This window comes from Pezoporus wallicus, unplaced genomic scaffold (genome assembly GCF_028554395.1).
Source record: "Pezoporus wallicus isolate ANWC-B61680 ecotype Strahan unplaced genomic scaffold, APGP_CSIRO_Pwel_v1 contig_8874, whole genome shotgun sequence".
Classification (NCBI taxonomy): domain Eukaryota; kingdom Metazoa; phylum Chordata; class Aves; order Psittaciformes; family Psittacidae; genus Pezoporus; species Pezoporus wallicus.
This window is the reverse complement of record NW_026640723.1, coordinates 1-60,976: the sequence shown is the minus strand read 5'-3', so window position 1 is coordinate 60,976 and position 60,976 is coordinate 1. Positions and strand designations below refer to the sequence as shown.

At 38.3% G+C, this 60,976-nt stretch overlaps 1 protein-coding gene across 2 annotated transcripts; it reads right to left on the bottom strand.

The window, feature by feature from the left end:
• Positions 1–1,288: 1,288 nt before the first annotated feature.
• Positions 1,289–59,711, bottom strand: WDR33 (WD repeat domain 33). Of its 2 annotated transcripts, XM_057420223.1 has the most exons (20): positions 59,610–59,711; positions 43,604–43,828; positions 41,913–41,981; positions 40,836–40,940; positions 40,072–40,167; positions 39,426–39,577; positions 37,571–37,668; positions 12,746–12,872; positions 12,021–12,175; positions 11,823–11,901; positions 11,319–11,429; positions 10,425–10,519; positions 10,190–10,198; positions 9,425–9,511; positions 9,037–9,176; positions 8,516–8,668; positions 7,113–8,141; positions 2,630–2,732; positions 1,904–2,366; positions 1,289–1,803 (listed from the first exon to the last, which is right to left on the bottom strand). In XM_057420223.1, the coding sequence occupies exons 2-20, from the start codon at positions 43,805–43,807 to the stop codon at positions 1,773–1,775; spliced, it is 3,306 nt and encodes a 1,101-aa protein (XP_057276206.1). In that variant the 5' UTR covers positions 43,808–43,828; positions 59,610–59,711; the 3' UTR covers positions 1,289–1,772. The 2 variants fall into 2 exon arrangements, with proteins under 2 accessions (XP_057276206.1, XP_057276205.1); XM_057420222.1 differs by lacking the exons at positions 1,289–1,803; positions 1,904–2,366; positions 2,630–2,732; ... (8 more) ...; positions 12,021–12,175; positions 12,746–12,872 and adding an exon at positions 27,205–27,436.
• Positions 59,712–60,976: the final 1,265 nt, after the last annotated feature.

Below are 60,976 nucleotides of genomic sequence, written 5' to 3'. Positions count from 1 at the left end.
ATTTTAATACTGATATGGTATGATTCTGCTTAGCGTGTAAATCACCAAGATTTGCAACACAAAGTCTTATGGCTAGCAGGAATAGGGCCTTTCCTTTTTGTTTCCAGGCAACGTTATGGACATGGTTTAGTTTTGAAATCTATCACACCTATGCCTGACATAGCCACAGCTCCTAATATTGTGTTATGTATATTCTATTTCATATCAGTCACGTGTAAACCCCTGCCTTGCATAGGGCTCAGTTTCTGTTTAGACTGCTCTTGGATCTTCTTCCTTGAGGCCTAGGACCTTAACGTACAGAACTACAGACTGTGCAGATTAGCAGGCAGGAAGAGGCACGTCTCTACAGTAGAAGCATCATGTTAATGTGCATAGGTACAGTAAGAACAGGACAGGGATGAAAAGGACGGGAAATTAGAGAGAAACACACATACACACGCTTCCTTCATGCTTCATCAAACCAGTTACAGTCTAAATTCCAAACCAAGTCAGCTAAATGAGGAGTTGGGGTTCTTGAGTTCAAATCAGCATCTGCAGTAAATGGCACTTAATTTGCCTTCATTCAAAGGAATTCATTAAGTTTGCAAGCACAATAAGCCTTTTAGAGCCCTGTGCTGATTCCTTTTAAACCAGACTGTACAAACACTTGCACTCTGACAAACAGACTCCTCTTAGTTCATAAGTTAGACTTACAGGTCACAAGGTCCTTAGAATCTTCCTGAAACCTTTCTAAAACTCAGTATCATCATAAAATACCTTCCAGTCCCACAGCATTTCCAAGGTAAGATTTGAAAATCTCTACTGAGCTTCTAAAAGCGTTGTCTGCTGCATCTTAGAGTTCTGTACTGCAGGGCATTCAGCTTGGATTCTCTCTACTTTTACTTTTTAAAAATGGCTTTGTTACCTTTTCTTAGTTATTGTTCATTTCTTTTCATACTCTTCACACAAAAGGAAGGTACAGCTTTACAGAGCTAGGAAGAAAATAGCTAAAAGAAGAGCTGTGTAGATGCAAAGTAAAAGGAATGTAAGAAAACGATTAAAAAGGCAACTAAAACACACAAAGTTCACATTATGTGGAGACCACAAGATATTTGTACATGTTCTTATACATACAGAGTTGGTGGGCAGTGAGAGGCTTAGACCTTGGAGGCCAAATTTAACCCAGTTAAACTAGTATGAATGTGGAGCCATTTCAATGACAGTTAATCTTGCTGAGTTAGCATAATTCCTCCATATTTACATTTGTAACTAGACACAAATTCATCCCTTAATTTATTTGGAAACTGAGCAATGATGTGGACATTGCTGTAAGTTGGGTATCTCCGAGTTCTTTGCTTGGCATTAAGAAATAAAGTCAGAAAGAGAAATAAAATCTCTACAAGCAAACCCATGAGAAAATAGTCTCAACAGTCCAGCAGATGCTGTAGCTCTGTCCCTTATATTTGATAGCAGGATCACTGTTCTACTCCTTACAAGTATCTTACATCTCATTCTACAGTCCCTACAGTCATGCTGTAGTTTGTGACTGGAGACAAAGTCTCAAAATCCACTTCTAGTGTTCAAAAGTTTGCCACTTTAACCTCCAAGTTTCCTCTCAATTTTCATCAAAACGGTCTCAAATCTTCATCCTGTGTCACTGGATCTTCTCTAAAAATTTCCTGCCTTCTCTTTACTTACTGTTTAAAGACACGGAAGCTGCTGTGTACAATGACCATTTTTCTTCTATTACTGAATGATTTTTATGGACTCTATACTCAGGTATATTAGAGTTTTCATTTCCTTATTGGTTTCCAGTTTATAAATCTGAAACAGATAGACTCCTTAATGAAGAGGAAACCAGGAAGAAAGAATTCCCTCCATTTACCCTTTAACCCCCCACAAAAATGAATAGATTAATTCTTACCTCTCATCTCGTCTTCCTCGGAAGCGTGCATCCTCAGGATCCCGTGGATATCTATCATCTGAAGGTCTGCGTCCTTCCCAAGCACCAGGAGGCCCACGGTTAGAACCCCCTCCTTCAAATTCCCTGTGATCAGGAGGAAAGGGAGGCCCAGGTCCACCTCGTCTCCATTTCTCATCTTGCAACGGTGGGCCTCCTCTCCCCTCAAATTCCCGTAATCGATGGCCAAATCTCTTATCTGGATGGAAGTCGTCACGGAAGTCATCTGGTCGATCAAAGTCATCATGGAAATCTGGGTGAGGTCCTCGTCTATCTGGCATGCCCCTGCTGTCTCTACCATCACCCCACTCCTGGCCACCTCGAAACAACCCTCTCTCAGGCCCATGGTCAGGACCACCACTGTTCTGGTCGTGCCTTCTATCTGAGAGAGGGCCCATGTGATGGTTTGGTGGACCACGGGAGTCACCTTGAGGGAAAAAATCATAGCAGACTTCTGTAATGGTTTCTAAAAAGGCTTTAGGATGCCCTAGTTCGTGCAGTTCTACAAAGTACACACTATACATTTCATGTTACATCACTCTCTTCTGGCACAACGTTTCCTTCCAGCCCAAGTCTACAGAAGCTTTCCTCTCTGTCATGGCCCTGTCCTCTGCTGTAGCTTTTTCTGTCTCAAGGCACTGCACTGGAACAGCCTCTTCAGTAGAATTACTCACAGAAGAATAAACATACCTTTATTAAGACCTGGTCCTTGGTTGTGAGGGCCAAGGCGACCTTGTCCTCCCTGCTGCCCCAGTCCTGGTATCAGTGGTGGAGGACCTGGGTTCTGTCCATCCTATGAGCATATAATAAGAAAAGCCATGTGAATTGCCATGGGTGAGTATTTTTGTTTTTAAGCATTTTCTAAGGGGCAAAACAATTTTCTTTACATAAAGACTGCATCCACACAGGTATTACGAGAGAAACAGCTGCTTTTCCAAGGGTTTCAGCCTAATCTGTCAGACATTCACATCAGTAATGCTTTCCAGTCACTGTCTGAGGAACACATCATTTTATAGCAAACTTGGCTTTTTAGAGATTAGAATTTTACCCATAACAACCAAAGATATTAAAAGCTCATTCTAGCTAGAGTTAACATATTCTAACAGAGCATCTGTTAGAGCAGATGAGGAAACTGTCTATTTGATTGAAAAATATCAGGTACTGATTTAAATGCAGTTAAAGAACTGCACAGACCAAGATTTCCTTTGGAAATGAAGAAAATAAAACAATGCCAAATAAAAAAATAAAGACTTTTACAAATAATCCTTGTAAACTTTTCACAAGGAAATACATGAGTTTCATTTTAAACATGCTGGATCAAAACATCATCTAGGATCAAAAGCAAGTCCTAACACCTGGCTAAGCATCAAGACACGTTAATGGGTTAGTAAGCAATGACAGGGCTCAAAGCAGGCAGTAACATGATCCCAAAGGAAAAATTAAGTATGTGTAAGTATTTTGTTATTTTCTCTCTTCTTTTGTGAATTTCAAAGGATAAAATAATAATCTTTAAATTCACTGTCACAAACCCATGAAAGATTTCTACAGGTACCACTTTTACACTGGGCCCACTATGACAACATTGGCCAGGAAACAGTACAGTTGAACTGTCCGATTCTGCCTTTAAATAGCAAAGGCCAGACAAAAAGTCATCATCTGGGGTTTGTACTCAACTGGAACTATGTAATTTACACTGTAGCAATGAGATCCAACAACAAAAATGTACCACTGTGAACAGGACAGACTTGAGACCTGCAAGATGGCTGCACAAAACCTTTTTTATGTTGGCATCACCAAAAAATAAAATCCCCCCAAACCCATACCAGAAAACCCTGAACACAGACTATTTTTTCCCCACACATGTCTAATTTGAAAAGATTTATGCTTGGCTTTCATATCGGCTTCTAAAAATCTCTCCAGACTGTAGGTAGTTTGTAAATACTTAAACTTCTCTACTCCATTCACTGTCATTGTACTTGTGATTACACTGCTTAAGCTCTCCATGAATCAAAGTTAAGTAATTTTCATGCTCTACATTTATTTTTTATAAACACTACCTTTTTCTTTCTCTTTACAAAGAAGCAGTAACTTACTTCATGTATTTTTCCCATCATATTTTGAAAGATGGGTGTTCAATTAAACCCATATTCAACTGCAGTCGAGTGCACAACAACAAAAAGCACACAAATATATACTACAAACATCATAGTTTTGTAGTGTACTTGCATTGAGTAATATCATAAGGGATTTGGAAAAAAAAATCATAATAAAAGGCCTGTTCCAACGCCTATTAAAAAATCTCCAACACAACAACACAACCACCAAACCCACTTTACTAATGACTGAATGTTGACTTGAGTCCAGAACAAATAAATCCCCTTACTAGGTAAGATCCAGCTCTACACAATGCTTCTGCTGTTCTTGACTAAAACCTTGCTGGAGTTCCAAGATTTCTCATATATTTAGCATACACTTACAATAATAAGCTTTAATGAACTTCTTAAATTTACACCACTGGTGTTTAACCAAAGCACCAGTTTTTGGCACTCACTGAATGAGTTTCCTCAGTGTTTAACAAAAACCTCTATTCCAAACAAAGCAACAAATTGTGCTTTGACAAGACAGGAAGCCAAAGCTGTAGTACTGCATTTCCACAAGCCTTTCAGGTTCTGCATAACTCATAAGCTGCTGCAGAATGCAACTGCTCCACATTACCAGCCTATCTGCCCTATATATGCAAATGGCACAGCTCGTTTATGATTGCACTGAAGGGGGAAAGAATCCTTTGTATTCACCCTTAAGAAAAAAATTGCATTTCTTCTGAAATCCTGCCCAAGCTCCTAAAGTTTGTGCCTATGTGGACAAGAGACAAGGCCTGGAGTATCTATACCTCACTTAACCAGTGAATGACAAGTCATTCTGCACATCTATCTAAAAGGAATGAGAAGATCAAAGCTAAATTAGTAATAGAAGTGCTCCAAAGCACTACTGCTATCTTGGGAATATTCTATTTATCTATCTGCATTTTAGTATCAACAGGCCTATTTCCAGAACAAGACTTTAACAATCACATCTCATTTCCTTCCCATAAACAGCTCTCTACCCTGTTTCACATTTGCAGAAGGTAGCAGATCTCATGTTCAGGAAGAGATGTATATCTTGCCCACACACTCTGCAGTAAACCTCTGCTTTCCCAAGTACAGCAGATGCAGGTCATAGTAGTATCTTACATGGAGATTAACCTTCACAAAGCCATATAGAGGTACAAGCCATTGATAAAGCAGATAGATATTCATAGGCTTCTGCTACTGAAAAGGAAGGCAAGTGATTTGTACAAGGTTACAGAAGATAAATTTGAAATTCCGAACAAAACCCAAGCTAAAGCCTATTATTTAAAAAAAACACAGACAGGGCCTTTTTAAATAGGAACTTTTCTTATATTCATATTACAAAGAAGCAAGCTGGAGCAAAAGCTGAGATGGTGAATTTTAAAATCTGCTCCGTTTTAAAAGACATCATACTAAAGCAGCACAAGGAAGGAAAAATAGTCAAACCCACCTTTGCCTTTTTTTAGTACCTGTAAAAGACCTCAAGATAGCAGCATTCATTGAAAATAAGCAGTCACCTATCAAAAGCTACTTACTGAATTCTGACCAGAGTGTTAACAGCAGGGTCAGGTAAGGCCAGCCCCCATATATATGCAAACACACCCAAACATTTATCCACACACAAGCTTGGTAATTATTCTCAGTGAAGAAAAGTTTGTCTCCCTGGGATAGCAATGGAAAACATTATTCTGATTTAAGTTAGACGGTTATGGAACCAACTCTCATTTGAAATCTCAGCAACAGCATCACATTAACAGACTTGTGAACATGAGCAGTAATTCCCTCCACAAGGAAAAAAAATAGTCACATAAAACCACAATTTGCAGGCTAGTCCACTTCAATCTGAAATGGTATCACTGAGTTAAAGCTCATTTCAGTATGTCATCACTCACTGTGATTGGTACCAGAGTACACACTAAGAACTACAGGTATACCTGCCTAAAGCTTTAACTACAAACTACTGAGTGCAAGTCTGAAAGAGTGAAGAAAACCCCACTTTCATAAAATTGAATGAACAGACTTTCATTTTCCAAACATCACCTTCAAAATTAACCTTGAAGCTGAAGAGAGTTAACAGAAATTTTAAGTACAGGATTAGTGCCATAGAAACAGGAACTTGAAAGAGCTAATAAATACAGAAAGCTCTGCATTATCTGTGGTAGATCAGAAGATGGAAAAGCCTGTTATGAAGGATGCTGAAAAAGGCAGAGCAGGTTGTACCTGGTACTGAACCATACTTAGTCAAAACCTGACTTGATTTCTGCAGAATTAATTGGTGAGTCTGAAAGCATCAATATCGAGTATTCCAGGTCAGCTACGCACAAGTATATCGCCCAGCTGAGCTGGTGAATCCTCCTGGAGCTGAATGCCAAGGCAGTGCAGCATGGGAACAGCAGACAAACCTGTTTGGTACCTGTCCTCCTCCTCGTGCTTCTTGGCAAATGGTGCAGTAATAAATTCTCGGTGTACACCACCAATCTCTTAACTTGTGCTCCACAAAGTACAAAGGTAGGTAAAGTATTTCCATATCAAGGCAGGAAGCTGGGTGGATGTGGGTACTGAAACTGTGTTCCTGTGCACACAGTCTGAACTGGTAAATTCAACCAGACCCAAGCAGATTATAGATGTGCCAGCATCTATGGTAAATTCCTCCCATGGTTTGGGTTATCTAACCCTGGGACAACTGTGAGATGATAGTAACTTGCTTTGATTAATACATAAAAGTTTCAGTTTTCTTAGATACCACTCTTATGAGTGCTTACCTGCTCCCCAGGAAACTCCCCATTAACAGTTCAGTGTCTTCAAATTAAAACAACTGGAGTTACATATTTTCATAGCAGACTGATTTCAATACCAGTGCTTTCAATAATCCCTTTTCTACAGTTACCTCTGCTGTTTCCAAGCTACATAACTCTTTTCAATAGCATTTAAGTTTTCCTGAGGCCTCACTTTTGGCAAGCATACCAAACCTTCAGCCTCTCAGCACTTACTTTGCATTTCTACTGCATGACATTATAATTCCTACATTCTTAACACTCTCATTATACAGACCTTGTGATACATACCTGATTAAATGGGGGACGAGGCCCATCACCCAACAGAGGTGTTTTCTGCTGCTGGAAAGGCAGAGGCCCCTGGGAAGGGTGCGGCCCCCTTGAAGGGTTTGGTTGTCCCTGAGGTCCTTGGATGTTTCCTTGAGGCCCTACTAAAGAGCCTTGTGGAGGTCCCTGCTGGCCTTGTGGCCCACGCAATTCTTGCGGTGGTCCTAACATTGTACCTTGAGGTGGGGGCCCCTGGAGACCTCTCATCTCCTGGGGACCATGTCCTAGTAAACCACTTTGCATATGAGGACCTCTCATTTCTTGCGGATGACCCATCATCATCCCTTGTGGAGTAGGTCCCTGGTTATCTCTGGGTCCTGGTGGACCCTGCATCCCTCTTGGATTAAGTCCCATCAAAGGCCCTTGAGATATAGGGCCTTGCATCCCTTGAGATCCTGGAGCTCCTTGCATGCCATGAGGAAGAGGTCCTTGCATTCCACGGGGACCAGGTGGCCCTTGCATTCCTTGACCACCGGGAGGACCTTGAGGACCCAAGTGACCTTGTGGGCCAGGTGGACCCTGTGGTCCTAAATGAGTCTGAGACCCAGGCAGACCCTGTGGTCCCAAGTGGCCTTGTGGGCCAGCACTGCCCTGTGGGCCTGGAGGTCCCATTGGCCCATGAGGACCTGGATGTCTCTGCATTCCTTGATGTCCATGTAAATCCTGAGGCCGTGGCATTCCTTGTGGAGGCCCCTGAGGTCCCTGTGGTCCCATGAACCCTTGTGGACCTCCAGCTCCTTGGTGTAATGGAGGACCCTGAGGTCCCATTTGCCCTTGGGGTCCCGGAGGTCTGAACTGTCCTTGTGGACCAGGAGGTCCCATCTGAGGCATATTCATTTGCATCTGCTGAGGAAGAGGCTGCTGAAATCCTTGAGGCATCTGTGACATTGGGCCTTGGCCTGGAAAAGGCTGGGGTCCGTGAAGAGAGCCTCCTGGAGGTGGTGGCTGCACTTGTTCAGCTTGCTTCTGTGCAAGTCTCTCAATCTTCAATTGCTGCCCAAAGAAGAGACACTCAGATAATAAGCCAAGCACAGAAGTATATGTAACAACTAAATATCAGAAGCAATGCTCTCGTTTCTCAGGAGTTTAAAAAGGTTTAGTGCTTTTCTCTCCATTAACAGCAGTACAACTGCAGAGATCCATACATTGGTATGAGTTAACTGAAATGTGGGAGCCTCACTGAAGGTGTCAAAGCATCATGCATTAAGTCCAATTAGATGCTTAGTTGGTTGGTTTGTGGGTTTTTGGGGGGGGGTGTTAAAAGGTGAAGACAAAAATAAGATGCTAATTTTAAGGTTGAGGTCCAAACATTTCACACAGACCACTTGCTCAAACAAATCTGCTAATATCTGTCTTTACATACATACCTCCAAGAGTTGCGGGTTTGTGTACTGAAGTGCTGCCATTTCCTGTTCAATCTCTGCCTGTGTCTTCTTTTTCTCCTCCAGCTTAATATCTTCCTTTCTATCATTCAATGGCTCAGGTGGGGGAGGCAGAGGAACTTTATTCTGCATCCATGCCTATAAAGAAGAGTAAACACAAGATGAATTCTGTGGAGCAACGTGTATGTGATATACTGCTGCATTAGGAAAGGATATGCTGGAATGCTGTGTAAGGTGGATATACAGAAGCTAAAAACAATACTGAATAAAACTTCCATATCTTGTAACATACTATTTTCCAGGTACAGTTACAAGATATAAGGATGTAACCAAATATTTTATGCTTAAATAGTAATGAAATTAACTACTGTGGTAAATTATTTTGCAATGGGTTTTGATACCAAAGAGCTGGTTCTGAAAATCCAAAGCAATTCAACAGTCACACACTTTCTGAAGTTGGAAAAGTAACAAGTTGTTCTTCTGGTCACTGTATATCAGGTGCTTACCTGCTGAAACTGTGCTGGTATTGGTTTTGCATAGGGCACTTTTTTCTGTGGCACCTTCTTTTGGTCCTTTTGCATTACCTCTTCCATTCCCCAGTCCAGTCCTGGGATTGTCATTTCAATATCATTGGAATCATCTTTCCCTTCAGCACCAGAGAGACAAACAGTCAGAGCAATGCAGGTTTACAGAGAAACACTGTTACTCTATAGCTTATTTCGCAAAAAAGACCACGAGGTTTTCGACTCTTCCTCCTTTACATGGGAAATAGGCACAATGCAGAACTTAGGGAAAAAAAAACAAACATCTGTGGCATCAAAATATAGAAAAGAATCAAAGAAGTCACAGTGTTTGGATTGCTCAGGAAAATGCTTCCCCATGGCTACTACTTACCCATCTGCTCTTGCTCCATGGCTATTTTCAATTGTTCAGGTATTCCCATCCCAGGAATAACTGCTAGGCTGTTGGGTTCCAGATCATCTAGAGAAAAACAACATTTATACTTGGAACAGTTTCCTTCACATTATCATTTTATCCCTTGAGATTCTCATGTGCTTTTACCATTGGTATCATGACATATTTCACAACTGGTGGGTCACTTTAATTCCATACCCAAATTACAGGATATTAAAAGAACTGCAAATTCAGATTCGAAAATACATTCCGAAAGGTCAGAAACTGTATTCTTTCAGGAAAGTTATACGTATGGTACCATATATAGTACTATGCATTTCCTCAGGAAAGGCAATAATAACCCATACCCATTCTTGTTAGAACAAATCTATATATTTTAAAACTTAAATTGTATTAAAGTGCTGCATTTCAATTAACATTCCCAAACACAAAAGAGCAGATCATCCCAAATCTGAAGAAGCAGATGCAACCCCAGAGATGAAAAGGTTGCTGAGGCATGCCATACAGCAAATTACCATTATCTTAACAATTGTAGGCCCTGAGCAGCCTAAAATTCCCAAGATAAAACCTTAAGAAAGTGCTAAGATTTTAGTCAAGTTCAATAATTTGAAAGATTTTCCTGCTGTCATTCAGGACTGTGGAAGTCTTGAAGTCACATGAAGGTTTCAAGAAGAAAAGGGTACTGGAGATACTGCCCGAGAGCGAGCCAAACCTTGTTCCTGTGATTCACAGAGCAGGTCTTACCTCCTGGAGCTGCAGAAACAAATGAAAACTCACTGTTGGAATGGTGATCACCGATAACATGGAGAGTAAAATCATGGTCGTCTCAATGAAAAAGTATCTTTGCCTAGGTTGTCACCAATGCTATAATACTATTTCATCACCTTACCTAGAGGCTGCACTCTAGTGTCAGCTAACGACCAAGGCTTGTTTCCTGAGCCCAACCCTCTTCCTTCCATATTAAGTGAAATTGCCTTACCATATTCCACGCCATCTTCCGACATCCCAGGCAGCAAATTCAAGTTGTAACGATCTCGCATCTTATCTCCAGGCCGATTTCTAGTCCAGAACTTGCTGTCAAAAGGAAGTTATATGATCTCAAATAAGGGTCCGATTAATGTAATTAGTTCTTTAACTTTTATAGTGTGCTATCTTGATTATATAAGGATTCAACTCTTACTAGATCAAGTGCAGTGCTAGATCTGAACGTTAGGTGTGAGGTTCAAAGCAAAAATAAAACCCCAGAATTATCATACTCAATTATAGTTACATTTCAGAAGATACTTCAAAATATAAGGAGTATAAGGATAAAGCATCAGCATCAGACCCTGAACAGACAGATATATTTCTAGTCCATTCAAAAAACTTCTCACTCAATTCAAATACATCCTTACACACAGCTAAACTTGTCAATACACACATCCACATAGAAAAATTTACTCCACTTATAGAACACTCCATGTTTACAGCATGTTCAACCTAAACGCATGTATTTTGTGCCTCCAAACATGCTTGCAATGTGAAAAGACAGACATGGCCAGCAGATGATCTGCAGGAAAAAAACGCTGTGGAGGTTAAGAATATTTCTTTAGCAAGAAACTACAACAATTCTTTCTTAAGAATTTCTTCAGGAGACTTCAAAGCTCTCATAAAACCCAAATCCTAGTATTTTTAAGGCTTCCTTAGATGAAAGAAAGACGTAAGACACTCCTTTCAGTGTAAAAAGTCAGTGCCTTTCCATTCAGGTAAGTTTGTGTCTCTGCTTTGCACATGACCAGAATCATCCCCATCTATTCTTTGTTCACTGATGCCATGCACCTTTCTAATGTATATACATTCCCTTAGATCTTTTACTTTAAATACTTGAGAATACCTCGTGTGATCATTTGAGCCTGAACAAAGAATGTGTCCAAGGGGATGCCACGCCAGACTCCAGATCATTACCTCATGGGCCATTTCCATTCCACCAACCTCCTTCTCAACCCTGAAGTGTATTAATAAACAAATCAGTCATGACACTGGTGAATATCTGCCACAATACAAACCTTTTGCTATTCAGTTGCTCCTCTGTCCCATATTTTGCTAAACATAAGCCTGTTTTTTTTCTATTGGGTGAATTGAACATTCTCAATTGTTCTCAATAAGGAGCTCAGTAACGAAGGGATTTTAACTGTACATTTAGAAACAAAATAATTATAATATCTCAGAACAAGCTCTAAGAAACCAGGATTTTGAACCATTCATCACCCTCTCAACAAAAAGCTATTTTCCGTTCAAGCAACTGTGTCCTTTAAAAACACATCTGCACAGGAAAACTTCATCAGTGAAGCACATCTGACCAATACCTATCTAACATGCTGATGAAAATGCCACATACCCAACATGCCAGAATAACAAAGAACCATCAGATCCTCCACTGGCAAACAGCCCCTCATGAACAGGATGCCAGGCCACAGCTGAAATACAAAGTAAACCACAATCAGACAGTACAACACAGGATTTCTAATGAATGGAAATCAGGATCTCAAAAACTTTAATTTTTAATCCAAATCCACAGAATATAACAAATTCTGACCTGTGGCCTCCTTTTTATGACCTCTGAAGACCTGAAGTTCTTCTTTCAGATTACGAATATCAAAGAGCTTACAGAGATGATCACGAGAAGCTGTTAGCAGCCAGTTGCCATTCAGATTCAGTTTCACCTCCATCACTGTGTTTTTATGAGCATGCCTGCAAGCAGAGATAGACTGTTTGTCCCGATACTGATTTCTCAGACACACTAAAACCCTGATAATTTACCAGTCCCAAATATTCTGATCAATAGCAAAGTAGTTCAAGCTACTAATCCAGAATACTGTGGCTTTCTGTGCAAAGGCCCTATGCCTCAATCCTGTTCTTGGATACTTCAGAGCAACTGGTAGTGCCCATCGTGACAGTGTTCAGTTACTGTGCATGTTTCCCATGCAGCATAAGAAATTTTTATCAGCCAGATGAAACATCTCATTTGTGTTTCCATATCTCAGGTTTGCTTTCAAATGAGAACTGTGTGAGCAAGAGGCCTACAGAGAAGGACAAAGGAAATTTAAATTCATATTCCATATTAAAGTCACAATTTTCCAAGTGTAGACTTGTCTTCATCTAACCTCTAGATTTTCTGGCAGAGCTAAAGCACGAGCTTCATATTTGAAGCAATCAGGTACAGATGAAAAGATGCAAGACAAGAAGCTAAGAAAGGAATGAAAAAGCTTTATGAAATTAGCTTGTGTTTCAGCAAATCAAGATCTGTGGGCAAGAACTTACAGTGTGGCAAGGCTCTGGCCAGTCTTTGGATCCCAGAACTTAATGGGCTGTTGGCTATCTTTACTTCCTGATACAACTAATCCCTTTGTAGGATGCCAGTCAACACATTTCACATCTGCTCCATGTCCTGTTAAGGAGATAAAAATTGTTCATTTTGAGATTTCAGATGCTGAAAAATGAAAGGGTACACACTTTGTAACTGTGATGTAAAACTGAATGAAGACCATCACAGAGCACAGGTCACAAAACCCAAGCAAACTAAATAAAATCTCCTTTGATTTAGGTGCCTTCCCACTAATCACTGGGACCACCTTCTCCTTGGATTACATCCTCAAACAAAGCTCACTTCAACAACATCAAAACTCTCTAAGAAGTTTCTGCTCAAACTGGTACTTTTCTTTAGGCTTTGGCCCTGTATTATTACAGTGTTTTAAACATAACCCTGATAAAAAGTTTGTATGGAATCGGAAAGGGAAAGAACCACTGTGGCACTTCCCTATCTGTGAAATGTTGCAGAAATCAAAAGCAAACACATTTATTCCTGTCCTATCAGTACGCTTTTGCTGTCCTGTCCGTAAACAAAGAAATGACATTATGGATCTGAAAACTAAATTAGCATATGATGAAAAGATATCTTATGAAATACAACCTCTTATCAGGTCAGAGGGATTCAGGTTTTTCTAATGCTCAAGAGTTAAGGATCACCCCAGTGATATCATTTCACTTTAAACAGACTGACTGACCTTGACAGAGAATCACTGCTGCTCATATGACGTAAGATCTGCAAGAAGAAATGCCTACTCCTGCTACACAACAAAACAAGGTTTCTGAGCTGAACTATAGGGATTTAGAGAAGAAATACCAAGCATTAATTTATTTCTCTGATCTCTCTCCATGCCAGCCCACTTTAAGGGAAAGACAACAGTTAATACCAGGAAATGAGGCAGCACGCAGGAACTAAAGAAAAAAGCAAGATGGGAAAGGAAGCGCTGTCTGCAACATAAAGGCACTGAAGTTATAAAATGGTATGGAAAAATGGTAGCATGTTCCCTGAAAGACAAAGATTTCCCATTAAAGTAAGGGTTAGGGTTTCTTCCAAGACCTGAGTTAAACCAGCCTAAATATGTACCCTGAGGGAAAAAAGGCTCAGAAGGGGCAATCCAGTTCAAGGTCAGAGCCATACTGGTGAACAGAGCAACTGAAGCCCCGTGCTTTTAAAGTCCTCAAAAGGGAGTGAGTGATGGGACAGCACCAGACTAATCAGCTGGTCAGAAGCCAGGTTTGATAGTCACTATGCACTAGGCCTAGACCACAAAGCTGAAAGGTCATAAAAGACAGCAGGCTTAAAAGACTCAGAACTTGAAACCAGAGAAGATAAATCATTAAGAATTTATCAGCAGGCTTCTGACCATCGTAAGCACACTGAAATCGACTATAGGGTTCAGAAGCAGCCTAATGTATTTAAAAACATAATCATTATAAAGATAGCTAAGTGGCATTGCCTGCAGAGACCAATCTTTCAAACAGTGTGCTCCAGACTGTGATAATAGGGGGCAAAACTGGGGCCCTCCTTTGTAATCTAATCACAGTGATCTACCTTGCCCTCAAAGAGAGGTTCTGAACTAAACGGGATCATCATACACACTTAGCTACAGGTTCCTAATGCAGTAAAGCTTTCTCAAGAGAAACCGAACTCTTCTACAACAAATATGCTTCAAATAAACTATTCCCAAGGGACTAAGTCAGAAGAGAACTGAACAGCATCATCTCATCAGACCTCTTAATTTCTTTCTTCATCCTTATTTTTTCTTTTTCAAATTGGAGCAACTGACACTGTCTGTTGCTTCCCTTCTTTCTGCCGACAGTCGTATGTACTATTATTTGTAATGAGACAGATAATGCAGAAAATGTATTTAAAACAGAACTCCAGAGAAAATGCAGCCTGGTAGATTTTCCTTTGTACTTATTTTCAGTTTTTAGTTCTAGGCTGAGACCTGGGAATTGGACTCTTCTGTGGTACAGAACCCCTGTCACCAAGCATCACACTCAGCAAACCTTAATTAATGCAAATCTCTGTAGTTTACATTCCTTATTTGTTGATTGTAAACAGCTTTTGCTCAGTAACTTCAATAGTTGCATGTATGTCTCTCTGACCTAGGAGAGCCGGGATGGGGATTCCTCTCTGAACAACACGTGCACTCTTTCTGCCCCTGAGCCCATCTGTAAAATGCACAGATATTACAACGTCTCCTGTCTTTATGGATAAACAAATTGAAATGTGTGAGTGGTTAGAAGACATGGAAATGAAAGGCCTATAAACTGAGACAAAGGACTGAAGGTAAAGACTCTTCATAAACTGAACTTGTTTAAAATCATGAGTTACTGTCCAAGCATAAAAAAGTATTTTCTCATTTTTACAAAACCCCACAGAAAATAAAAACAAGCATATGTAGATTCTCTTAAAAGTTCAGATGCAAAAGTATTTCTCTAATAATACTTTTCATATACATTTTTGAGCTGTAGTCAAAATGTCGTAATACATTTTGTGACTGTAGTCACAACCCCATTAATTAAAACACTGATAGCATAACACTCGTTATAGCGTAACAAGCTATAATAAGATTATGGGTAATACTATTAGTTCAAATCCAGTACATCGCAAGCCTGGAAAAGCACATGTAAATTAAGGACTTGATTTCCCCCTCTCCCCTGATTTCTGCATATATGACTTACTGAATGTAGTAGTTGGTGTAAAAAAGTTGTTTTGGATCACTCCCTTTTTATTACAGTCTAGATTATATCTAGACTGTATACCTGTATATTTTCTCTCTATATATAGAGATATTTTATAATGCAACTGTGTATAAACTATCAATTACAGATATATCAGCTTTACTGCTATAGCTATTTTTTTTTCTATTATATCCTTTCCCCTAGGAATGACCCTTTCTAAAGGCTATTCTATTTGTTTGGATTTGTTTTGTTCTTTTAAAGACATGTGGTTCTCTTATGCTGTTTTAAGTGGGGAGTAAATAGAACTGGATATCCTCTACTTGCATTGGTCAGACTTGAAGCCTGTTCATCAGCACACAGTAATGTTCACCTTCCTGTAATCTTTATCTCCAAAATAACAGAACACCTTTCAGAAGAGCAGGCCCTTTGTAGCGGACTATTTCCAAAGGATCTGCAGAGACATCAGGTCCTACTACTGTCCAAGCTATGACTTTCCACCCCCAAAAAGAAGGTGGGGTGAGGGGAACACAGACACCTGCAAGTCAAAGATAATGGAAAACAAGCATGTGAGCAGGAAGATACTCGAGTTTTCTCCATAAGCCTCTTAGACTTTATTAGTTGCTTCCAGCCTACTGGGCAAATTGAATTAATCTGCCCATTCTGTTTTTAGAGAAAGCTTTTAAAATGTTATCTGACAGTCACCCATTCCCCTAGCAATTCCTCGCTTCTACATAAAGCTCACTTAGGAACTGAATACCTCACACCCACAAGACCCTAGCTACTGTTTTGATAACAGCAATCAAGCTAACACTAAGAATGTATTTTAACTGCATTAATTCAGTGCTCTTTGCCCCATACAGTACAGTATGTGAACTCTGCTCCTCTTGAAATCTGTCCTATTCACTTCCTATTCTCTGCTCCAGGAATGAATACCACAGAAACCCTCCACCTTCAGATACACAGTATGCTTCTTCTTATGAGCATAATGGGGGAGACTGGTGAATAAGGAATTAAGGGAAAAGGCCCTTTCAGTCTTCAGTGGATTAAGAACAGTGCCTCCCACCATACTTCCAGACCTTGGTCCCATAATCTCACATTTTTTTCCCTTTATTTGCCCACAGTCTTTCTGTAGCTCTGTTAGTTTATTAAACACAGTATCTAGAGAGACTGCTAGAGCTTTAATCTATGTATAGGGATTCTTTCTTACAGTTCTATAATAAGTTTTCTTCACAGACAAAAGCTTTTCTATCAGGACAGGGATTTTTTTTTTTCTCATCTGTGAAATCAGAAGGTTTAAAAAAACCCATAATAATCAGTACACACTCATGAGATTAGTTTTTGAAATTACAGGTGAGGGGAAATGAGTTTTCCCAACATTACCTGTAACAGGTAATCAACCCCCAAAATGTTCCCCTTAGAATTTGTATGTGCTAGTCCTAACTGAGCGTATCCCACTCAGTGAATAGTCTGAACTCCAAAAAATCCTGAAACACTAGAAAAAAAAAAAAAAAAAACAACAAAACCAAGTTTAAACTTAATGCTACTTGTGGGCTTGCACAGCTTGCACAACAGCAAAGAATCATGACACAAATGTTATGGTACATGTAATTATCAGTAATGGCATGTAGTGGTCTGAATTCTTTACATCTGTTGAAATTCAATGACAGTACCTTCTGTATGGGTTTATAGCAAGGGCAAGAAATGCAGCTGTGTCCCAAGTGTATGTGGGACCTGGATCATGCAGGGTTCAGTTTGTAGCTAATGGGACTACTTGTATGTTAAAGTGAATGTTTAGATTCTTCAGTGAATTGAAGGTAAAATGCTGAGCAGCTTCCACAGCTGAAATGCACTGCTTTGAACAGAAACAGAAGTTACACACTGAAAATGTCTACTGCTTCAGATTTGTGGTACCAGGTCTTTTTTGGTTTCAACCATTAAGCATGTTCATGCTAGAGCCTACAAACACTATAGAGATACATTTCCTTTTAGATTTGGTTGTCCCTAACTCCTGAAGGTATTTTTGAGCATTAGCACTACCTACACCCAATCAGGTTGTTTCCTGTATATGCTTAAAACATCTAGATAGAAACCAAGTTTGACAGTAGGTTGTGCAACAGCACAGTAATGAGACCAGCGTCTGCAGCAAGCAAAGAGCTGTTTGACATTCTCTTAGAAGTGAGAACTATACGATAAAATCAATTCAGTACGCATGTTTCACAATTTCTAATCATAAGACATAGTTATTACCTAGATTGAGCACAGATAATTATCAAAGTTACTTTAGCCTCTAAAAATATAACAATTTTCTCGAATTTTGCTTAATATCCAGATTTTCTAATTTTAAGTGCACTTTTATGCACTTAAAAAGAAACCCCCCTATGTATAACATTAAATCTGTCACCCAGTTCACCTATGTGGCAATGCTTTAAAATGCAGCATAATGCTTAGTGCATTAGTCATCAAGAAGTCGTTATTAACCTTAAACAGAAAGCCACCAGGAAACTCAGAGCTAGCTGAAGAGAAACGGGAGTTAAAAGTAGGGCAGGAAGTATGAAAGGAGAAGACACACCACATTAAAAAACTGTTCAACACCTTCTAATTCAATATATATATTAGTGCTTAGCAATAATGGCAGCTGAATTGAAGGACAAAGGCAGGTTTTCATCACAGTTGGAGTTAAATTACTTACGAAAAGCAGACTGGATTCTACTTTGCCCTCAGACTCAGTTATCTATTAAAATTCTCATGCCCTATTACTTATAACTCATTTGCAGGTATTCATCAGAAAATGAAGAGGGCTTTTTTAAACTGCAAAAGGCAGAAAATCATCCTTTATTTTTTTGCTGGTTACACTATTTGTCAAGTAGCTGGGACCAGATGTTCTTTTCTGCCCCAAAATAAACCAGCCTACTTTGAAAGCAGCAACACACTTGCTTTTCGTCAATAGAAAATATTTATTTACAACGATATTTACATTTAATGATATTAAAAACAAATGTTGTACAAGAAACATTAAAAATGAACAGCAACCATGAGAAAAATTCTCATTCCTTGTAACAAACAGCTGAAAAAGAGACAAAACCCCACTCTCAGAGGGAAAATATCGCACAATTTACTATTGCTTGTTTTCTGGCACCTTCAAGCATTTAATACTAGTCAATGGATCTGAAAGATCTTGCAGTGCCTCTAATGAGTGTTTACTGTCTTAAGCTATCAGACTAGACTGATCTCTCGTCTAACATGCATGGCAAGTACTACATAATGCCATACAGAAAAGGGGACAGTGTAGCCATGCCCAGAAATAGAACAACTGGTGGTCCTTCAAGGGAAGAAAAGATATGAACTTTAAAGATGAGAAACAGAATGGTTTTGGCAATCATTAGTCTGCAGTTCCCATAGATTTGGAGCTTTATATCTGGACACAGAATCAGTTTGCTGGGCAGCATAACAAAACAGAGAGCATCCCGGGAAAGTGTGAGCTTTCACATCATAGTGTTCCCAGTCAAGTCCTCCAAACAGAAACTATACAAGTGTTTTGGAGTCTGCTCACAGCCTGTACCATCAAAACTGGCAGAATCACAGTATTAGATACATTTTTAAATTAACTTGAAACTAATTAAGAGACCCTGGTGCATCCTAAATTTCAGCATGACAATTTAGTGAGAGAAGGGAAAAGGAAGGGTCAGTGGACAGAACTTACTACCAGCTCTGTGTTCTGACTGCAATTTCAGTCAAGGCTGTAAATTGAATACTTTGTTCCCAACTCAGGAAGAGAACAAATAGTTCTAAAAAAGCTAAGAGTAACCATCACTAATAATTTTCAGCACTTATTTCCTTGAACATCCTGCTGGATGTTCATTAAAGTTCTGCTGGTGATTATGGCTGTTGCAGGAGAAAAGCATAGTCCAAACACCTAGTTTAGAGGTTAATCCAAGTTTCAAAACACTATCTGGCCACATGAGCAGACACCACTCTCAGCAAGCTACTAAAACCCTAGGAAAAAAGAAGTATGGATTCCAGAAAAAAAAGTTATAAGAAGTCTTTTACTTTCATATAATTTGATATACCCTCACTCCAAAGTGAACCCAGAACCTTCTAATAAACATGCCTAAAACAGAAGGACTACCAAAATCTGTCAATCTGATATTCCTTCATTGGAAGAATTGTTTTCAATATGTTTTTACGATTGAGACTACAGAGCAGGATCCCACTTTTTTTACATCCCATTGACAGGTGAAGCACTGTCAACTCTCTTCTCTACCAGACAAGTAAATTACTTTTAGAGACAGCCATGTTCATCTGGCCAGTCACGGAACACCACTTGTCCAGCCAGCCTCTCACTTCAAGGAGCAGCAAGTTTACAGGAAAACTGTTTCCCTTCTTGCCAACCAAAAAAGCCACGTAAGCTACTTTTGATGGCCAGGTTACCAATACAGAACACCCCACAGGATGAGACCATTATCATGTTAAGCGAGGAAATAATGAGTTTAGGTACACTGAAGTTAGGAAAACTATTTTCTTTGGTTCTAAGGCAAATACTGCATGAGCACCTCCTCTCAGTATAAGGGAGGAGCAGCTGGCCCAGGGGTGGGGTGAGGGAACAACAGAGAGATTATCAAACCTTGTATACACTCTAGGAAAAGGTTTGTGTCAGCCAAAAATCCAGACGATTAGCAAGTGTAAGTGATAAAGAAGGGAGATGCAGACAGAGGCCACTGAATTTGTCTTTATACATGGACCCTGCATTTTACAATTGCCATTTTACAAAATACTCTGCATTTTAAATGCAGAGGCCATTTCAAATGTACTCTGCATTTTCTAATACCACCAAGACTGAGTACGCTAGGAAGCAGAAGGTCTACTGAACTAAACTGCTGGCAGAAAGCAGAGTACGTAACATTGGCCTAAACTACAAAGCACTACTGTTTCTACACAGAGATGAAGTGGAACAGACAGGAGAACTTTCATATCAAACACAAAGGAACAATTTTCAAGCCACTGAAATAAGAAAGGTCTGTAAATTAGGAGGACAGAAACACACACACAATGAGCAGAGTACCATGAACTAAAACAAAGCAAAGAAACCCCAAAACTCAGCATGTAATTATCATATGGTGGCTTATGAACGTGTCTAATCTAGTGGTGATATCTGGGCTAATGAGAAGAAACATACCAGAATTAAAACAACCAAACAAAAACAAAACAAGAAACAGTGCAAAAATGTAATTAAAATGCAGGAGCAAAACAGTGATTTGAATAGTGCTACAGAAATAGAATCATAGAACAGTTAGGGTTGGAAAAGACCTTAAGATCTTCTAGTTCCAACCCCCCTGCCATGATACTAAACCATGTCACCCAAGGCTCTGGAGAGATAATATGTTCCATTGACATATTCATCAAGCAGCAGAGAAAAGATGAGCTCAGGTGAGAGACAGAAACAAGGAATGTTTTATCACATCTTATTTCAAATTCCTTCACCATCAGTGCTCTTATTTTCTCTTCTTTTCCTCTGCTTTATTCTATCAGCACCACCACACCTGTGAACTGAGTCCACATTCCTGATAATTCCTGAGTCCACCTTACCTACTAATTCTGCAATGTAATAATTTTGTTTCCTTTCAGATTTAAAGCTAATATTGAAGTTCCTATTTAAGTAGAGGTACCCAAATACTTTGTATTTCTGTTTCAATTCTAAAAATAGGTCTCAATTAAGGAAGTGTTTTGTAGAATGTGGCTGCATAAATATCCATGCAGCTCTCTAAAATATCATGCATCCCCATGTATCATTTTAAACTCCACAAGTACATAAATGGAAGAAATAGTAAAGCTCTTCCTTGACATCTATCCAACAGAGAGACAGGGAAAAAGATGGTGTTGAAAATTTACTAGGGATTTCATGCAATAAAACCTAACAAAGAAAGGGAGAGATGTCAACAGGGAGCAATGGGATAAAACAATCCAAATACTTAAATGACTCAGATATATCAAAACCAGGGGGGAAAAACATGGAGAACACATAAACACAACATGGTTGGTTATGGCAGAGGGGTTTCCTCTGACAATATATTATGGGACTGCTCTTTCAAGATGAGAACAGAGGATACAAAAATTAAACAGACCACACCACATCGTACTATGGATAGACTGAACACTTATTTGACCCCTGTAGTCCTTGAAATGACTACCAGTTACATATTTTCACTGCTGACTTCAAAGAAGTATAAAAGAAATCAGACAAGGTATGATACTGTACTGGCATTTAAATGCCGTGTTTACCTCTGTAATGCAGTCTATGACTGACTTTGCATTTGAATCTACAGGTAACTGCACTCAGTAGTATGTTATAAAGTCCCAAAAGCAGCATCAAATAATCATGTGGAGGTTTGCAGGCACGTATCCTAAGAGCACATTGCAACGCTAACTGCGGCGTACACGCTCATTAATTAATTGTACCTTTCATGGAAAAAATGTTGATTAGAACAGGAAATTTTTCTCCTTAGAAGCAAAAAATACTCAATTCAAATGCCACATCTGCTCTGAAGTAATAACTCCTGGATGTTATCACACACCCCTCCATGCTAGCACCAGAAACACTGTCTAACATTTCAAAATGAAACCTGTTCAATTTTCCATTTAAAGGATAGAAACTGTTTGACAAAAACCTTACACTGCCAGAGGAAAAAAAAAAAAAAAGAAGTTTAAAATACTTTCTGAACTCTACAATAAAGTTTGAAAAAAGCTTCTTTAGAAGTTTATGCAAAAATCTAGAAAATACAAAAAAAAAAGCCAAATAAGAATCCAAGACAGAGAATGTCCAGAGATTTTAATTATTAGCATTCTGGAAATAAAAGCTGAAAATATAAACCATTTACCTATGGGATTTTCTTCCTGCCTTTTGGAGTATTTGTTACACGAAATCACCACCATAAAAGATCTTTGCTAAACTCCAGTCATGCATTTCAAACACCTACAACTGTGTACAAAATTTGGCCTCAAAGCACTACGAAAAAATTCTAACTAGGTAATCAATTTAAAAGGCAAAAGAAAACCAGTGTTTATTGGGCAGATGGCGTTCAGACAGAAGCTCTTCCCTTAGGAATCTTTACGTTTCTCTTGGTCTTTTTCTGTAGCAGCTTTTAAAGCTTTTGGTCTTACACCAAAAAAGAAAAGGAAATATAAAGTATCTTCTCAGTCTCCAAAATGTACAAGCCAGTCCACATAAGAACAATGACCTTGGGTCCATATATGAAACTACAGGGATAGCAGAGAGAAGCTAAACAGCAGTGCTTTTGGGAAAATGGTATGTTTGCAAAATAACAGGAAGAACAAAGTAAGTACGTTACGCACATAAACAGTGAGAGAAGTCATCACCAATAAGATTACTATCCTGATCCCCGAGTGTAACTATAATGTGTTCGTCAAATAAAACACCTTTTACAGTGCTGCTTGAGCTGTGCAGAAATAGCTAAGCTGAGGAATGAAAAACTGCAGGAATTCTCTTCTAGGAAGCTGGACCTTAGAAAATCTGTAAAATAGCTGGTAAACTGAATCAGTGACTGGGGGGAGAAGGGGGTAGTGAAGTCTCTTCACTTGCACAAATACTCTCATTCAAATACTAACAGAAGCAGAGATCAAACCCAGATGACTTTTATGAAAGAAGGTGGCACAACTGCTATTTCAGAAAAGCCTATGCAAGAGCATGCCACTGCTACTGAAGTAATCCACAAAAATAGATCTGTTGGCAAAGTGATGCAAGATACCAGTTCTGCCGAATGTATATTTAAGATTTTTGTTAATACCACAACCTTGTATCAGGGAGCAAAGTTCATTTTTAACCTTAAAATTTAACCAAAAGAAAAAAGGAAGCTTTAACAGGTATAATCCCATGTCAACAGTTTATTTTCAGTGCCAGTTAAAATACAGTTATTTTTTTAGTACAAAGAATACACCTTCATTAGACTAGTCTCTATTGTTGGAATACATAGCCCTTTGTGAATTATCTGTTGCTACAAGATGCAGTTTTACAAGCGTCAACGTGTCGTGAACGTGATCAACTGCAACACAAGCACTACATTGTAGAAAAAGGCACAGCAGGCTGAGAACCACCTGGCTTTAAGAATAACAGATTCTTCATCTACTGGAGACTGGCCAGTCATTTGTCTATTAATTAGTCATTACTCCATCAGCAGTATCCTAATTTCAGGATAGCACATCTATGAGGTTGGTTGTGCCTCTGTATCAACACATTTGCACAGGAAACACTAGGCGGTTTAAGTTCTTTTACACGATGTCTACAGTGAATGCAGAATGCATGACATACATTTGATGGCAAAATAAGCAGCAAAACCCATTATTCCTGCTATCAAATACAAACATGTGAACCTTTACAAAAGTTACAGTAGTTTTTAAACAAAATCCTCATTTATCTATCACACAGTTTTATGAAATCTTAATTTTATTTTTGTGAGGGATTCTCTAGAACATGGGTGTGATTTTCCACCTTTCACTAGGAGGAAGTTTATTCAGACTGATGTGAACTAGAATTATCACACAACATCTGGTTAGTAAAACACATTACCTAAATCAGCAGGGTTACCAGCTGCTACCATGGAGATGTTCAATTCACAGTAACTGGCATCAATGAGCTATGGACTGTAATAGACTGAAAAATTAATTTGCTTTTCACTCCTAAGCTCAAGTGCTCCTTTCTGTGCAAGAACTGTAGAGCAGACCCTTCAGGAAAAATATTCTAATGCTCTTCAGGTCTAGCAAATGCAACATTACTTCTAAGATTTTTACCATGGCACTTCAAATTAAGTCAAGTGAAATGCTAATTAAAGTTCCCCATACTGTTCTTTTTCATATACCGCTGCTAACTTGTGTTAGATAATTTGTGATACTGCTGCTTCTAAGTATTCTTCAAGAAAACTTGTCCCATACCTATTCCTTACTTGCATTTTAACATCTTGCAAAAAACCTTACTCAAATATCAACACTGTATTAGTTATTAATTAGTTATTAATTTGGTCAATAAAATATAGCACAATGGGTTAAAAATAGCTTCTAGTATTTCTAGCAAATAATTACTGTGCAATAAATCTCTGAATTTAAGTGCTATGGCTTGCTACAGATGTTGCAGAGATTGTACCCGATAGGACAGACTCCTGCAAAAACTAATGCAGCTTCAACCATTGCGCGAAACACAGTTTTTTTTTCATGCCAGTTATTTCCATCCAGACTTAATAGGAACAGACATCCTCATGATGAAATTGTAGACTGAAACATACATAGTTAAGTAAGTATTCTGAGGGAGAAAGACTATATTCCTTGAAAATAATTCTGTCACACAAGGAAAAGAAAATGGCAAAGTGGGTGAGAAGCAGGCAGCATGTGAAGAACCCCCTGAGCAAGCAAGATGTTTTTTTCAGACAGGAAGCAGCAGTTGCATCTCAACAAAAAAAAGGCTGGCAGGATTGCACCTGCTATTTAAAGCCTCCACCGTTCCAGTTTTATAATGTGAGCACAGAAACTGTGACGTTTAATCCTAGCAGTACAATTCCTCATTGCATAAGAGCCCTGTTTGAAACTGCAAATGCAACACATACTAGAGGAATGACAAATCTAATGCGCTTATGTAGGTGATTGGAATGATCGGACTTTTTCTCCATTCCCTTGGAAGCAAGGGATACTCCTGATAGGCTGGGAATAGTGTGAGAGAGAACCTACCTTTGCCTAAAGATCTCCAGAATACAACTGCAGAGTATAAACCGATTTAAGGAAAGAATTGTCTTGGGTGAATTTCGCTTTTCATGTTCCTAGTCTTCACACCATATATGTGAGTTTCTGGAGACCAGGGACTTCCAAAAGGAGAATGGCAATCCACAGAAATACATATTCATCAACAGTATTGATATCCCTAATCACTAGATTTAGCAAACTACCCAAGAGAATAATTATTTTGTGAATGTATGTATTGCCAAAGAGAAAACCCCAATATACAATCATTAAGTAAAAGGAGTTTCTGCTAGGGAAGCAACAAAGTGTCATTGCTGTTTGAGGATGTAAGAGCATAAAGTGAGATCTGTAGGGAAAAGACATCTGATTATCCAACTAGATCATCTGACCTAAAATAAGCAAGTTTGTGTGTTCCTAAGACAGGTTTGTATAGCCTTTCAAAAAAAAAAAAAAAAGGACAAAAAATTTTAAAAATTAAATAAAAAAACAAGCAAACAAAAAAAAAACCACACAAAAAAACCCAAAACACAAAAAGCCAACCACACACACACACACAACCCCCAAACAAACACATGAACCCAAAGCAAACAAAACAAAACCTTTTTGTCTAACTCTATCAGCTGGTCCAATTTAAAACTTCATTTCTGCCTACAAATTATGCATGGGCAAGAAAGAGCAGAAGGTAGGCATAAAGAACAGGCAGGATTCTTCCTAAGCAGGCACAAACAGCAAGCAGTAACACTGCACCGTAACAAGCTGCAGACCTGGTCAACCTCTAGAAAAAGGGACATCTTGCTAACAGTTTTTAGAGCTTGTAACTATGCTATATACAAGTGTGCTTGACACTGTCCATAGTATTTTCCATGTGCACTAGTTCCTTGCTACTGATTAGTTACAATTCAGAAAGGGGAATTTTATCTACAGATTTAAGACACTAAATTCATCTGTAGCAGAAACACCACCACAAACCTGGTTTGGACTTTTCAAGTGCTTGAAAGAGAGCATCTTTCAAGACAAAGCATCTCTTTTTTTTTTTAATAATTTTAGTCTCAAAATTATATTTAGTATTGTGCAGTCTTCTGTTATTATACCTTAACTTGGAAATTATTACTGACATAATGGTCAGTCAACACTTGGGATAGGTGTAGGCATGAACAACGAAATACACTAGGTAGATCAGTTTTTGTTTGGTATAAAACCCAAGTATTCTTTAACACCCATTTCATTTAGACATAAAGGCTGATGTTTGCAAACACATCAGGCCTACTTATGGCTCCTTTGGAAAACTTAGAAACATGATCTAGGGAAACACATCTTCAGGAACAGTAATGACAAAGTAGGTGGACAAAGCCAGGCTGCTTCACTTTAAGGAGTATAAGTTACCTGTATTACTTTTTAAAGCAAACACTTTGAACCTATTTTTATTGTGCATGTGCTTTAAAGCTTTACAACACTACCTGCACAATCTAATTCAGGATTGCATAATTCTGAAACAAGTAAGAAAGCAGCAAGCTAATATGAAGTCCATAAATGTGCCACTTGGTAACATTATAAATGCTGTATACTTACAGACACTGACTGAAATTATATATGCATGTATAACAAATGGATACATATCTATATATAGAAGTACCTCTTTACTTCACTACATAATCAGGAGCTTTGAAGACACTGACAGCATACTATCACATTTTCCATCTTATTTATAACAAATTTTCACTGCTTGTAGGAGGATTCTGATTAAGTATTTAAACTTCAGTGATGATTAAGTTGAACAAACTATTAGTCACTATGGAACGGCCAAACATTTATGTCTGGAAAAAGTTCCATTAAACATTAAGAAATCTTTCTAACCCAAACAGAATGGTGTGCATTACCTCCAGCATGTTAAAAGCTGGAAGAAAACCAACTAAATAAAACCCCAGAACACTGATTTTCGATAGTCTTTTGAAGGGTCAGTTCCTTATGTCATACTTGCTGGTGTACACCTGAAGGCAACTGAACATTTAACTACTAGGATTCATTGTTCCTTTGTTTCCCCTTTGGCATAACAGGGAAATTCAGTATCAAAAGAACACAGGACAAGTCAGAGGGAAGGAACCTCAGAAGTCCTCTCAAATAGAAGTTTAACCTCCTGCTCAAAGTCATTAGGTCAAAGCTGGTTTCTCATGAGTTTAACCAGTTTTATTTTGAAAACCTTCAAGGACAGAGACTGCACAATACTAAGATTAAGCAAAGCTCACATTCTTCTACTGCACTGGTAAGAAAACAGCTTAAAAACAAAAAACAATCCCAAGCAAACAAAAAAGCAAAGCAAACACCAAAACCAAATGAAAATCAAAACAAAACCCAAACATCTCCCCCCCCCAAATGGCATTTTTAATGTGTTTCCCGCTGAACTAAACAAAAACATTTTCCTTTTTAGCACTGTTAACTTTACTATACTAGTTATATTTCTAATGGCAACATACCTGGAACATCAAATGAGTCTGAACTCAAACTTCTGGGGACTCCCATTAGACTTGAACTTAAGTGGTGAATTACTTACCTGTGAGTACCATTTACACATCAATTTGTGCTATGTATCTCCAAATGTAAAAAAAATAATGAAAATTCTCTGGTCAAAGAAAAATGTTCTACTTTCATCTAAAAATCTCTGCCCCATCCCAGGTCAAGTTTCTCCCATGGAAAGTTGAGGGTGGCTGAGGGGGAATCAGTTCTTCATTGAATTTAAAGAAGGTACTCAGATTTTTCTAAACCTTAAGTGTACTAATTATTTATGAAGCCAGGAAGAACCTTAACCACTGATGAAGAAGAGTTCTCAAGGAGCATTCAGCCTTGTTTTAAGCAAGGAAGGGTGTTAGTCTTGCAATGCAAATTCTTAATGTCAAGATGGCAAATATTTATCAGAGGCACTCCTTCCTTAAATCTTAGCACTTATAGACAAATAAAGCGGCACAGGATATATCCTGGAGAAGACAGAAAGAAGGCAGCTCTGGAGATAAGTTAAAATGTAAAAGTCTGTATAAATATTTAGACTTTTTTCCCCCTAATCATATATAATAATAGTAATAATTGGCTGGATCTTGAGCTACATATTTTCATCAATTAATTCAACTTGTTTTAAGAGTTAGAATAGCTACAGTTAAGCTACTAATTGTTACGACTCTTTGGAAGTATTTTTAAAGTGATGGAAGGTTAAAAACTAAGGTTTTAAGATAACATTTAGAATATTTTCGTGCTACATCATTCTAAATGAAAAGGCAAAGAAAATAAAGCTATTGCACATATGCTAGAATATGCATCTGCCAGCACACACCAGGAAGCTGGGTTTGCTTTTTACTAACTGGTATTATTCTTACCAATTTTAAGCAGCCAAGGGAACACATTCCTCATCTCTTTTGAATGGAAATCCTAAGTTTACTCTCTGAGATCTTGGGGACTTGGTAGAAGCACCTATTCTAGCCCTGTTACAGTGAACTTTGTTTCTCAGGCAAGGCTCGTATCTAAATGGCCATTGTAAGTTCTTCTAAAAGCTTATTCTGATGAGTTAAAAAGTCCACACACATTTTCTATTAATGGTCAAAACCAGCGATAGCTAACTTTGTCTTCAAAGACAATATATGCAAGATATTTGCAATCCGTGCCTTGTCTATACCAGAAAATGATAATGTAGTGTCACAAGCGCATCTTTTTGTGCCTATAGTTATATCTGGAACAGCGCTACCTACGTATCTTATCTGGAGCAAAATCAATTTATACACAATATGACAACTATTGGAATTTAAAAAAAAAGATACATAACTAACCTGTGCTTTAAATTGTTCAGCAAAAGCCAGAACTTTACATACTCTGCAATGTCTCAAATGTTTTGCAGAAACAGAAATACCAGATGCTTCCACTGACATAATAATAACAAACAGTAATCCAAACTGTCTGCAATGGAAGAAATATCAAACTTATTAAACTGGGCAAATGTTTTTAAGATAAAAATATTTGGAAAAGTCATCCTTTTCTCCTATATACTACCTGTAGTTCTGATGCTTACAGTTGTGCTTCTTTGAAGCCATGACATTTAACAGCCCAATCATTTTTTAATTCTCATATTTTACAGAGGTCAGCATTTTACAAGGTCTTTTTTAATTTATAAAACTTCCAAGATAGTTACTTTACCTACAATGCACACATGTACTTTCAGCAGTAAAAATAAAAATGTCTTCCCTTGAAAAGTGTTGTATTCCACAAAAAGCCTTTATCTGTAAGTAGCAAAATTAAATGACAGTTTGTATTTTCACTGTGAAATAAGTATCAGTCACTTGGAAAGTTCTGGCACTGTACTTGGATAACATGTTTGCACGCTTAATATAGTCACCCACTTTTTCCAGAGGCATATAGCATGTTATATTCCTTGATTATACTCTCAACTGAAGCAACCCAGAGTTAGCATTAGGTCTGAAGAGTAACTATCAGTTATTGCTACAGCAACTGAGCTTGCCCTGATTAATCTCCGCAATGCTAGGGCATAACTTTGGTTAGATTCCACCACCTAATTCTCATCTCCTTGTTCACACTGCCAATATATTTTTCTCAATCCTTGTACAAGCTGTTTATTTATTAAGTTGGAGGGTTTTCATACTGACACAGACTCCACACTTTCCATCTCTTTGCTGTCCTTCTTCCAGCTACTTTTCACCCAGGTTTGGTTTTTTTCCACAATTCTTATTTATCCCTTTCTCATGGTTTGCTATACAATCCCATTCAGCACAGTTTCAATTTTGACTCAAAGTGTCTTCCTAAAAACACGTGATGAGCAGGACTGGGTTTCTCATTAGAATGTAAGGCCAGGCAGGTATAGAAACATGAAAAAAACTCCCCCTCTATTTTAGGGAAGATACTTGCAAGCTGTCTCCTCATCTCCCTGTTCTGGGTTATTTAAGTAGGAGTACTGCAATGTTATTCATATGATAAAATGATGCAAAGTGCCTCACTACTAAAACAGGAATATCACTCACAAGCTAAATGTACTATAATAGGAAATAATTGGATCATATGGAATTGAAATTATGCAAAAGAAAATATCAAATGCTTCACAAACTATCCATGCTTACTTTGATCCACAAAAGCTTTTAGTACAGTAACTAGAGGATATGAAGCAAAAAAAGGGAGCGGGGATGGGGGAAGTGGTCCATTTAATCCACACGCAAAAGAAAAATGGAGTCAAACAGCCTGCAAGGTAAGTTTCTAAGGACTGATATGGATTATTTTCACCAGGGAATTGTGGGTTTTGTTTTTTTAACACTTCTAACCATTTATTCTGAAACCTTACTGCAGTAGTTGCAGTCTATTAGGAAACAGTATGTCAGATGAAAGATTCCATAAAACACAATGTCCAATTCTGTCCACGTATGATATTATCAAAGTAGATGAATTACTAACATAACTTGCATAAAGAATAACTCCAGATGATTTTGTTTCTGTTGAGAACTTCTGATATGACAAATACTGGTGAGTAGGATACCAAGAGGTCACCACCCCTAACGCACACAACCTGCATCGTTTTCCAGATTACACTTGTGCCAAGAAAGGAAGACCGGTGCCACCTTATAGTCAGTATTTAAATGCCCCTGCAGCTCAGGATTTCCTTCATCAAGTACCAACCTCATGAAAAAGTGCTTTGCTTTCTCAGTAAGAATGCAGGGTTTGAGGAGAAAGCTCAGTGCTGCATCAGTGGTGCTGTCAGTGAATCCTGACCACTATGTATTGTGTACTTCTATATGTATTATAACCGATGACAGTTAAGTTCTCACCACAGAAGTATTTACACTAGTAAGCCATAAAAAAAGGTTTCAAAGTTCAGTATGTATACCAGAATGGTATGGTCTGGAAGGGACCTCAAAGCTCATCTAGTTCCACAGCTTCCACTAGCTCAGGTTGCTCAAAGCCCCATCTAACCTGGCCTTGAACACTGCCAGGGATGGGGCAGCCATACAATTATTCTTTCCTCAAAAGGAAGTAGATGCAAGGAATCCTAATGATGCAGTCATACAACTTCTGAAAGAAGTATCATGTATTTCAGCAGCACTAAGTGCTGGATGCCCTGTGAAACACTAGGGGGTTTTAACATTCCTCCAAGCTTAACAAAATATTTACTAGAAATATTAGTCTTTTTAGCATAAATTTGCCCTTGGACTCAAAGTGAGAGATCCGTGATTCAGCTTCAGGACAATTTTCAGGGAAGAAAAGATTTCAGAACTGAATCTAAAATAATCTCACTCTCACACAGTGCTTCTTCATTCCTGTCTCACAAAATGTGTGGAAAGAAGAGTTTTGTATAACTTTCTTATAGCATGGTGTTGTGGTCATCTCTCATGATCTCTTTTACTCATTGAGAATTATGTATCTTCTTACTTATCAACTCTTCAGGATTGTTAAAACACTAGATTCTAGTTGAAAAACAGACCTCAGACTTATTATGCTGTATTTTAATGATATTCAGAACTGAACTTCATTATAAACCTTAAGGCATGGCTTAGCAGATGCAATCACCTACTGAAGAAGTCTTCAATACCCTCTAATTCTTGTGGCATTATTTAGGGAGCAGAGCAAAGCTATCATGAAACTAACTCCTAATCACTACATTTAATCGCAGAAATCAAGGAACTCAATTATAGTTGAGCAAAATAAAATTTGTCCTATCTAGAAAACACCACAAATAGGAACCTGATGTAAGTCACCATAGCAGGAAGTTTCTCAACTTTCAGATGGTTTTTACATTTCACACAACTATAGTCAGAGATTTTAAACACAGTCTACCTCTAATAAAGCTTTCTATACAGAGAAAACGAAGATGCTGCAGCCTTGAAAGACAGTCAGAGATAGAACTGAGCTGCAAGTTAACACTTGTACACTTTTTGTAGCCTCAGGCAAGAAAAGATTAGGTTCTTCCCATCTAATCTAGGTTACACCCACCATTCTAACAAGCAGCAGTAAATTCATTTTACGAGCTCAGGAAGTTGTACATGTGTTCACACTTTAAGTCCTTAGTGTTACTTTGGGAAAAGTGTAGCAAAAAATGCTGTATTTTGCATTATAACATCCATTTATGAAGCTGGGAATTGCATACAATATTTCTCAGTCTCGTTTCCTAACAAGATGAAAAAGTGAGTAAGACTGTGTAGAGAGCCCCCTATGCAACCCCGAAGAAGCAGCATCAGAGCTGGCACAACACATACAGCATAATTAAAAGGCTCCTGCATCACTGATTGTGCAGCTAATTTGAACTGTTTGTAAAGAAAAAAACCTCTCAGTCACTATCAACGTCCCACTAAGTGAGTTCCCTACCATTTCTTGCACCTAAAATGCATAAAAATCTTGATGCACACCAACTTAAGAGTACAACTGTAGCTCAAAAGACTTGGCTGCAACTTATCGCTCTCCCCCACCCCAAAATTTGTTGTGGCAATGAAGATTCATGAAGATGAGAGACCTGCAAGATAAGCTGGCATACTAAAACCCACCAACAAAGAGGAGATTTAACTGATTCAATACTTGAATCTTGAAACAGCTCATCTTCTTCAAATTCAAAAATTCAAGGACTTTCCTTCTCTAGATTGATATTGTTGGTGCCAATATCAGCGAGGTCTCATCTCACCCTAAGGTTGGTTTTGAGGGAAAAGTCCTAATATTTATTCTTGCAGGGATGCTTCTGTGGACTAAAAGCGTATCAGACAGACTTTAAACCCTAACAGTACAAACTAACAAGGCCCCACAAATAAACCTGAAGGTTTAAACACTAATCTCGTTACAAGAAACACAGTATCAACACACACGCACACACTCGGTAAACTTGCTGAGTTTACCCTCCCTACTGAGACAAGGAAAACAAAAGAAAAACCTCACATAAAGGTAAGAAAGATGGGAACAGCAACATCAGGTCATTTTTTTCCCTTTTGAATTATCTAATGTAGAGTTCAACTACATCCCAGGAAAAGGTAAATTTTAGAAGCTACCTGATTCAAAGACTAAGAGCTAGCTACTGATTTACACTTAAAAGTGAGGGAACAAAATGAAGATGTAATTTTGGTTAGTTCTGGCTCTCAGATTCCTTTTAACTACTGAAAACACCATCTCTAAAATTTAAACACAGGATTTGCTATTTGACTGAGGAAGTGCATGTCAAAGTCTAAAGACACCCTTCACTTTCAGGCAGGAAGTTCAGAGTATAGAAACCATGCCACAGATTTAAACCACAAAAGACATTTTATGGTATTTTATTTGCTGATGAAGATCCAGAAACAGAAGGGGTGAAGGAAAAAAGGAATAAACCAAAAATACTCTAGTTATTTCAGTATGACTAGCTGTGGAGATGCTTCTTCAGAACTTGTAGCAGATGAAAACTAAGTTTACTGTAACTGCTTTGACTTCTGCATGGATATACACATACACGTCATTTTGTACGTGATGCAGTTTTGCACTGGTGTTATGCCCAAATGGAAAATTCCAGGCAAAACAATGTTATTAAAGACAGACAAAGACTTTCCTTAGAGTGAATCACATACCAGTAAGAAATTACATCTTGTTACAAACACCAAATACCAAATCCAGATAGAATGTAAAGGAATGACGCCTGCTTTTTATTATTCAAACGAGGATATGAAAAACCTTTTTCCAAATTTCAGATCTTGGGTTGGCATCTCTTAGAAAGCTGGGTAGTCACCCTCACCAAAAGACAAGGGCAGACAACCTTTGAAATCCTGGGAACATAATGCTCATCTAGACTTCAGACTGAAAACTTTACAATCCTCCAAAGCACACTTTTCTACTGGATTTTGTGCATGTGACTGTGAAAGGAAGAAGGAAGGAAGGATGGATGGACAAGGGAACCAACAACACTGAAATGTGTTTGTAGCCTCCTAACCCATCATGTCAAGCTGAGAGTAATTAAGAAATGATGTGTTTAATAATGATCTACCCAAAGTGTTCTCAGGGACACACGAGTACAGACTCAGTACCCAGCCACTAGTCAAATCACCATTAATTTCTGAACAGAAAAAAAGGGATGACATCAAGCTTTAACTTGATGTTTTTAGCATTATTAAAAGTTTGATGTTTTTAGCATTATTAAAAGCCATCAGTGTGTATGTTTTTACAGAAATGGGGACTGTTTACGTGAGTCCTGACATTAACTTTAGTGTGCAAATGCAAAACTGAAAACCTGACAGTGTTTTGTTCCAAGTGCTGTTATTGGAAATGCCTTGCAGAGCAACAGATTGACATGAAAACAACATACTGCTATGCTATAGCCTCTTTTCCATGTCTTGTTATTTAAAAAAAAATCATTTTTATTTTAACATCAGTTATTTTCCTACCAGTGTATTTTAGCAAATGCAAACTGTACTTGCTATGATCATCAAGATGGCAACACATCAGACGTTAACACAGGCAAAGAATACCGGTGCAGAATTAAGAGTACAGCACCTTTACTTCAAGAGAAAAAACAGACAGTAATTGGGTTGAGGGGAAGCAAGCAGGTCAGTAACTAGGTCACTCAATGCCATTTCCTTCATCTTCAAGCTCTTTGAAGGTAATTCACTTTAAGATGAATTACTCAAAGACTGTTCCCCAAAAACCTCATGCAAAATCTATTCATGGGTTCAACTACCCCCAAAATTGTGTAGCCTAATATACACAGCTGGAAGAACTACAGGAAAACCTTAATAAGTCCCATGTAATTTACAGGTTCCAATTTGATTTTCTAATGCTCTTTGGAAGGTAAGACTAGAATTGATGTTTCAGACCAGTTTTAAGGGGAAAATTTAATCATATAATAAATTGCATTTGGTCATTTCAGTGCAAACAAAAGCACGTGTCACAAGTCTACAGAATTTTGTCCTTTCCATGTACCAGTTTACCCCAGTATCTTTAATACTTTTTATAATTTACTTTAAAAGCATTCCTTAGCATTAAAATCCTCAAACCTGTTTTGGTTTTAAATATTTTTTAAATATATTTTTAAATATATGAAAATATCTGTAGGAATAACTATATACTGACACAGCAACCCTGCATTCTAAACTTGTTTATGAATACACGAGTGTAAATTGATAATTACATTTGATTTTTATTATTCTGTGTGATAACCTGAAGAATCCCTTACCATACTAAGTGAAGCTTTGGATCTAAACTACACTGTAAAATGCCTTCAATTTCAAAGCACCAATAATAATCAGAACACCTGAAGCATGATTTGTGAAAGCAGGAAAGAACATTCCTTAACCTGGTATTTGATGCAAACACTTTTTGTACATAATGAAACGTGTTTCTAATGGAGCGCCACCAGAATTTTAATTTGGAGATTATCAACATTGGAACGGCAATGGCATGTGTATTTACATCATCTGAAGGCTGTACTAAGCAAAAGTATTAGAGGTCACACTCCTAAATAAGTAAAAGCAGGATGTATGTGGTGAAGCGAAAAGGTGAGGTCGAGTTTCCTAAAATTCCAAACAACAAACTGAAAGCTAATATCTTCACCAAGAAAGCTAACGAAGCATTACCCTTACAGCTCTTTCAAATAAGTCTTCTGATCCTATTTCCCAGCAGTGCTTAGGGATCAAAACTAGATTAAACTTGCACGCGTTGCAGAGACATCCTCCCAGTCCCAATACTCAGGGGTTTGGTATTATTTTTGTTCTGTTTTGGGGAAGATTTTTGGTGGGGGTGTTTGGGTTGCTTTGCTTTTCTGATTGTTTTTATTATCTGACAGCAAAACCAAGGAATAATCTGTCCTGTCCAATTTTATCCAGAGACAGAGATTTTCAATATTCTATGTAAGTCAGAAATATTTTGAAGTGTATTGTGGGTAAATAAACAGAAGCAAATATGTTCTTTATAGAGCTATTTTGCAAACTAAAAATTATATACGAGATGTATAAGGTAAGAAATTAAAGCATAATTTTATTTGCGATCTAGTCATAATTGTAATGTTGAAGTAAGCAAGGTAACAGAAAGAAATGTATTACAAGTTCTGTTCTCTATGGCCCAAATTAAACATTTTACTCCCATTTGTGCAGAAGGTCGTAAGAATATAGAAGAATTGGAGGGATTTTCATAATCTTAAAGACTCTGCATGAAGGAAATCTCTGTTTCCTCTACACAGTTTAAATGAATAGTTAGTACAAAGCTGGAGGAGAGTACAGAATGTGTTTAGTGCAGAATGATTTCTCTTTCAAAGCATCAAGCAAAACTGTTTGGGTCCTTCCAGAACAGCAGGTGTAAATGATATAGCCTAGCAACCTGCTTGCCACCTCCTGCAAAGAATACTTCTACTTTCATGCCTATGCACAGATTGTTAGAATATTATCACTGCAAGATCGCTGGAGCTCAGTGTCTTCTCAAAGTAGTGGTGTTTAAAAGTAATGCATTAGTAAAACAAGAGAGCTTAAGAGTCAAGAGAAACAGGGAGAGATCTAGTTCATAAAATACATAACGCAGGACCAAGCTGGAAACATGATTTAAGAAATAAAAACAAAAAAATCCACCTTAGTTTAGGAAAGCACTTAAAAAGCTCCCCCCTAAAACTGAAATTCCGTGGTTTTACTGTATACCCTCTTTGCCGTGTATCTGCATGTCTACAACCCCCAATCTCATAGCACTCTTTAATATATTCTATTATGTTCCTTTGACATCTTCTGCAAGAAAGGAATGGTTGTCATAAACTGTTGTTATCAGTCAGTAAGATTGTGACAACAGAAGAAGAAAGCTCAAGGCCAGCGGAAAGGCACCAGAAGTTAGCAGACACAGATGCGGGACAAAGAACTACTGAACTGAAGCTAAGATCATCCACATGTGCTATGCATGATGTGACTAAAGTCACTTGTTTTCTCTACCTAACTGCTCTCCTCCTCTTAAGGACTGAGAAATAGTAACTATCTTGCCTCTGAAGAAATTATAATGGAAGGCACTCCCATGAAAAGAATGGAGTCCTCTGCATGAAGATGTGTGTTCTGAATTGAAAGTGGTCAGAAAGATTAAGTTTTGCAGAAAGATAAATGTATTCCTGATGCAGAAACAGCTGTTTCTACTAACATTAGCAGTAGGAAAATGCCTTTATATTCACCTCCATTGGTTAGAGCCTAAGTGGACAGTAAACAGAGTAAAGCCATTGTGAACTGCAGCCTATCAAATATTATAAAGCACCTATAGCAGCAGCCAAACAAAATCTTGTTTGGAGGATTCAAGACAAGGATGTAATACAAAACTTGTAGACAAGATGATACTTCTGTATTGTGAACACCTAGTTAAAAAAAGGTTTTACCCCTCTTGAAATACCCCAATCAGTACTTTTGGTACACATACCTCGAAGAATTCTCTCCTCATGGCAACGTAGAAAGTCCCAGATTCTAACAGTGCCGTCGTCAGAGCATGTAGCAAATTTATTATCCGTGGGTGAGAAACTGTTACATGAAGACACACAGCAGGGGAAAGAAGTCAGCATTTAACAGATTATCTATGCTTCTCAGACAGGGCAAAATAATACTTAATGTGTTATACACCGAAGGATGCATTGGAACATAGGGGCTTTAAAGTGAATACAGTGCCTGTCAAATGACACTTCATTACAAGACATGAATTAAGCATAGGATTACTATTGCATTGCAGTCCCGTCAAAAGAGGAAAAATATTCCACAATTTATTCTTAGCACCTTCTTATCTATAACTGCACACTGTAGCACTTGATCTGCAGGATGAGAAGCAACATCAGTATGATTTGAGAACTGACACCCTAGATTTGCATGTTGGGTAATATTATAAGTGACACTGCATAGAAGCACAAGAGAACAGTTCTTAGGGGGAAAAAAAACACCCTCCTCTTCATCCACAGGTGCTTTGCAGCAGAGAAGCAAAAATAAGGGAAAGCTGGTCACAGGAGAATGCTAGCTGGATTAACTGTTGGGAAAAAATGTATATAAAGTAAGTGTACCACTTATTGCAAAAGTAATTTGGAAAAAATCCTCTCATTACACCCCATCAACACCATGAAAAGAATTCTATAGACACCGAAGCAGCTTCCAGATTGAACAGTCAATATTGCTTGATGAAAGTCACTGGAAAAGCAAGAGGTTATTTAGCGATGTGATTAGGGCCAGAACATCTCCAGCAACTGAGGCACTCACTTTCTTTCTCGTGCAGTGAAAGACCAGGATGGAGCCCTTGCAAAACCCTGTATCTTTATAATCAGGAAAGGGCTTAAAATAGCAGAGAAATTCAGTGTATGGGCCATGATAGTCAGACTGAATCCAATGTAAGCACTTCTCAAAACCAAACTCTGGCAGAAAATGCTGCACCCTAAAGAAAAATGGTGACTTTAATGGGTTTGTGGCAGTGAACCTTTACAACCAAGGGCCAGCACCTAAACCCGAAGAAACACTGCTTTAACCTCATTTTGGATCTGCAGCTTCTCTTCAGGCTTACTTTAAAAACACTTCCGTATCTTACTAAAGATTATATGCAGGTCTGCTTTAGAAACATCGTTCTTTTACATCTTACTGATAGTATCACTTTAGATTCCATTTTTTTTTATATAGACATTTGCACAATTGAGGCATCAACACTGAACCAAGAGAATACCCTACAGTCTTCTTTTCAATGGCTTGCTTACAGTTTCAAGCTTGAAGAACCCATTCAATATTAACATTAGACTTCTGTATGTGGCAGTCTGCGTGGGTATTTAGTATTACTGGAAGTCTTGGCTTCACCAAGCCAAGCAGTTCTTCACTTTATTTAGTATTTTATTATTTTGTGAGAACTATGCAGGTGTTTTATTTCTGAAGGCTTTATATTTTATTCAGTTAGATTATTAAAGACTGAATTCTTTATTTGGAATGAAATTGTAGTCTTACACAGTGCGTATAAAAAGGAATAACTGATACACATTGTCACCATATTAAAATGAAAAGAATACCAGTGCAAAATGCGGCAGACAAATACATCTCTAACATACTGCAGAGGCGGATACTGGGACAATACTAAGTCAGAAAGGTGCCAGCAAAACGGTGAGAATGTGGAAACAAAAGAAAATATTGTGTTTATGTGGTGCAGGAAGTTTCCCAGAATCTGACAGAACCCATGCATTTCTGCACCCAGAATACACTTAGAGAACAGTCTAATCATGGCAATAGGTACTACAGAAAATGGTATATTGTGTATAAACCTGGCCTCTCTAATCGCCTCCTTATGTGCCTGGAACATCTTGACGTTGTTCATGTTGGACTGCCAGTATTTCACATATCCCCCGTGGTCTGCTGTCAGCATCCACATATCATTGTGTGACCAAGTCATAGCCCTTACAGGGCTGTCATGAGCCTGTAAATTCAGAAAAGAAACTTCTAGCAAACTTGTTCAAATACTATCTGACCCACACAAACACAAAAGTCAGTAAAGTTCCCACTTAACAGCTGCAACAAAGAAATGAACACCACGATGATGATCTACTTAGATTCATGCTGTTACTGCAGCAAAAAATATCCCATACTCTCTATACAATGGTCTCTTAAACAATATATGAAGAGTATTTGTATTGTGTTTCCAAAATGGCTCTGTTTTATTTACAAATACCGAGAGTATGCTTTTGAGAACAGTTAGTATAGCATATGAAGATGGAATGAGAAGCATTAAACGAACTGCCTTTAGCCATGGTCTGACACGGAATCAGAGCAGAATACAAACATAAAAGACTTATAAGGCTCCAATTACCACACTTAGACTAGATGAACATGATGAGCAGGGTGAAGATGCTTTCCTAAAACATGCTCCCGAGACCTCAGGGAATACACAGAAATCTTGATAGATGAATTTACCTGCAATATCGTTTCAAAATTGAAAGTCAGTCCATTCCATAAAGTGAACTCTCCACTAGATGCACCAGTGACCAAACGTCTCCCCTCAGGAGTCCACTGCAAAAGAAAAGTATAACTAAACTGTGCAAATACAACATTCAAATATTTCTTCACAATTCTACAAATAAATCATGAGCTTCTTTCAGGGAAACTGCAGAACTGCAATTTTCCTAATGACTTCCTAGACGATGTGAGACAAAAATACAGAACTGTGCCAGAAGGCTTTTGACTTTAATAACAAGAGGACAAAGCCCACTGTAAAAGCAATAAAAAAAAAATGTTGCTGTAAAGAAACAACTTATGGGCACCAATGCATTTCCAGCACAATATCCATACTAAACAATATTGCTGACATCATGGAAAAGTTAAAAGATGCCATAAGAGTCAAAGAGCAGAGACCAAACTGCCTTTTCTTCTGAGAATCAAGATGTATTAGCCCCTCAAAATGGGGAGAAACAAAACTAAGCAGGAAGAGCACCTCAAACTCAAGTGAGGTATTTATTTTGTACTCAGACCTTCTAACTTTCTAAAACCATCCACAGAAAGACTAGACACAGAAGTAGTCAATATATTCCACATGCTGGTTTTATTTGGAATTGCTATCTTGGAATATCTGGAATACATTGGAATATATTTGGAATTATCTTTTTTCTTGATTCAGTTAAGAATATCACTCTAATGTAAATGAAGACAATACAACTAAGTGAATCCAACACTATACTCACCCTAACAACAAACACTGGGCATTTTACTTTATTAGTAGATGTCCGAACAAATTTTGTTGTTACAGCATTCATAGGGTTGTTCAGCATTCCTATAGGAGGGACCAACTGTGAGAGAACAAACCAAAGATTTAGTAATAACATTTCTAACCAGAAACTGCAAGAAAAGCATATCTACTGAACACCCATTTTTGGAAAATCAAGTTTTTCATTTGCAGGGATATTATCAAAAGTGTTCAAAAGTCTGCATGATTTACCACCTCAAACATCCAGAACTAGCATCTTTGCAAGCTTAGTGCCTTACAAGTATTCTTTTTTTCCAAAAATTAAAGCCTAACCAATTTCAGATTCTCTTCTGCCCTAGTTTCAGCTGGGATAGAATTAGTTTTCTTCCCAGTAGCTGGTACAGTGCTGTATTTTAGCTTTAGTCTGAAAACAGTGCTGATAACACACCGATGTTTTAGCTGTTGCTCAGTAGCACTTACCCTGATCAAGGACTTCCCAGTCTCTCATACTCTGCCAGTGAGGAGAGACAAGAAGCCAGGAAGAAGCAGTCAGGACATCCAACCCAAACTAGCCAAAGGGATATTCCACACCACAGCACATGATGCTCAGTGTAGAAACGGGGGACTTACCCAGGAGGCACAGGGGCTTGTTGGCCATCAGTCAGCAGGTGGTGAGTATTTTTTCGCTTGTTAGTTTCTTGTGTTTTATTTATACTTCCTTCTCCTTTTCATTAAAATTATTATTATGGTTATTACTATATTTTACTTTTTTCCCCAGTAATTAAACTGCTCTTATCTCAATCCACTGTTTTACCTTTTTCTGATTCTCCTCCCTGTACCACAGGGGCAGCCTGGGAGAAGTGAGCAAACAGCTCACTGGCACTTATTTGCCAACCAGGCAACATGTGGGACACGAATACCAACAGAACAAGATAATGCAGAATCAGGATAACCTTCAAGTCTTTAGGGCCTCTTGTGAGCAAGAAAGATAACTTCAGCTGATAGACAGAATCTTTCAAATGTCCTGGAAAAATTTTATGCACAGATAATCATGAAACAGAAACATTTTACTTACATCATTATAATACCCTGCATCAGGCTGTATTGCTCGCATATCTCGCTGGTCTCTCTGCCATACTCTATTCTGGAAGAAGAAAAAAAATCCTAGTTCATACCACCACTACACTTCACTGTTAAACAACAGAAAATAAAGGAACACACTGACAGCTTAATTAGGAAATTCCAAAGCACTCCAAGGATTTTAAATTAACTCAGTTAAAAGACTTTGGTCTCAGGACACCTGTAGAATTTGTACAGCATAAACAACAGATTCAAGAATGCTTTAAGTCTTCATTTCATCAGACTAAAGCAGCTCTTCTAAAATGACAGCTTAACAATATGAAAAGAGCAGTCCCATGTAATAAGGCACACAACTGTAACAAAGATGACTGGTTCTTTGCTGCCCAGGCTAATAGGTACTCTAAAAGCTATCAAACTTATTCGAAAACACTTTACATGAACTAAACATGAAATTATTTCAGCTTTGTGCTGTACATTTTAACAGTTTGGATCTGTGTACATATTAGAAATAAAAGCTAAAATTCTAGGTAAAACACTTCCAGTAGACACTACTACAGTTTGCTAGAATTTCTTAAGCCAAAAGCAAGTTATGTTTTTAATAGTACCACATCAAGTTAACTCAGTCAAATTGAAGTTGGGACCAAATTGGGATTCTGGTGTATCCTGATTTTGTGTAAGGCAAAACACACAGATCTGATTTTTGGTTGTTTTGCCACAAACAGAAGTTTGTGGGTGCTTATTTCTGCCAAAAAAAAAACCACCAAAAAAACCCCACAAAAAAAAACAAAAGGTCCTGAACTACTAATTCTTGGGGGGGGGGGGGGGGGCATTTCTAAAACGTAAGAGTATGTTTCAAATGTTTAGTGTCTAAACAGATCTTAGTAGGTATTTTATTATTAAGAAAACCTTCAAACTGTCAACACCTACAAGCTATAATCATGCACATGCCACATAAAATCAATTTCATCATGATCTTGCAATGTTGCCGCTGAGATTCCAACAATCCCTGTATGTACGGATGTGATTCTATTTCTTCTGAGCTAATATCCAGAAAATATTGATCGTATTATTGTACAGTAAATCTTGATCATATTTAAAAAATTAATACTAACCCATCAGGAACATTAAATAAGCATTTTTACAGAAACATTTATTCAACAAAACTTAATTTGAAGTTGTTCTTTAGCTATTAACTGTACAGAAAGGCATCTTCAGAGAACACAGTGCAAGTTTCAATGCTGTTTAGTAGAATGATGAGAAAACATTTTTATGGTGCCCTGGTTTTGGAGGGGAACGGGGTAACAGTTTATTTCCCATTTTAGGAAATTTCCATGTCAAAAATGGAAATAAGAACAATTACGTTATAGAATGAATTTTTATGTTCACTGAGAAGTCAGAACATCACACAAAACACTCAAGTGCGCTCCAAGTTGAAATTCCAAGACAGAACGTAAAAACTGGTGGATACACACACAACAAATTCAGCTGTGTGCATGTGCAGTTTTATTACCAAGGACCAACCCCTTTTTATTCATACTCTACCAAATTTACAAGCATTTGTCATTTAGTTTGAAACTGCAGCAGTAGATCTTCCAGAATTCTACACTGCTCTTTGGACACTGAAAAGAACAATTACAAATGTCAGGCAAGAAAAGCTTTCCAAACAAAACCAGAAAATTAACTAACCTCCAAATATTTAATTACAGAGGGATTGTAGTCTATGGTCTTCCGGTTCACAGCTTTTCTCATCCGCTTTCCATCAAAAGTAAGCTGTTGCATTGCTTGCTGCTGTGCAAAATCAGGTCTTTTGTAGAACAACTGCCGAGGCGCCTGATGCTGGAACCTCGGCATGTGGAAAAATCGGGGCGGGGAGCCAATTTCTGTGGCCATGGCTGTCTTGTTTCTGGAAGTCTGCAAAAAGTAAAACACTTGGTTACTTAATAACAATGATAAAAACCCCACACTAGTATCCCCACTACATTTACAAGAATGAATGACAACTTCATGAAGAATTGTTTATTGGGAAGAAATATCTGCAGGTTCCTTGAATTATTCTTCCCCTGTGTCACATAACAGTGACAATTAAAGTGGTTAAGCACTTTGTTCTCTAGCAAGAAGAACTCTGTTTTGAAACAGATCACTGTAGTTTGCATCACCACCCCTAAGCTAGAATTGTGTGGGTAAAGAACTCTTCAGTAAAATAAGCATACGTAAATGCAAGAGATGGTAAGAGCATTCAACAGAAGATATTTCACATTCAATACACACCAGGAAAAACCACATTAGTTACAAATCCATTTAAATATTAACAAGGAAAAAAGTTTTAAATGGCTGCCTCAAAACCTTTTTCTAGGACCTGAAAATAAAATTACATTCCCTTTACATAATTCATGGTAAGCACAGCATGGATCACATTCCACCTCCACGTATACTTTCAATTCCTTTACTGCAAAATAAATGGATTATGTATTTATCAAGGTTTGGTGAATTTATCAAAGTTTGGTAACATCAAACATCACTTTCTCCCAACAAAACCCACTGAGTATGTTCAGAAAACATGGGGGGGGGGAATATTAAACTTTTTCCTGACAGAGGGAATTGAGGCTAAATTAATTTTTCAGCCTGTAAAATCCTTTAATGAGATTATAGCAACCTCTTCACAACTGAAAACTATAACATACACTGTCTTTGAAGTATATACTAACTTCATACTAAGCAGTGTTACACTCTGAAGCAATGAAAAGCTCAACCTTGATTTTTGACTTTTACCCCCTATTTTGGAAATAATTTTCAATTAAAACCTGCCACGGTCACTAAGGGAATGCAGAAGTCCAAGCAACCCTCCTTTGTATGAAGGCTAAAGTGTTTATACAAAGTACATTTAATAAAGATTAGAACTAAAACTGGTGGTTTGTTGGTTTGGTTTTTTTTTTAGGTTGAAATGGTCTGTTTCATTCATTACTGGACTTCCCTATTTCCTTCTAGCCTCAATTTGAAAGAGTTGGAAAGCTAGTTCAACTGCCAGTCTTAAATTTTATCTCTTCTTTTTTGACCCAAATAACTAAAAAACATGCCATTTTTTTTAAACAGCAAAATAAAGCCAAGATAAAAGTACTAGACATAAAAGGGTTTTGAAAGTAATGAATGCATAGTTTGATTCTTACTAGGAGGTTCTTTGTAACTACAAGGAGCAGTTTGCATTTTAAATACAGGTCAGATTTCTGGCACAGGGAAGATATTAACCTTCACAGGCTTTGCAAACTTGGAAGTCACACACTCCTTTCCACTGGTAACTGAAAGTGTGGCAGGCCAGCTACAAAAGCTATGACACCTGCCTGTTAGCTACACAAACAACTCTGATGTACAAGGGAAAAACCAAACTAACGCCATTACAACTGTTCTCCATTCAAGACAAACAAGTCCAAACTAAAACAGCGTGTTTCCTTAAATAAGGTAAGGAAATTTAAGACCTTTGGCAGGAGTTTCATCTTTTATTAGACAAATTCTTGCTAACTGGAAAGAGACCAGCTTTCAAACCAACCAACGTTCATCTTGGGGCTGAAAGGCTCACTTGCCTGAAAGCTGCTTAATACCAGGTGGTCTGTTAAGACACAACATCTTCCTCCCAGTACCACCACATCCGTAACAGCACTCTAACTCCACAATTACTACAATATTAAGCTCATCTGAAACAAGAAAAAGACATCAAAACTTTCTCATGCAGGAAGTATGTCAAGCACCCCTAACACTATTATAAGATTCTCTTGCAACTTGTCAGAAGGTAGCTAACTTGTACAGAAAGTTTCAGGTGTTAAATCTCAAAAGGTAAATTCAAAGAGATAGTGCTTTTATATCAGAGGATAAAGCAGCTTCTTCAAATGAGCAAAACAAGCTGGCATCAAACATGGAAGGCCATTAATGGCCTTTTTAATGTAGTTTAAAAGCTATTAATTACTCAGGGTGAAAAAAAAGGGGTGGGGGGATTTCCAGTACTACTCTCTCTTAAGTCTAAAGATATACACTCCTATACTAACCAGTCCTTTAAACCAGAGGGAAAAAGATATTTTTTCAAAGCCACACATCTGTACTTTCTTACAGGCAACGCAAATACATTTCAAGAACCCAGGCCAAGAATGCAAAGCTAACTGCTGGAGCCTCCACAACCACTTTGATCAGCAGTATTTGCAAGAAAACAAACAAACAAAAATGCCTTTTTAGAGAAATACTTCAAAGCAGTAATTTAATTCATTCTCATTTTTCAGAAAATTAAGTCTGCTGAAGAAAATTTTTCAATTACTAACACAGGTGAATAAAGCATTAGCTATGATAAGGATAAATTTATCACAAGCAGTGTCTATCTTTGATTCCCATAAACAATATTAACTTTACATACAATCAACAGCAGCAAAATCTATTGTTTAAAAGGTGACCAAAGGCATAAATACATTAATTACACCTCTTTATGCCTCCAGCCCCTTCCAAGTTCATGATTATGACAGGACAGTATGTGGCATCAGAGCTTCAACAACCTGACAAGGGAGACGACACAGGATTAGGAAAATGAAGGGTTTATGTTCCAAACTGTTTCTCCAACTTTTTAGATCACTGCCTCTACCACAAAAAGCTTCCTACTTACAGCTATAAATGCCCAAGTCAATTTGCATACATCATATATATATACATATGAACAGATGCATTAAAAAAGTATATACACACAGATTGAAGTTTCCAAACAAGTAAGCTTTAGAAATGAAGGTCGGGGGGGAGGGTGGTGGTGGGTTTGTTCAGATTAATTTATCAGATGAACCTGGAACATTTATTTCCAAAGGTCTCTACTCCAGTCAAACAAATATACCCATTTAACACTTTAATTACCAGTATCCTACTTCATCTTTTGTTGCAATAAATCAATGCCTCAACATGCTCTCCTGATACACCTCATACCAACTTAAAAAAGTACTTGATTCAGTGTGTCTACAGCTAAAGCTCCCGTTGTACTGGGAGCATGAGTAGAAACATGCAAACAAATACCAGAGGACAATGTATAATCCAGAGTAGTAACATCCAATTTATTTTTTTTTTAAGCAAAGTACCGAAGTTATATTTTATTTGGAGTCCATCAACAAGGTTTCAAATGGAAGACTGTGTTTTCCTTAGCACACAATCAGAAAGAACAGCAAGATTTTTTCAAGACCAGTTACAGGTCAGCTCTGCCACAAATATTGCTTTCAAAGATGACTAGATTTCATACAGTTGGGGGGTAGGGTGGGGGGGGTGTGGTGTGTAAATAAAAGTATTTGGGATATACAGAGAATATGTAATTAATTCACTGAGCAAAAATAGAGCCATCCAGTAACACTAGAAGTAACTGGGCCTAGTTTTCAGTTCAAATGACAAAAGACAGACTTGAGAAATGCAATCAAATTGTGGAATAAATGAAAGCATATCTAATGTGAAACTGAAGGCAGGATTAGGACCAGATGGACAAAAAAAGCCCAAAGACAAGTCAGAATAAATTCAGTAGGAGTGGGAGCAATTACAGAAGCAAAAACACAATTACAGAAGCAAAAACACTGAGAAGCAAGATCAGTCAAGAAAGAGAGTGTAAATGAGAAACCTGAAAAATAGACACAGGTTAAAAAACATGACAAATAAAAAAGAAATGAGTTGAGAGAGAATAGGACAGAAGAAACTACACAACATATGTCAAGGAGCTTGTGATAGTACCAAAGATGTCCACTGCTGTTCCTTAACCATCAAACACACACATACCCAAGGGCAGCATAGTATCATGGAATAGGTGGATTGGTGGAGAGAAAATGAATGGGATAATGCATTTAGTAACACTATTATTTTATCACCTTATTTGGGTATAGCTGTTTCTTTGATATCAAAATGAATACCTCGGAAAGTTCTGAAAATTTACAGATTTGGGCTTTGTTGCCTGAAATCATACAACCAAAGCAATTCCCATATAACTTGACTAAATAGAGCAAATTAGGCTACTCAAACCAAAATAAAACCACCAAAGTATCCTGCCACACTGTTTTAATCAGGTAAAGCTTGAAGAATTAGAATGCCATGGCTGCTATTGAATGCATCACTTCTTACAGATAGTTCACTACTAAAAGAAAATACAAAACCTGATTTATTTATAATATTGAAAAACTTTATATGGTTTATCAAAAAAAGTAACAATCACCATTAATGATGTGCACCAATATGAAACTAAAACACACTTGCCAATTAAACTGAGGTGAAGCGACTTGGGTGCAACACAGTAATAACCTGAATACATCAAAAGAAAAGTATGTTTCCAAATGCTAGAACAGAAGGCTGCTCTCTTGGGGAGTACAAGCAGCCAGTGACTTTGCAAACACTATACTGCCCTTTAAACAGAACAATCTGCAGCTGAAAAGACATTTCCCTGAAATGGCTACAGCAGCAAAGGAAAACAAACAACACCTGAACAAGTGCTAAAACTATCCTGAATCCCTATACTACTCCTTCAAGTACATATCAGATAGTTAAAGCACACATAGGCTTTAAAGCAAGGACTTTTACAGTGTAAAATTAACAGCAAGTATTTACATTGAATAGCACATAGGAGTCTAAAACATCTCAGATATTCAGTAAAAAACTACAACACAATGAAAACCACGACCTCAGCTTTCTGAGCCAGAAGTATAAGAGAAGAACACCACCACGCAGAGTTAGCATAACAAGTTTATTGCTCAATACATCACTAGAAAACACTACCTTTCTTTGATTAGACAAGCACAGTTACATCTACAAGGCATAGATACCACTTCAGTAAATACTAATCTCTGAAAAGCTTCACCTCTGCATTTTTTTTAGTTGTAATTAAGAAATCCGTAAGCACATCTGAAAAAAACAAACCAACCAATCAGACCAAACATACTAAATTTCTTCTCTTCCCTCTTTTAGACTATAAACACTGAGTTCCAGAAAATTCTCCTTTCTTTCTTCCTTGGGAAGAATGTGCATCTCTGCTCTGGAGACCAGCAGTGGATCCTTCCATGGTTTCCCCATCTTGAAACATTCTCAGTATTTTCAGGAAAGCTCTTCCTTGGTCTCATCACCCAGTCTTTTTCCTTACCTGAGACTCTTACCTCTTCCCAGTGCAAGAGAATTACATGAAAGGATATATTCCAGACATAAATGTTCTATTTTTGCCATCTTTGGAAAAAGAACTGAACAACCAAAAAAACACATGCATGTACACACATTTCTCAATTACACAGGAATAGAGCCACCCATCCGGGTCAAGGGGTGAAGAGAGCGACAGGCTATTAAGCATTTCTTGAAAGCATAAAATCATCAGGTTGAGGGTTACATAGAGAAAGGGTTCTTCATTTCTGCAAACCAAGCAATCTCAAGGAAACGGTTTTCCAAATATTTTAAACTGCCTAAATTAGGTATTTCCAGAATAATCCCTCTCTTAGGAAATTAACCTAAGTGAAAGATTAGCTTTGAAATAGTGTTTCTGCATCTCCTTTGCTTCATTCACTGAAACAAATGGGCTTACAATCCACAAGGATCAGAAACTCACATTACTAACACTGTAAAAAGAGAGTAGCAGCAGCAAGCTTCCACCGCATGGTTCTGAAGATACAGCTGAAATCTGCTGAAACTAATTTGTGTGTATGCCAATGAATTAATCTCTCACAGTAGAAGTGACTTGGTTTCTGTTCTATCCATGTTATCCTTTTTCTGAAAAGATCAATCATAAGTTTCCTTCACACCACATTACAAGATTCCACTCTGAAAACACAGAAGCATTATGGAAAAGGAAAAATTATGCCAATCGGCAGATCCTGTGAATATATTAATTTGACCAATTCCTCAAATTGCTTTGTGCTTGTTTCCTATTGTGTTTGAGAAATATTTAATCATATCACCTAAATTATGAAAATTGCACATCTGTGAGGCACTCAAAAATCTTCACAAGTACTTTTCATAAAGTCTTTTTTTTTGGGGGGTGGGGGTGGTGAGGGGTTGTTGGGGTATTTTTTGAACATAGAACAAACTCAATCCAAAGAGAATGCTATGGACTTTCACTGATTTACAGTTCTGTAATTGCATTCTATCTTAGTTATGAAAGATAATGGCAGTATTAAGCAGGAAAATAAAGGAAATTTTTATTAAAAATTCATTCTCATTTTCAAAGCTACTCTGTGACTTATCTTCACTCACTGAAGATCACTTTCTGTAAAAACAGCATATGCTCCAGCAGGAAGGAAAGTTTCCATCAGGCAACGGGATGCAACAATGAAATGCCAAGATGCCCTATAGTGATGAAATGATCTACTTTTGTCAAAAGCAGGAAAAAAAAAAAACAAAACACCAAAACCAACAAACCCCACAACTTCTAAGAGTAAAAAGAGACTGGATAAGGTTCTTGTCCTTTTAAGTATTTAAAAATCCTATTCCCACTCTTGAATTACAAAGGGCATGGCAACAGCATGTACTTTTCAGCATTTTTGTATGTAGATCTTAAGATTTTCTAGAGGACGTGCAAACACGTAAATTTAAGCCTAAGAAACATAAGACCATTCTTACAATCTGAGAACAGATTCAATTATTCACAGGTGCTGGAGGTCTGTAACAATCCAAATCACAAAACTCAAGACAAAAATACAGAACTGTATTATACAGGACTGCAGTTAAGCAATATTACTGATCTCTGCAGCTCGCAGATTTCCCTAGAGTTCTACCCTGTACTCCCCATATACATTAGTATCCATTCACTATTGCATTCTACTTATGAACAAGATTTTCCTAGAAATGAGGTTTATGTTCTGACCATGCAAAGAGGGGCGGGAAGGATCTGGCAGCTTTCCCCATTCCAGTCATTCTATTCCAATACAAAAAAAATAAAGTTACCATCTCCTGTGTCTTCATTAAAAACACTGAAAGATACTTAAGTTAATCATTCATTAAGTCAAAATAAACTACTCTCCCCAAAAGGTTCAGTGACCTTTTCTTATTTGGAGATACTCCAAAGATTTTTGTTTCACACACAGCCCAGAATCTACCACACAAACATGATCAAGGACCTAAAAATGCAGTACTATTCCCCCCCCCCTTTAATGTCATACACACACACACAGAGTTTGAAAGGATAGAAGATACAATACAACTAACATATCAAGAAAACAACCATCTTTCTTTTACCACTATCGCCACAATACAGTCTAGAATGATTCCCTCTCTGCACCTCACAAATGCAATCTGTACAGCAATCTACCTTAGGTGTACTTCAAAACATGCACTGAAGTAATCAACTGCAATATGAGGATGTTCAGCAGACTGCAACTAAAACTCAGTTATCATATTAGATGCACAGGATTTAGTCTGCTGTCATGATTTCAGTATTACAAATTTGATAGTTTTGCTTCAAGTTAAAGTTTACTCACAGTAGTTCAATAATAATATTCTTCCTCTGTGTCAACTACCAATGTATTCATTTATCTTGACTCCTGTTAGGAGCTGTCAAGACCTGCATTAAGATTATAATCCAAACTTTTACTACTGTGAATATCTATGATCACAGCAATTCATTGTAACAAGCTGAAATATATCAAGATTGATTTTCATGCTGAAGTGATTTAGGATGCTACCTTACCTTAGAGCTACCTGTTTGGAAACAAAATTTGAAGGCTAGCTTTAAATCACATAACACAGCATGACAAATACTAGAATACAACAAAGGAAAAGTAGATGAAAGGCAAAAAAGGCTTCTCATCCTTCCTGATCCTAAATATCAGGATATTCTTCAGCTGGTTATTGTATCAAGACCTGCTGAACCAGCACTAATCTTGAAAAAAAAAACCCTGAAACCAATAACTGAGTCTGCTTGCAGCGTTCCTCCTAATTTGTAAGGAGGACATACTGTTGGTTCATATTCAACTTTGCATTCACTGGAACTGTCAGGTCCTATCAACTGTTATTTAGACAGTCACTCTGTAGCTTGTACAAATCTGTAAGGCTATGCGTGCACATAGAAAACTGTACGTCTCCTTGCCAACCCTCAGAACATTTCTGCTGAGCCATTCCTCAAGCATATTAAGGTCCCTCTTGACTTAAGTGTTACTGTTTAAGTACATAACCCCCCCAAATCACAATACTATCATCTTTCCTCCTCAGCTTGAGATTGAACTGGCATTTTACTGGATTCTAGAGACAATTATTTAGATCCCATATGGAAAAAATACAGACACACTGCTTTCACTTGTCTATACTTGGCTCCTGGGAGGAAATAACACATTATAAGACTCAAGTTCTCATTTGCATAAAACACACCAGCAGCAGAGAAGGGAGGACTAGGAAGACTACAGCAGTCAGCAGGGCAACAAGTAGGGAAATGCAGTAAGTACTTTGGTTTCAGAAACAACCTACTGAAATTCCGATGATAAAGAGAACAAAGTCCATAGAATCTAACAACAGTTTGATTTGTTTCACACTGTGGAACAAAAACATACATATCAGTATATTAAATAAATTTCATCTATTGAGTATCTGAGTCCCTAAGAGTTGCAAATTCAATGCTACCAAGAAGATACCAAGGCTCTTTTTACTAAGACTTGGGAATTATTAAGAGTTGTATTTTTTTTATAAAGAACTCACCTTTCATAATCTTTATTTACTGAATGCTTAACAAACCCATCCAGAACTCTTACAGCTTTTAAATAAATGTTAAAAGCATCAAAAGAAAATAATTAAGAAAATTTCTACTTTGTGATTCAAAGAATGTTTTTGGGGTTTTTGTATTTTGTTTTGGCTGTTTGGTTTGCCTCCCATCCCCTTAAACATCACTTAGGGCAGTCTTTTGACAAAGCAATGCTTTGCCATACCAAGTTTTCAGTTAAATAAAGGTAGAAGAATAGTGTTTTAAGGTTCCATAACGAAGAAAACTGCAGTCCAGAAAGGGGAGGAGGAGGAAGGAAAACACTGATATCATGTATGATCATGTAAAAAAAATGTTTCTTTATACGGTGAGAAGTGTAAGAAGGTAAAAAACAAAACCCACTGTGAAAAAGCAATGTTTTTCAGTAGTTACTAACAATACTTTGAAGATTGTTTTTTTATTTCTCTCTTCAAAAAGAGATTTTATACTACATTAGAACACTTAAAAAGAACTTATTTTTATTTAATTGCACGTTTAATGTTAAAAGCCATTCACCACCCATGTCTACAGCCTAATTCGCATGCAAAAACAGAGGCTTTGTGTGACAAAGTGTCCTGGGTTCAGCAGTAGCAGTCATGTTTTTTCCTTTGTGGTAGCTGGTGCAGTGCTGTGTTTTGACTTCCAGCCTGAGAACAGTGTTGGTGAAGCCGATGTTTTCGGTTGTTGCTAAGTGATGTTTACCCTGACCAAGGACTTTGTGAGGCTCATGTTCTGCCAGGGAGGAAGGGAAGCTGTGAGGAAGCAGAGATGGGGTGCCTGACCCGGGCTAGCCAGGGAGGTATTCCATACCACAGCATGTCATGCCCAGGATGTAACTGGGAGTTAGCCGGAAGGGCTGGTAGACTGCAGGGTTGGAGGAGGTATGGGTCGGTGCTTGGTCGGGCTTGGGGGGCGAGTTATCGGTCGGCTGGTGGTGAGATGTTGTATTCTCTTCCCTTGTTATTTCCTTTATCATTGTTATTATTGGTGGTAGCAGTAGTGATCTGTGTTATACCTTAGTTACTAAAACTGTTCTTATCTCAACCCGTGGGAGTTGCATTCTTTTCGATTCTCCTCTCCATCCCTCCGGGAGTAGGGGGAGGGAAAGAAGGGGGGAAGTGAGTGAATGAGTTACCTGACTGGGTTTAAACCATGACACAAAGCCCCTCCATCTTCTGGACACATCAAGGTCATATACATACTTCATGTACTCAAGATAAGAAGACACCAAACACCTTTACAGATACACTGCAGAATAAGTGCCCTATAACATACTACCCCACAGTATTTTCCTATCAATATCCAAGGAGATAGTTTCCCTCTCCCAAGGGTTTTTGATTCAACGATGGAACAGATGCACACTTCAAGATTTACCTAAGACAGATTTGTTATCCCCCCCTCAAACCAAAACTTAAGGTTTTCAAGCAGTTAAATTAGCATATATTTACAGCAAAATATGCAAATTAATACCTACAGTTGCTATGCCCAGGCATAGCTAAAACAGACACCATTAAGCAAGAGAAGCAGAACTGGAAAGAACAATTCAAACTTGACCAAATCACACAATGCTACTAAACAAGCCTTATGAACTCTGCTAGAGAAATTCAGACCATACTTAAATTAGCAATGCTTCCCATTATTGACTTACTGGTCAGAGAAGTTTAAATAAAACCCAAATACCATCAAACCCCCCCCCCCCCCCAAATTATTCAAGTAGTGAAAGAAAACAGCACTTGCAGCTTACTTTGTCAAGTAAGTTCTGACTGTACATTATTTACATGGATAAAGAGAAATTCAAAAGTGTAGCTCTCCAGTACCTGCTCCACTTAAGACTGAAAGTCTAATGTATACGTAAACTACTCTTTTGAGAGAGTTTGGTGTGGAAGATCAATGCATAATCCCTGTTTGCTAGTGGTTATGCTAGAAACCTGTTAATCCAATAAGAAACAAACTTACAACAGGAAAAAAGAAACTGTTAGCTCTTCTAATTTTCAGCTTTCAGTGTCTACTTACGGAGTTCTAAAAGTTTTGTCAGAAACACACCTATTTTAAAATAGTCAATGTAGAGATTCTTCTATATAAAGGAACTTCTAATACTAGAATACTTTCTAAATTGATGGCTGATGTATACACCACTTGCTCACACAACTGAAAATGAGTAAGAAATACACTTGCTTTTAACTGCAAGCTTTTCTGGCAAAAGCAGCACTTCAGTCAACAGTTACAGGTCAGTATTTCATCTTACTGTATAAAAAGCTTGGCAGCTGTGGCTTATTACATCAGTCAAGAGTCTACAAAAGATATTATTAGAAATAGTTTATCAGGCTTAAATTTGCTGAGAAGACCAGTATTTGCATTCACCAGTAGATGACTGCAAAACATAGTTTGATGACTGACTCAAGCAGGAATTTAAATCCAAACTCCGTAATTTAGGAACAGTGCAAATACTGCAGAATTAACATACTCCATTAATACTTGTTCAGTCTGCAGTCCTCCTACTTGCAAGTTGGAGTAATTTTTCTTGTGATACAATCATAAAATTTCACAAGCCTCTGCAAAATGTAATTATTTGTTTACAAACATGTCCCAGTAGGAAGAATGGCATTTTCAAAGTGGCAATTTTTATAGGGGTTGGGGGAAGGAGGACAATGGTAGGGAGTGCAACTTGCTCACTGTGATCACACAGTGTAACTGTGGCAATAGTTACTGAATGAGCTTCAGCATTGTGGTTAGAGAATAGAGAACTCCTGAAATGAAGTTCCGCAACAACCTATACCCAACCTAAAACTGCTGACATCAAAAAAAGCAGTTCTGGCTAGACCCAAATTGTATGCTCCTGTCCTACATAAACCCTTTTTAGAGCCAATACGAACATCTGGTGACCATACTGACCCATCTCCCCAAGTAACAGTTCTGTGTTGAGACCATTTTTTGTAGTGTTCATGCAAAATATACAACTCCACTGCTGACATTTTCAAAACTTGAAAAGTTAATAGCTTTTTTGGGGTGGTTTTCTTTTTTTTTAAATGAGCACATTTCATTTTATTGAAGACAAATTAAATAGCAGCAATGAGCTCATGACAAGCATATCAGCATTTTTAATAAAAAAAATTAACCAAGAAAAAGCAAACAGAAAGGGAGAAGTGCTCAGTGTATTAGAAAAAAATCCTCCTTAGAATGAAAAATTCAAGATAAGTTTCTAATGCCTTATTGACAGAAAAGTATGTACCGGGGTTACTTGATGAAGTGTGTAAGGGCCCAGAGAGGAAGAGAGGTTTTCATTTGTGTCTGAAGAACATGAAAATTGCTTGTATTTTTTTTACATTCAATACATGTCTAAGAACACTTCCATGTAATTGTTTGAAACACCACTTGGGTACAACAAAGAAGTTTTATCACGGTTAGTCAATGCAAAGTTTAATACTGTAGAGCAAGCCTTTCCTCCAACAACTGAGAGAAGTTGCAATAAAAGCAATGTCCAGTGAAATTGTTCAGAACAGAACCCCCAATTCCTGATAAGAGCTCACAGCAACTTACTCAGCACAATCCATTGTTTTTAGACATGATACACTCTTCAGCCCTTAAAGTAAATGGATTTTCTTGAGTATCCTTAGTCCTTTTTATTTACATGGATTTTCAGCATATCCCATATTACAGAAGTTGGCACTTACTCTTCCTGTTCAACAAGGTATCTTAATGAACAGGGTTTGTTTTCCCTCAAGTGAAAAACAGGTACATAGCTTCCTAAATAAACAGGGGTTTGTTTCTTACTACACAGAACCATACTTGACTTTACAATTTGGTGCAGAGATAAAACAGCAATAATACCAGTTAGCCGAGTTTCAAATGACAAAATATTTTGGTCTCCAGTATCCCTCTGCATCCAGAGAAAGCCTTAAAATTGTAACTGTGATCACTTAAATCATAACTGTGATCACTTAAAGCAAATAAGGAACTGTGCCAAAAAGAGTATAAAGGCTCAAAGGACAGTATCAAGTCAGTAGTAGATCTAAACACATAAGTTCTGATAGTACTTAAGTTATTTAAGAAGTATTACAGTTCCTGGGTTAGTTTTTTGTTTGGTTTTAGGTTTGTTAGTTTGGATTTTTTTTTTTTTTAAAGCGAGTCCTCTTTAGAAAAGGGAAAGAAACCTGAAATAAAACCCTTTAAAATAAGCAAACAATAATGGCCTGGAATACTTAGACACCTTTCTAATTACAACTTTCACAAAATGCAGGCTTCTACTGTGCTGTAACACACTCAGGCCTTACCTTTTCCCACCACCAACTTTAATCTGCATTATCAGAAACCGAAGAACAATTTTAACTGGTATTTCATATTGCTGTGCATGAACTGCCTTTATACTAAAGATGCAATCAAAAGTAATACTGCACAACAAAAGAGAAAATAACTTGCTTGCTTTCCTGGTAAATATATACTTCCTATCACATTTCAAGTTTCACAACAGAATGACTGGTACACCCAGACTGAATGTGGAAAGCTGGTTGAACCAGAAATTACATTCTATCACGTGCTGCGTAGTTTTTATAAACACTAGTTAAGTTTAGCACCATTTAAAAAATACGGAATCACAGGTGCTCTCAACAAAATACAAAGAACTATTTAGCTATCAGTCTACTTCTCTGCTCTTACTTTCAGAGATTTCTCTGTGAGAGACAAAAACTAAAGTTCTTTTAGGGTTTTAATATTTTGAAATATCTTTACTACATCTTCTCCCCACCATTAAGCTCTAACAGTGTTCAGTTTAACTGAGATTTACTTCCTAATGACATTTGTTTGTTAACTATACCAGCCAAACCTGCACATCTGTATTTCTACTTTGTACAGAACTTTCAGTAACAAAAAGTATATATCAGGAAATAACAAATTTTGTAAAATTCACAAACATACTACAGATGAAAGTTTTGAGCTTGTTCTTACAACTTCCCTGCACAAAGATATGAGCAGTTCTCTGAATTATAAACTAGAGTACCATCTGGGCAAAGCTAAAATTGTTTTCCTTTCCAGTGTTAGCGAGACAACCATAGAAATTCTCTGGATATTAACCCTATGGGGAGCAGATGCAAAAAGTGAAATATTTCGCATGGAATCCTCTCAGTAAAAAGTTAAACAGTATTCTTTTATTCCTACTCAACCAGAAGTCTTCCCTGCAATATTTTTTTCAGGCGAGCAAGAAGACTAGGACATCTGCCAGGGATGGAAACAAAACAGAAGATTTCTCATCCCCTCCTCAGACCAAGGCCTCCATTTCCTTCAGCAAAAGAATGCATTTCTAGTATCTCTATCTCAAGAGCTATCTAGGAACACTATGTTATTACTTGTGCTAACCCCTGCTAATAGCAGGAATATGGAACAGATAAACAATTTTCAATGCCAATGGTTCAAAAAGTTTGCTGCTGCAAAGATTCAAAGGAGGACCAACACTTCAGGAAACTAGGAAAGGTCTGAACAGTTTTTAGTAACTGACATTCAAGTTAAAAGGTTTTAGCAGCTCTAGGAGCAGAGTACTAAGTTAAACATATACTAGTTACTAGTATTTAGCAGCTCAGGGATTTGATTTTTAACTTGCATCTCAACATTTATTCCTCAAAACTGATGACCTTCAAATCTGGTAGTTCCATCCACTTCTGAAACAGTCAAATGCAGGAAGGCTTTGGAAAGCTTATCTTCTCAACTGTAGTGGAGTTGGGCAGAGAACTCAAAACAAACAAACAAAAAAGCTACTTTAACTACATTTTCGGATCTTAAGATTAAAAATGTCACAGCACAACAGAATGAGATGTGAAAAAACAGATTTTGCAATATGTTTTATGATACCTGTTCTTACATTAATGATTATGGCGGAATATGGCAGCAAACTGTTGAGAAGTCAATTTACCTGATAAACAGTTCAGGAGGACAGAACCCCAAATTACTTTGACATAATATTGTTTGTATACTATAAGCTCTCCAACAAATATGTATGGAGTGCTGTCCTTCCTAAAGGAAGGATAGAACACTTCTAATTCACAAAAGCAAAAAAGAGTAAACATCTGTTGCAAGGAGAGAGTTGAGGGACAAATGTCTACACAGGAAAACAGAGTCCCAAATACTAATCACAAATTGCAATTAAGGATATAACCGCTTACCTATGACAACTTGTGTAGGACAAACAGATGTGCTCAAACGAGTACTAACGTTTCAAAACACTGTACTTGAAACCATGCATCTATCTACTCATAACCAAGAAGATAACAACAGGAGAGAAGTTACAACAATCTTCAAGAGTGCACAAGGTTTAATGAGCTCTCCCTAACAGAAAAAAGCTGGTTTGGTGGTTTTGCCTTTTTTAATTAATTTAACACATCCCCTAGGTTTCCTATCCATGTGATAATCATAGACTGGTGAGTCTCAACCAATGGAATGTGCCACCATATCATCATTAAAACCATCCACCCTTCCAGAATAAGCAGATGCCTGCTGCACATGGCTGCATCTACCCATAATGGCTAGGACTTCCCAAACCAGATCTTCAAGCAGTCATAACCCAATCTCCACTCAAATCAAAGGCGGACAGAAGAAAAGCAATATACACATAAAATAATAACAATTTCAATAACAGAAAAAGGCAGGATTGAGAGAGACCTCGGGAGAGGGCACAACCAGACAGCTACACAGGAGGCAGGCAAGAAACCTTCTCCCAGCCCCAGCTTTCGCCGCGACCTGAACCCTCCCGCACACCCCACGCCGTGGGCCCGTCGCCGCAGAGCTGGGCTCTGCGTGGACAAGGTCCCGTACTCCCAAGGGTGCCCCCAGTCCGAGCAACGCCCGTACCCTCACTACTGCACCTATGCCGCCCCGCTGCCGGGACGCGCCAGGGCTCGGCCGCTTCGCGAACCAAGCCGCTGTGCTTCTGGGCCGCGGCCTAAAAATGGCGGAGGCAGCCGCGCTTCCCACACCGCTCCCCACCGCACCCGCGGAGCAGCACCGAGCCGTACTCACCGCCCAGCCGCTCTCTCGCACCCCAGCTCCGCGCCCTGCCGCCTCGCCAGTCGCCTCGTCCCTCCGGGCCCCGGAAGCCGCCACCGCGCCGCCACCTCACGAACCCCCACCACGGCCGACCGCCATCTTCCTTCCCCACCAGCGGCCGGGCGGTGCACGCACGCTTACGTCACCACGCTCGGCGGCAGTGAAAGGCGGTGCTCACGGTAACGCGGCCGGAAGAAAGGCAGGTGGCGGCGCGAATCGTCCCGCGCATGCGCACGGGGCATGGTCTCTGTGTTACTCCCGCGCTCTGTGAGGGACGCTCAAGCTGTGAGGCGCGCAGGGCCAGCGGGCAGAGGGGTTTCTGCCGCGGTGCCTGTCTGCGGTTGCAGGCGCTGCAGAGCCGGTAGTACCGCTTCCTGAGCGCATCGGCCTCGCCTGGCTATGTCTAGCCTAGCTCCTAGCCCCGCATAGCTCTGTGTCCCTGTATTGCTGCATGCTCATGCTCCGCAGGTTTACCAAACAAGCAGGTGCTATGCGGAGCTGTAACTCCCGTGGATATCTTCCCCTTTAACCCCTCCGGGGTTTCAAAGCACAGCAATTAAGAACAACTAATGCCAAGGCTCATAATTATCTACTTGAAGGGAATGGTGCAAATCCCCTGAGATCACTTTCGGATCACTAAGTCTGTTACACTCCTTATTGGGAGACTAGTGATAGATTTCAGAGGTACCAATAAGAAGTAACAACTCCCAATTGCATTTATTACATCATTTTCCCCAGAAGTGTAGACAAAGAGGTGGAGAATCAGAATCACAGAACGGTTGGAAAGCAGCTTAAAGCTCATCCAGCTCCAACCCCTGCCACAGACAGGGACACCTTCCACTACAGCAGGTTGCTCCAAGCCCCTGTGTCCAACCTGGCCTTGAACACAGCCAGGGATGGGGCAGCCACAGCTTCTCTGGGCACCCTGTGCCAGCATCTCAGCACTCTCACAGGGAACAGCTTCTGCCTAAGAGCTCATCTCAATCTCCCCTCTGTCAGGTTAAAGCCATTCCCCTTGTCCTGTCCCTACAGGCCCTTGCCAAAGGTCCCACTCCAGATTTCTTACTGGCCCCTTTAGGCACTGGAACTGCTCTAAGGTCTCCCCTCAAGGAGCCTTCTCTTCTCAAGACTGACCCAGGCCAGTTCTCTCAGCCTGGCTCCAGAGCAGAGCTGCTCCAGCTGTCACAGCATCTCCATAGGATCCTCTGGATTAGCTCCAACAGCTCCACTTCCCTCTCGCATTAGGACATCATCCATGTCCTTCTCCTGTCCATGACACTCAGTGCCACACCACACACAGTATTTGTGAGCATTCCACCATGTCAATATTAAAATGGAAG

What these genes read in the sequence shown, in the direction of transcription:
- WDR33 (XM_057420223.1), bottom strand. Translation starts at nt 43,807, where the DNA reads ATGGCCACAGAAATTGGCTCCCCGCCCCGATTTTTCCACATGCCGAGG. An exon ending in GGCTCAAATGATCACACGAG is followed by an intron (nt 10,520 to 11,318) that starts GTATTCTCAAGT and finishes TCCTTTTGACAG; the next exon opens with CAAGTTCTGGACTAGAAATC. An exon ending in CATGGAGCAAGAGCAGATGG is followed by an intron (nt 9,177 to 9,424) that starts GTAAGTAGTAGC and finishes CTGGTGCTGAAG; the next exon opens with GGAAAGATGATTCCAATGAT.